This window comes from Sebastes umbrosus, chromosome 17 (genome assembly GCF_015220745.1).
Source record: "Sebastes umbrosus isolate fSebUmb1 chromosome 17, fSebUmb1.pri, whole genome shotgun sequence".
Lineage (NCBI taxonomy): Eukaryota > Metazoa > Chordata > Actinopteri > Perciformes > Sebastidae > Sebastes > Sebastes umbrosus.
In genome coordinates, this window is record NC_051285.1 from 3,673,723 (window position 1) to 3,745,811 (window position 72,089).

The window sequence follows — 72,089 nt, forward strand, 5'->3', positions numbered from 1 at the left end:
AAGTTTAATCATTCAGAAAAGAGTCAACCAATAGTTTGCACATTACAACACGATATAAACTGATTCGTTGAAATCACTCCCTTGTCCACTCATTCATATGTTGCCTACCAACACGTACTCATCCCAACTTGTCACATACCGCTGCTTTGTCACGCCCCTTGGCGTCACTTTAGGATTAGGCAACGAAACCACTTAGTTAGGTTTAGGAAAGAACTGCATTGTTGGGCTTTAAATGACTAAATTAGTAAAATGGAAATGACACTGAACGTTGTGAACACGGGACACGAACAAACAGCTGATTGTAACGTGAAAATAGGACTATAGGCGATAAGGAGAAAATCAAATATCACAATATTTTTGACCAAATACCTCGATATCGATTGCAACGATATTGTGGTGCTTTCACAAAATATTTACACAATGACATTTTTGATAAATAATCATCAGTAACGTGGATATGATGACTAAGTGGGTGAAGGCAAATATTAAAACAGTCAAGTAATGCAGCCTTTAAAAGCAGGAAAAGACAACACTTATGCCATATTACGATATTACAAAACTTAACGATATCTAGTCTCATATCACAATGTCGATATAATATCGATATATTAACCAGCTCTACGTGAAAGTGAAACTTAACACACGGGAAACGAACAGCGGTCTCCTGGCTGGAAGCTTCGTGTTTGTTGGGATTGCTGCAGACAATTTCTTTTTTTTCTTTCTTACAAAATGACTCAAACAGATTAATCGATTATCAAAATAGCTGGTGATTAATGTAATAGTTGACAACTAATCGATTAATCGTTGCAGCTCTACTGAACCACCCCCACCACAAACTAAAATCAGAGATGAATCAACACTTCTCTGATAGTTCCAAATGACACAAATATTCAAATTATAATTAGGGTTGACAAAGTTAACGCCTTAACGCAATTTGCAATAACGATTTTTCAGAGGTTGTAGCGGGCTCAGCTTTAAAGCTAGAGTGAAGATACTGGTAACCACGTCAGACTAGCTCCAAACTTGTGCTAAATTTTGGCGAGGAAAAACCGGCATGACAATTTTCAAAGGGGTCCCTTGACCTCTGACCTCCAGATATGTGAATGAAAATGGGTTCTAGGGTACCCACGAGTCTCCCCTTTACAGACAGGCCCACTTTATGATAATCACATGCAGTTTTGGGCAAGTCATAGTCAAGTCAGCACACTGACACACTGACAGCTGTTGTTGCCTGTTGGGCTGCAGTTTGCCATGTTATGATTTGAGCATATTGTTTTATGCTAAATGCAGTACCTGTGAGGGTTTCTGGACAATATGTGTTGTTTTGTGTTGTTAATTGATTTCCAATAATAAATATATACATACATTTGTATAAAGCAGCATATTTGCCCACTCCCTTGTTGATAAATACTTGACAAATCTCCCTTTAAGGTGCATTTTGAACAGATACAAAATGTGATTAATTAACTATTTTAATCAATAGACAGTCCTACCTTTAATGCAATGTCAATATTTGTTTCAGTAACACACGCTTCTGCCTCGTCATGTTCATAAAGCTGAACTGAATTGAATTGAATTCAGTGATGGGAGAGGGAGGGGGGAGGGAGAAAGAGAGGGGAGGGGTGACTGGAGAGTGTGTGTGTGTGTGTGTGTGAGAGAGAGAGAGAGAGAGAGAGAGAGAGAGAGAGAGAGAGAGAGAGAGCGAGAGAGAGAGAGAGAAAGTGCATCCAGCTCTCAGTCATTCATCTCTCGGGGAGAGGAGAGGAAACTACAGCAGGACGGGAAACAGTTTCTCTACGGGCAAAAAAGGAAGATTTGTTGTTCCAACCTCTGACTTTAGAAGCTTCTCACTCACAACCACCAGCTGCACTTTTCCTTTTCATCATCATCAGTACTTCACATCGCATGGAGATACTTCCACTTCGTCTCCTCCTCCTGCAACTCTCTGAAAAACTGCACATTTAAGAATCAAACAGGGTTTCTGACAAGGACCCCGGCATCACAGAGGCAACTTCCTCACAACTTGGCCAGAGAGAGCTGAGCCCCTTCGATGCAGCGTGAAGCGTAAAAGGACTGGTTGGTTTGTCCGGGGAGGTGTAGGAGGAGATCAGAGCGCTCCTGCAAGAGCTCCGGGAAGAGGAGGAGGAGGAGGGTGCGTCACGCTGACAGAGAGAGAGCATCCTCCCTACAAACACACACAGTAATCTTAGAAAACTAGACGTATTTTAGCAAACATTACCTCCTGCAGCAGCATAAAGTCAGATTAAGACACTACAAAAAGGACATTAAGGTTGAGATAAATTACTCACTGGGTTCCATAGACTACTACAAGTCACAAGTCATTTGTCAGAGGCACACGGACACCCAGGACGCCCCAGCACGCCGCCGCAGAATGGATCTCCCACCAATCAGAGGTAATCATAAATTCATCCTGTCGCCATCCGATCTGCTGATGAACTATTGATGATTTGCGTGACCTTGGGAGGAAAAAGTTCCAAAGAAATAAGGAATTATTCAGGTTTGAGTAGCTTTGCAAACAACAGTTGTGTCTTGACTTCAGCTTTTTTTACTGAATATTATGAGTAGAGATTTTAAGGGAATATGATAGTGGTAATAAAGGTTGTGAAGGGCACTTTAAAAGAAATATAACAGGCTTTTTTCAGGCTCTGGTGGGAACCAGATGCAAATGGTCGCAATCATTTTGGGATTCACACATTTTTGCAACTACACAAAGTTATGCCCTATTTTTATGTGCTTATTGCTAAAGATATGTATTTGCCCTCATGCATATTTTGCCAGATTTTAGGGGCTTTAAGTTAAGGATAAAGTTTTGGTTTCTTTCTTTACTGTAAATATATTAGCAAAGCATCTTGTCAGAGTCCAAAATCACAAGATCTGGTATGACGTGAAACAGAAAAGTGTGCAGAAGAAGAGGGTAATCTGGTGTATTTAGACTCTGCAGCCACATACGGGAGGAGAAGGTTTCTCTTCGCTGTTTGATTGGTGTTCGATTATGCATCTTGTGACTTGTACAAAAGCATTAATCTTACTCAGATGTATTTCTTTCCCTTGCCTATTTTCCATCTCTTGTCTTGTCTGGCTGTTGGGAGGGGAAACAGTAAAGGAAGGATGTCTTTGTAATCATGTAAACTCTAATCTGCTTTGCCCCTGGTGGACAGATTGGTCCAAGCTTTAGTTTTATTATTAGTGAAGGTGAATTAGTTTATTAGTCTGGACAGTTCACATTCAATTTGTGTTTTTACTGACTTTTGGAGAAAGTTAGGCAAACTTTTTGAATCACTGAGAGGTGTGAGAGAGAGAGAGAGCGCATTTCTGAACCATCCATCGTCATATTAACCGATTGTTTGACTGCATGTTAACATTCGTCTCGCTGTGTTGTAGCAGTTGATGTGTGAGTGTGTGCGTGTGTGTGTGTGTGAGTGAGATGGGGACATGTGGGGTTGGGATTGATTGTCCTCAAGGTCGGATGCAGAATGTCAATACCCATCTCCGCTAGGGTGGGACTGGAGGGGCGGGTGGAGGAGCGAATGATGGGACGGCCTGATGGAGGGGAGGGGGGGAGAGAAAGTGAATGGGATGAGAGGAGTGGTGTTGTTAGGCGGAGGCATTGACCAGGGATGGATGGATGGATAAGAGGAAGGGAGGGGACAGTATGTGTGTGGAGCGCAGGAATATGGCGGATAGATGAACGGATGATGAAATGGATGGATGGTTAGATGGACGGCGAGGGGAGGGGGAGATGGAGGGATGTTTTATGCCACAGCGGAGGAGCTAATGCATTGACTAAAGCACTATAGAACCACAAACTTGTGGAAGGAGAAAAGATTAACAGTAAAACACTTTGTAAAAAAAGAAATAAAGAACGTCATCCTCAAAGTAATAATGGTGGAGAAATACAGTTTCTCTACTTTGCTTCGATTAAAAACAACAATGTTTATTCATAAAAGCTGTCTTGTCGGCCGTTGCTGCTGCACAGAAAGTGCTGGACTTTTCATTTTCAAACATTTGGAGTAAATCAAAATTGAGCTGGAAAGTTTTTTGCAGAATGAGACACTCAGAGTTTAAATCAGGAAAGAAAGAATACGTCAAAGTGCAGCAATTAGCGACAGGAAGCAACCATAAAGGCAGAGTTTGTACGAGTGTCCTAAGGTGGAGTTCCTCCAAAAACCACAATTGTGTTGCAGGGAAAAACAACCCAAATATACTCTTTGAGTACAAATTAAATTCCCCACTGGAAGCTTAGTCTCAGTCTCACTGCTCAGTGGATTCATTGATTAGTCCATTGACGTTTGGAAACTACTTAGACACAATTGTTCGAGTCATTTATCAAGTAAAAAAAGGGCAATTTTCATGCAAAGTTGCGAATTTGTGTCAAACGTACGATAGAGGACAGTTCCCCAAAAGTTTAGTGTAAGTTACACATTTTCAATAAGTTTGGAGAAATGCTACATGAGTGCAAAATACTAATTAGTTTTAAGTTCGATGAACTGGAAATGGAATTCCTACTATTAACTTTATTTACCAGTTACCTTAACAATGACTACTTGAGTTCCTTTAAGGCCTTTCCTCAAACGGTTTGAGTTGAACTAACACAGGCTTTACAGTAAACAGCTGTGAATCTTTACCGTTTCATTGATTATTTTCTTTTCTTTTTAGTTAAGTTAAGGCGTTTTCATATTAGGTACGATTGATACCTAACTGTCCCGGGTACGATTGCTCCCCTGTCCCCACTCAGCTTTCACATTAGTAAAGTTGTTCCGTACCAGAGTACACTTGCGTCATCATCTACGTGACATTTGTTTATGTTGTCGCTACAGTGTAAAAGAGCTCTACCATACAAGTCGAGCTTTGCATTATGCCTACTGTTCATATTTTGGGGACAATAACAAACCTCTCGCCTACCCTCCTGCTTTCTTACCGTGGCCGTGCAGCTCAGAGGAAGAGATCAGCGCAGATTGCTGACCGCTACTGCGTTAAATAGCGGTCCACTTCCGTGTTTTGGTGCAGTTGGTTTTCACTCCTTTTGCGAACCGTACACAAGTACACATGAACCGTACTCGAGACACCTTTTCAAGTGGACCTGGGAACAGATTGACGAACCGTTCCCAGGTACGGTACACCGTGGTTCACACTAATCAAACAAACTGGGTCATGTGTACTCATATCCGGGCCCGGGACTTTGATCTCCTTAACCCTTTTGAAAAACGGACCTCCCGTGGACGGTGGGAGGTCGTTGTTTGCATGATCGTGTTTATATTTTTTGGGCTTTTTGAATTTCTTTGACAGAGAGATAGCAGCATGCAGCAACAAGGGCAACAGGTCAGATTCGAACCCCGGGCCGCTGCAGCAGAAAGCTAAGGCTTCTGTATTTCATGTTGTATGCCTGTGATGACGTCATTACGGTACGTTACGTGCGCTTCAAAATACGGTCAAATGAGTGGTGCCAGAGCATTGCCCCGTAATAGCCGTGAGTGGATTGTTATGAGACAATCTGGAGTGGTTTAATTTGTATGAATGTGTCGTCAAATGATCTGTTACTTCCTCCCCAACTCTCTCTCACACTTTCCTTTCCCTCTCTTGTTTAGACTTTTGTTCTCTACATCTGTCTCTTCCTTTTTATCGTTATTAGCATCACCATCCCTCACTCATTCACTGCCTCTCTCTCTCCCTCCCCTCCTGTTCTCTCTCCTCCCCCCTGCCTGGACTTGCTGGTCTGCAGTGTCTATTTCAGTCTTTCCGTTGGGGTCAGATTCGGCACATCCGGTATCTCATCCAGTTTATTGTCATTCAATCCTGCTGTGCTCCCGGAGGGCACCGGGAGGAAGGCCCCTGGGTCTTAGTGCCTGACGGGCCTCACACACAGTCACACGGACCCACAATTTGCAACTACAGTCTACGACTCCTGAAACACTTTTGATGGCATTAGACAGCAAACAAACATGTTTCAGGGCTGTACCGAATATAGCTGGAAGCTTCGGAGCTTCATTCATAAAGCTGCCTTCACATGCTCACCGCGAGGTATAGGGCACAGAGCCACGCAGAGGCAGCAGGTCAAATATGTCACCAAAAAATGCGCAAGGAACGGCGTTCACTGTTTAAACAACAACAATTGCAGCTGTTATTGGTTGCGCTTTGAAACCTCAACCGCAACCGATGTCAAAGTTGAAATAATTTGAACTTTGAGTGCAACGCTCGGTAGCGTCTCGAGTAAGTTATTAATAACTTATAGAAATATTGCGTGCAATAGTCCACCTTCCACCATCTCTTCCCCTCTCTCTGTCTCTCTCTCTCAGACACACACAGCGAGCGCTGCTCAGTCCTCAGTCCTACGTCAGCCCGTTCGCATGAAAAGGCGTATAAATGCCACGATAATACGCAAGGTGTTTAGCGTGCAATAAGTACGCCTTTCTTGATTTCTGCGTGTCATTTGTACGACATGTGTCCTGTACTGACTGCAATGTAAATGCATAAGCGTATAAATGCTACGGTAAGAGCTAGTGACGTAGAATAAAAAGCGAGAAAGACCACTTATGGTGGGCGGATAGGGAGGTGGATCGGTCCAACACACAACAAGCTTTTAACCAGGAGAACGGTGTTCGGTGATGACATTTGTTTACCGGTGTTTTGTTTTGTAAGTTACGTTAGTGATGTTTGTTTGTTTTTTATTGACGTTTGTAACGTGTTTTCTGTAGTTGTGTTACGTTGTTTCCGTATCTACTTTACGTACTTATTTTAAGCCCAACCATGAAATTTTCCCTGACCCTATCTAAGTGTTTCTCTTGCCTGAACCTAACTGCGAACGTTTGCGTGACGTAGAAACGACACGCGAAAAAGGCTAAGACTTAAAAGTGCGACTGTAGTCCGAGAGAAAATATATTTATATACACAGATAGATAACAAACAACTGAAGTGAATATTTATATGCTCAATAGTGAGGAGGGTGGGTACAAATCAGGCTCAGCATTTGCATTTAATAAAACCTGTTATCTTAACAGAGTTGTTCTATATGGGAGACAGACCTGAGGGCCCGTTTCAAACCTGTAGACAAGTTCATTGGATAACTTATTATGTGCAAACATCCACCCATTTCTTTAGAGTTTCTTTATGTAGCTGTTTTAAGCAACGAAACAATATATGTGAATTTGAAATAAAATAGATATTCTTTGCCAGGATGTGGGGAAACTGCATCTAAACATCATGTAAGGAGATAAAACTTATAGAATATGCACCACAATAGTTAAAGTAATAAACATGCTATGAGTTTTTAGTGTCTTGTCAAGTATCTGTTAGTGGGAGTGGGGTTGCACTCGGGGAACGTAGACTCATGACCTCAGTATTTCTAAAATCCTTCCTGTCTGGAGTTGTTGGACAGCTGGCTTTTCTTACTTCTCTGAATGCACACAGATTAAATTAATATATTGATGTACTCTGTTCTTCATCTACTGCTTTAAACTACTTGTTTGGTCATTCACAAACTGTGATACTCACTGCTGAGCTGCACTTCTCAAGTATTATTTATCATAAAGAACTTATAAAGGAGCCAATCAAACAATATGTTTAATATTTTGGAGACGGAGAAAGGACACAAAAAGAGCAGAAAAGAGAAGAGAGTGAAGGACATCACAGCAGAGAGAGGATGAAAGAGGAGAGTGAAGGTGAGGTGAGGGGGTGAGAGGAAGGGAGGAGAGAGGAGACGACAACAGGAAAGGAGAGGAGAGGAGAGGAGGAGAGGGCAACCCCTCCTCATTCCAAGGCGAAGGGTCACTGCAGTCAGTTTTTAAATAGCCTGAAACCATGATGTCACCGCTGAGGGATGCAGCGATGCTCCGTCTCCGTCCATTAAACTCATCGACCATCGGCAGGTCGAGTCCAGACTCAGCGGAAGTTAGGGAGACGAGGGATCAGCAGGGTTTACTTTTCACATTTGAGTCAGTGAGTTTTTAACCTAAAACAGATTTTTACTTTAATAATTGAGCAGCTTTTTGGGGCAGCTACCGAATAGTAAACTTCTGTTTTGCGATTTTCTACTACTGATGCTTTAAACTATCAGTATCTGCTGGCTCTCAGCCAGTTTCTGCTTTCTTTGACACAGGTACATGTAGAAGAACAACTGGGTATATAAAGTTTGAGCAATGATATCTAAAGAGAGAAAGAAAACGGGGTTAGATTTCAGACTTTTTAAGACTTTTTTAAGAATGATTTTCGATGCCTGTTTCAAGGCAATAACCAATATTATGTTCCTGCAATAGAAGAGGCTGCAGTTTCAGCACCGCGTTTCTAGGACCCTAGTTTAATTCCATCCAAATACAACTTTCTGATCTCATAGAAATGACCGTGACCTCTTAACACCACGTGGTGGCGGCACTTAATGCGTTAAATTACGTGCCGCCACCACGGCTGTCTCCTGACAGCCAGCAATCAGAGATTTTAGTAAATGAAAGACTTTTTAATAGCTACTTTACTCAGGCCTCTTTTTCATGGATGTGAACAACAGTTTGACTGCAGACAGAAGCCTCAGTTCAAACCAGGCAGTGTAAATGGTGATTGGGTATACAGTGTGTGTGTGTCCCAGCAGGGCAGAGGCTCAGTCATTACTGATACTCCCCCAGCACAAAGGTCCATCCTCAGGTTACCACTGACGGCCCCCTGAAACACCAGCTCTCTCTCTCTCTCTGTGACTCCCTCACTTTGCTTCACTGACGTTCATTTTTACCTTTTACACAATGCAATGTTTAGGAAGTTCATCACAGAAAAAAAAATCCTTTAAAATGTTCTGATGCTGTTGACCAAGAGAGGATGGATGCCTCTCCCGTCTTCTCTCCTCTGAGCCAGATGGATTGTCTACTAAATAAGTCACTCATTGTGCTGTCGGCCACGTTGGTTTAGTTTTAACTATAAACCTGCTTCCCCTGAAGTTTCCCCTGAGCCATGGACCTGGAACGCAACTGAACAACACCAACATATGCAATTAAACAGACATAGGCCTACTATTGAGTAGTTACAGAACACTTTTTAGTCCAGGTGCCAGGATGACGTGACTGAGGGGGCTGTTAAAAATTGCGAGGGGACAATTTTTTTCCGAAAATATAATCAATTGATTTAACCATGCAATAGCCTCAAAAAGGCTAAATAACAACAACAACATAAAGCTACTGTTTCAAAATCAAATAATATATTTACTAATCAGAGCACTCACATCAGAATGTAGCACTATCAGAGCTGTTTGCGGCACTAGAAACAGCCGTTTGCAGCTCTAGAAACGACCGTTTGCGGCGCATATAAACAGCAGTTTGAGGCACTAGAAACAGCCATTTGCGGTGCTAGAAACGGTTGTTTGAGGCGCTAGAAACAGCTGTTTTGGGGCACTAGAAACAGCAATTTGCAGTGCAAGAAACAGTCGTTTGAGGCGCTAGAAACAGCTGTTTTGGGGCACTAGAAACAGCCATTTGCGGTGCTAGAAACGGTTGTTTGAGGCTCTAGAAACAGCTGTTTTGGGGCACTAGAAACAGCAATTTGCAGTGCAAGAAACAGTCGTTTGAGGCGCTAGAAACAGCTGTTTTGGGGCACTAGAAACAGCCATTTGCAGTGCAAGAAACAGCTGTTTGGGGCGCTAGAAACAGCCATTTGCAGTGCAAGAAACAGCCATTTGCCGTGCTAGAAACAGCTATTTGGGGCGCTAGAAACAGCTGTTTTGGGGCACTAGAAACAGCCATTTGCAGTGCAAGAAACGGTTGTCTGAGGCGCTAGAAACAGCTGTTTGGGGCGCTAGAAACAGCTGTTTGGGGCGCTAGAAACAGCCATTTGCAGTGCAAGAAACAGTCGTTTGTGGTGCTACAAACAACTGTTTGCAGCGCTTTTAGCTCTTTTTCTCTCTCCAACCACAAAAAGCTAGAGGGGCTAAAAAACAAACAAACTAAGAAACCGTGTTCTTTTTATCGATCTCCGCTCTGTTTCAGTGATACGGACAGCGCCGCACCTTCACACATCCCCTCTACACACTACAAACAGCGCTGTCCATGGTTCTGAAACAACGCTGTTGATAAACAATGCACACGATAGGTAAAAGTCAGTCACTGGGAGTGTGTGACAGTGACCAATATTGTTTGGCTCATTTAAAGTATTCAATTCATAAAAATATTTAATCCGGTATCACATAGACCCGCCTGTCCACCAGAAGACAGTGTCATGTTTTGCCTCACAGAGGAGCAACAAAATTACTCACTTAGTTAAGTTAAGTTAAGGGTTAATGTCATGGTTAAGCTTAAAATGAAAAAAACATTATGTTAGTGTGGAAAACACGTGACAACCATCGCTACAAAACACGTGACAAACATCACTAACTTGGAAAACAAATCAAAAGTCTCAAACACAGGTCTCCCACTTGAAAGTCCTGTATTTGTTGGACCCATCCACCTCCCCACCAGCCCACCACATGAGGTCTTTCTCACTTTATATTCTATATAACCAGCTCTAAAGTTACACATGCAACATTTACCCAAAGTTTGGAGTAGGCTATTTGAAACAAAGAAAATGTTGATCAGGAAATTTTGGTGATCATAAAGCAGTGGAACTAAATATACAAGTTTCCAGAGTTTTATCTCTTCAAATAATCGAGGCAGAAATTAAATAAAAACTTGGTGTAACTGAGTTGTAACTGAGCAATTAAATAGCCTGAAACCAGAGTTAAAAAAAAAAAAGACCCATATTGGGTGATCAGATAATCCCTGATCTATATCAGATCATTTCTAATTTTAGACTGCATTATATTCATGCAAAGCTCTTGGTCAGCTACTCAGACGAAACTGATGCATTTGAGAAGGATGGTTTTAATCAGACAAAAGAGTTACTAAACTAACTGAATAAGTAATCGCTGTGGTTTGCATCCCGCCGTCACACTTCTACTGAAAGATGCGAACCAGATTCCAGAATCACACATTAATGGGACAATGTAGATTTTGTTGTAAACAAACAGAAGTAACATGCAGAGTAAATCCAGCATCATTTACATCCATGTTTATTTACTAGCATTCGTCTTCTTCCCTGACTTTGTTGGTGCATTGCAGCACATCCTGGCGTGTTACCGCCACCTGTTGATCAGTGGAATAGTGTGACACCATCGGTAGGACTGTGTATCGCATTACCTGCGTGCACATGTGTGTCCTCGTGTGCACTCACAACACAAATCACTCACAGAACTACAGGTCTAAACCTCCACAGGGAAACTTTAACACACATGTGACATAAAACACACACAGACTGGACTCAGATTCACTGGTAATGTGAGAGGGAAAGGTGCTGCCTGTCTCCACCATCCTCTAACACACACACACTCTCATCCCAGCTGTTGTTGCCAGAGGATTGATAACAGACACTCCCCAGCAGAGCCAGACACCCAAAACAACTGTAGCACTCGGCGGAGCCAATCACAGCAGCCGACTCAGGTCATGTGCTGATGCTGATTCCAGGGCCATTGAGATTGATGTTATTTTAAAGGCACTTGTGTGATTTGTTTCTCCCATTGGGCAAATTCCGTGTCTGAAAAGTGAAGCCAACGCAGAAGTGCCTTAAACTTGCATTCTTTCTAACAGCCAGCAGGGGGCGACTCCTCTGGTTGTATAGAAGTCTATGAGAAAATGAGCCTGCTTCGCTCTTGATTTATTCCCTCAGTAAACAATGTAAACATGAGTTTATGGTCTCAATCGCTAGTTTCAAGTCTTCTTCAATACAGCATGATGTTCATTTAGTAAATTATGGTCCCATTTAGAGTCAAATAGACCATAAAGCAGGGGATGCTTTAGGGCGGGGCTACCTTGTGATTGACAGGTCACTACCACGGCGTTGTCCGGTCTGGGAGTTGTCCGTGTTTTCGTCTTACAACTTAAACCCTTTCACAGTGCGCTTTCAGTTCATGAACGTTTCTTATAACGTTTTGGTCGCCTAAAAATGTCTTCGTCAGCGTTCGGTTATACTAATCGATTAATCGTTGCAGCTCTAGAACCAGAAGTCTCAAAATAACTATTTCTGATAATCAGCTTTCTACACCAGTTTGTTTCGCTTGAGTTTAGACTTAAAGTTGAACTTGAAGGGACGCTCAGTCTCGAACTTTTTGACATGACTTGCAGTATTTGTGCCGCGTCGGGGGGGCTGACAGCGGTCGGCTCAACCAGTAAGTAAAAATGAGGTCATGGAAATGGACGGCAGGCCTCCTCTTTTTAACAATTAGATGGGCTGATAGGCGGGCAGAGTATGAGCGTGATGAGATTAGTCACCAGGACTTCTCCTCTCTCCTCAGACTAATTTGAAAATGCATCCTCATCTAACCAACCTGAGCCTTCCTTATCTGCTCCTTTATAGCTGGACCTCTGGAAGGACTGATAGATGCACAGAGAAAGCTTCTTTATGATCAGACCTTGTTCTCCTTGGAGAGCCTGGAGGACAGGAAGAGGTTTTTATTTTTGTTTTTACAGTCCGGCTTGCTAATCACCTCTCCTCCCTTTTCCCAGTGATGGATCGCCATTCTTGGGTTTCATCCACGTGCCCCATCCCTTCTGTTAGCTCCTCTCTTATTGCTCTCTCACTGAGGCCGCTCTCTGTATTTAACTGTTTCGCTGTACAGAACAGGGCTACAATACAATGTGATTATTAGGGCTGTTAAGTAAGGGATAATGTACAGCGAGCCGGTCATTGTTGTGAAAGAATCCCAGACAGGGCGATGCTGCTGGTCTCTCATCGCCCTGATGGAGATTCATTCACAACAATGACCCGCAGCTGTACATTATCCCGCCTATTACACGGCTACTTACTTAAGAAATCAATATTTTTACACAAAAACGGTCCGCCAGAGTTCGAAATCTGAACTGCGCCCATAGCAACGGTCTGTTATACATAGCAACGGTCTGCTTTAAAGAAATAACAGACCGCAGAACGGCGTGATTGACCAATCAGAATCAAGTATTCAACAAAGCCGTGTAATAATCTATTAAAATATCTAATGGCGATTAATTGCAAATGAATCACATTTTTTATCTGTTCAAAATGTACCTTAAAGGGAGATTTGTCAAGTATTTAATACTCTTATTAACATGGGAGTGGGCTAAACTAGTTAGCATGAAAAGTCATCCGACCAATGTGTGAATGACACGATACTGCACAAGTCATTTAGCGTCATTTGAGTCCAATGCATCTGCGCAAATCTGCTACACTCATAGCTAGTGACGTAGAATAAAAAGCGAAGAAAGACTGCTGATGGCGGGTGAAGAGGTGGATGGGTCCAGCAAACACAGGACTTGTTGTTAGTTCAATAACTCCAACGACAACTTTACTCAAACTTCAGCTCGACATCAACAACTGCGGCTACAGCCAGCACATCAACAAAACCGAAAGTAAGACACTTCACACACGCGCAGTAGGTAACCAAGCACTTAACACTTTTAACCAAGAGGCCGGTGTTTTGTTTTGTAAGTTATGTTAGTGACGATTTTCCCGTGAGATCGGGTTGCCTTAACAGAGGGGTTGTGGTAATACATCAGATGGAAAAACAAGGAGGAAGAAGACATTTAACTGTTGCTCTTTTGTTCTTCCGGCAGGTCAGTGTAGAGACCCGTTAATCTGGACAGGAAATCTTTGCTACATTAACAGTGTATTATGAATGTATCTGTGTTCACGTGGACGCTGCCTAAGATGGTTAGTTGCTGCTCGCTGCTCTCTCTTACCTCCCTCCTCCATCTAATCTCATGATCTGAGCTGCTTTTAATGCATTTCCATTTGGCCTCATTACTCTCTGGGAGGACCGGCACCATGTGAGGAGCAAGCCAGCTATCTCTCCCCCCTCGGCCACTTGGCAAGACTGCACTTTCTTTGTGTATGTATAGCTCCGCATGTATGTGGGTGTATGTGCAGCATTTGTGCATGTTTGTCAGGGATGGTTTCTTACTGTATTTATCATACACACAAATACAAAGAAACACAAGAAGCTATCATTTCTCCTTTTTCATTCAGGGCTCATCTGATGAGCAGGGAATCAAATCAGCTGCACATTCAACTTGGACCTTTTATTTAATTTGCGTTTTTGCTCATGCATTTCCTGCACTCGTAAGCACATTTAGATTTACCTTCTAAGCATTTCGTTGCAGTCTTACCCAGCATTATAATGAGTATACAATGCACCACTATACTATCTCATGCATGTATATTCCTCCACCTATTATTTCAGGTTTTTCTCATACACCGTTCGTAGCTATAACTATGCAAATTGATCAAAAAACACCAAACATTCACCAAGGAGACCGGCGTTCGTGTCCCGTGTGAAACCAGAAATCAACGTTGACTTATTTGTCCCTTAACTTGTGCAACTTCCATATATTTGAACCCAAACCACACTCTTTTCCTAAACCTAACCAAGTAGTTTTCGTCACAGAACTTCCGCACTTAAGTCACGCCACTTCCAGTTTGGCGTAACTTAACCACGATCTTTTCCTAAACCTAACGAAGTAGTTTTGTTGCCTAATCCTAACCAAGTTGTTTCCTGTGCACCGAAGTTTATTCTAAAACGACTGGAGCAGAAACTGACGCTGGACATTCGTCTTAAAGTTGTTCTAAATCTGAGTCATTAGCCTTAGTAGTGTAACCATGGAGACACTTTTGGTTTTAAGCTCCAAAGCTTTGAGATATCTGACTGAGATTTCAGCTGGAGTTTTATTACACATACAACATCTCATATGTCCAGATAATCCACACACTTTCCAATGAAATCAGTTCACAAGGAAATAGTGCAACAGTTGATTTTGACTTTTTTTTTAAAGGCAGCTATTGGTAGCCATTAAAGAAACCACGTCTTAAAGCATCTCCGTTCTGCCTTCAGCATTTAGCCACGGCTGCTGCTCGGTTAGGACCACAGACCGAAAACCCAGTGCACTTTATATTTATATTTATCAACTGGTTTTCTAAAATTAGCCACCTTTTTCAATGAGATTTTGCTGAATGGGACTGATCCATAAGGTGAAATAAAGACTCTTACCTTTCAACAGGAAACATTATAAACCTTATTTTCAGAGTTAAAGCTGTGACTGTACAGTTCCTCTATGGTCTGTCTAACTGCCAGGCTCTGTGTGCCTGCAGGTGGGTTTCCTCCGTGGCAGCAGCAGCAGCTGTGTTCAACAGATGCTAAATTACAGTGTGGACCTCATGGTCGTATCTCTCCAGCTCTGGCAGGCTAATAATAGCGTTAGCCGGAGCAGTGGAGAACCTCAGCGGTCACGATGACATGGCTGATGGTTGTGTGGACGCTGTGCTGCCAAAATTCATCTTTGATCAAGTGCTGCTTCAGTATTTGGACAGTAATAGGCTACTGTTTGCTATATGTAATGTGGTGTCGCCTCTCAAAATTTACTTCACATTGACTACGTTTACATGCTCACTAATATATGTGTCCCAATTGAGTTTTTTACAGCAGTTTGTGACACACGATCTCTTGCCTGTTTACGTCCAGCTCTGTGCGTTGTACACAAACCAACTAGCTGACAGTTTGCAGAAATGCATGCCCAAAAGAAAAGGAGAAACCTACTTTTAAACATCATGAAAGACTAAGATATCAGCAGGTTTTTGGATATGCACAAATATCACAACGCCGACCTTTTCAGGAAGTTGGTTAAAGGAAAGGCCGGGTGCCCCGTTTGGATTTTCCCACTAGTTTTTTAAAAGAAAAGTAAACTTCACGGTGGTGAACCTCTTTGCGTTCAGTGTTTGTGTGCTGTATAATTCTCGGCGCTCATCTGTCAATCAAACACTGGGCAGAACTACGAGTTCTTCTTTGGGTTTTCTGTTAACGCAGTTTGACTTTCTGCAGGTGGTGCTTCTTGGTGTCGAGCCATCGTGGCTTTGGTTCACTGCTAAATAGGCAAATCTTGTTATAGACCATCAGTTCCTCTGCACCAGAGGATGTGTTTAGAACAGAATATAGAGTACATAGAATAAATGACAAGCTGTAATTTGATGATGGAATCACTGAAAGTTAAATTCCTTCCTGTCTCCGTGTGTTTGCAGGTTTATCTGATGTGCCGTGAGCGTTGGGAGCACCTCGCCCTGGTGCCACCCGGCCTGGCTCACCAGGATGGACCCTGCTCATTCCTTCAGGATGGAGCTGGACGGACTGGACCTCCAGCAGGTCCCAGTGCTGTCACTCGACCAGATACGTGCCATCCGGGCCAACAATGACTATGTGGAGAGGCCCGTGGCGCTGGAACCGGCGACCCAGACCGGATTTTTCTATGCCCATGATGACCGTTACCCTCGTGGAGTATACCCCATCTACCCCCAGCCTTCTTTCCACTCGGCCCTGCCCCGCAGCCAAAGTCAGCAGCAGCACGCTCACCTGTCCCACCTGAGCCGTTCCAGTACCATAAGCTCTTCCATGTCTCGGACCAGTGCCACCTCGGACCAGCGGCTACTGGAAGGTTTGACACCCTCTCACTCTGGCCTCAGTTCGGTCATCCGTTCTCAGCCTAAAGGAGAACTCAAGCCCGATGCTTCCTTTGGTAAAGGCCTGACAGAGGACGAGGCTGAGCTCGGCCGTCATTTGTTCATCTGCGAGCGGTGCGGTCGCTGTAAGTGCCAAGAGTGCTGCGCCCCCCGTCGCCTGCCTTCCTGTTGGGCCTGCGGACAGCGCTGTCTGTGCTCCGCCGAAAGCGCCGTGGAGTACGGCACCTGCTTGTGCTGCGTTAAAGGCCTGTTCTACCACTGCTCTGCCCAGGACGACGAGGATAACTGTGCTGACCGGCCGTGCTCCTGCGGTCCAGCCCACGCCTGTGCCCGCTGGGGCACCATGGGGCTGCTGGCGCTCTGCCTGCCCTGCCTCTGCTGCTACCCCCCTGCCAGGCTGTGCCTTGCCCTGTGCCAGTGTGCCCACGACCGCAACACGCGCCCCGGCTGCAGGTGCAGCAACACCAACACCGTGTGCCGCAAGATCTCCGCCTCCAACCCCAACCCCGGTCACCCCTCGCTCCGCAGCAAGGCCCTGGAGAAGCCGTTATGACAGGCCTAGATGGGGGCCAGGAAAATCCACTTCCCCTCAGCCGTCGCCAAAGCAACGCTGTCGCCAATCAACAGTGCCACAGCTGACATTGTGACGACAATGCCACTGTGACCCACCTACCTACATACGACAAGCCAACTAACCAACCAACTAACCACCCGTGAAGTGTTGTTCACCGATCGTACCTTGAATTTACTTCATCTCCAGCTCAGGAGGGACCAAAGCTTTACTGTGCCTGTTCATGTTGGAGACTCCATGCCTAAAAACTCATCCTGAAGAAGCTGTCGTGCTTTGCTGGACCGCCCTTCAACCTTAACTAAGACATCCAGACAGAAATCACCTCTCTCCGCATTCTGTGGTGTGATCTGGACGCGTTAAAATCTATTTATTTATTATTGAACCTCCGTCCTCCCCACCCTCTGCAAAGAGAACGCACAGAGCTCTGAGACGGGCGATGGACCAAATCAGGAAGGAAAGACGCCTGTGGCGATGTGTACGGTCTATGCCAACAGAGTTTCTGTCCTCCAGAAAGGGAGAATCAGAAGAAGCATGGGAGATCGAGGACCACAATGACATTCAGAGAGCTCCACAAAAAGGTTGTAGATGAATGAATGAAGAGAACAACGTCGTGCCGCGGTGCATATCTGACTGGGAGTCTTTTAACAAAGCACCGAGGCACAAAGTGAGAACAAAGACACTTGTAACACATCTGTAACAACAGTTTGACACCAAAAAAAGGGACCATGCACTGTACGAACTGAGTGAATCTCAATGCTATTAAGCTCATTTGTAAAGGAAAAGCACTGTGAGGTAGATGGACAATGTTTACCCCAGCAGCCAAGATTATTTAACCGGAGGGAGGGTGCATCCATTGTCATTAGGCAGCGTGTGTGTGTGTGTGTGTGTGTGCGTGTGTGTGTGTGTCCTCCTACTGTACAACAACCTGTGTATGTAGAAGCTGTGTGTCTGTTGTTTTGTCAGCAGAAGAAGCCTCCCTTGTCTTATTTTTAGCAGTGCAGCTTCAGTGGAGCTCTGAGGGTCTGGTCGGGTTTCCTCCCGAAGTCAGTCTGTCGCCAGCCTCCCTCCTCTGACCGACCTCCTTCACAGCCCCCCTCCTCCTCCGTCTTACTCTCCTCCTCCCATCCTCCAATCAGATGCTCTTTTCTCTGGACCATCTTTGTGTCTCGCTGTCATCCAGGCAGTCAGTTAGTACCTCGATCCAGAATGACTTTAAAACAGCAGCTTTAGTTCCTCGATTCACTCAATCCTGCCACCGTGGAAGAACAGTGAAGAGAGCAAAAGTCATGTTTGCACAGAGCTGCAGTAGCTGAATACTTTATTTTGCTTCAGTGACATTATATTAGGGAGAATTTACGTCTACTCAAACTAAACATCTGATCAGTTTCCAGAGCATTTTTAAACTCTTAACTAATCCAAAGGTGGTTTCTGGATTTCCAGAGTTCGATCGAGGGGCTGGAGAATACTGCAAAATTTGGTTTTGATCCAATACCAAGTAAAACAGGACCAGAATCGCCGATATCGATACAGTACTTTTATAATTAAAAGCGACTTATGTACTTTCATGTTGCTTTCCACTGTTAATCACATGCATGTTAAAACACATGGCACTTTTTAAAAGGCAATTATAACATGGCTTTGACGATTTTTTATTATTGTAAGTTGATTGTGCAAACATGAAAAAAGTGTTTGTTATTAAGTGGAAACATTTATTTGTTGAGAACAATGAATGTTTTAAAACTTTTTTTTAGTGCAAATAACTAAACAAAAGCACAAACTACCTTCAACCATCATTCACAGCTGTGAAATAACTCTGCTGCTCTTTTGTTCAGCCATCATGTGTCGGCCGGAGTAACTAGTCAGGGTGCGCACCGCGTGTGTTGTTTGAATGCACACAACACGTCTGTTTGTGCACCGGGTTATCGTTGCAGCTGGGTGGCTTGTTTGGCACTTCCTGCATGCAAGGAACTAACGGTTAACGGTTATTGATCGGTAAACGAGGGTCGGCTATCGGTCAGAAAAATAAATCAAAATTAGCTTCCCTACTTCTGAAAATCAGTCGCTGCTCCTGTAACGTGCAGAATTTGGAACGACGTGATGAGGAGCTTTTAAAAAGCTGCAACACAAAAAGAATCACAACCGAACCCAACCAACGAAAGCCAGCTGACAAGAGGCGTATTTCCCCCCCACACACTCCCATACAGTATATCCCTCCTGCCTCGTCCGTCTCTCCTCTTACGCTCAGAGGGCTAAAAGCCTCCAGTTCCTGGTCCGCAGAGAGTTGATCAAACAGGCAATTAGCTCCATGATAGCTCTTAATGGGCCGGAGAAGAATGGAGCGTGGGAGGGAGGGGACAGGATGAGTGGAGCTGTGGTGTTTGGCAGATGGACAGCTGATGGGGAGAGAGGGATGCTGGGAGATTGGATCGAGGGAACGAAGAGAGGAAAGAGAGGATGTTGATGTCGCCAGTAAGTCAGATGGAGAACATGCATGCTTGAAAAAAAACAAACTTTCGACTGAACTTATTCAGCACTTCAGGTACAAATTGTATGCAAAACGTAAATGTGCATGGCTCTTCTAGGGAGGAACAGCTGATGAAAACAACACACACACAGCATCAGGTGTGTATGCGTGTGTGAATGCATGTCTGTTTTTAAGCGTGTGTGTGTGTGTGTTCATGTTTGGATGGGCTTTTCTGTGTGTGTGTGTATGCGTGTCACCTATGCAAACACACACACACACTGACCTGATTTGTTAAATGTTACTTTGCTATATTTTTATATGTAAATATGGGCTATTAACTATTTTTATTCTGCTTTTATTTTGTTTCTATGAGATGATTGATATTATTACGGTTGTTTTCCATTATAGTGAACATTTACTTATTTACTGTCCACTTGTGATCAGGAACTTTTGGGGCGACTCTAACAGCATACATCCCCTAGTACAGCTCAGTATTATGGTCTGGTTTTGAACCTTTTTTTGGGACCAAATACATCTTTAGCATCACGTATCGACAGCTGAGCTCTGTTCTTTCTGCTGGCATGAAAGCAAACAACATTAGGATTTGTCTAACAGTTCTTCTCAGATGTGTAACATCAGTCACAGTATTTTATTTCTCATCATTAGGAAGTAAAACATTAAGCATGACTTAGTGAAGAGTGTTTGAATGTGTGACTGTTGCCCCAAATGTTTCTGTACTCACTGGTTTCACTTTGACGGACAGGTTGGCGATTCAACTTTTATTTCTTTTTAATGTTGCAACTTTCTCCACTTTTTTAGTGCCACTTATGACGTTATTATTCTTATTCTTATTATTAGAAGTATTGGCAACCAAAATTCATAATCTATGACACCTATTAATGCAAATCACCAACAGGAGGTCGACATCATGTCCACATTAATGCTGGTGAATTTGAAAACTATTTTTCCCACATGTTCACTTTTCATCCACACTAAAGAGGCCTTTACACAGCGGGGGGGCGTGACGAATAAAACGACACTGATGTGCAAAATACTTGCATAGAAATATTTCACATCGGAACTATTCATAACAGCAGCGATGTGAATTTGTGACAGTTTCAACACTTCTCCAATAAACCAACTACTGAGATTATTGACCCAGAGCAGCGTCTGGCAGTCTGTCTGAGCTCAATTGTTGTATAGCCTAAACTACTGTAAGCTATTTCAGTTTCCTTTCAGCAAAATGCTCTGAGTGAATTTGCGTCTGGTAAACAGTAACGCAGTCTATATGTCTAAGTGAGGAATAGGCTATGCCACTGCTGAATCTCGTTTCATTTTACAACTAGATCTTATAGTTTCACAGCTTGGTCCAAGTTTCGTGAGCCACACGCGTCGCGGTGGACGGGCCCATTTGAGTAAAGGACTGTTCCCCGCCTTTTCATTTTGAAAGACCAACTCTAACACTCGTCCGACCAATCTTCAGTGACCACTCAGACTTTTGCGTTTGTACGTCTGGCCCACTGCGGTCCAGCCAATAAGTTTCCAAACGAGCCGTCATGTTGGTTCAGGTTTGAAAGCTGGGAGCAGCAGCTCACGAGGGAAAGCATTCGTCCAATCAGGTGTCTAGTGGCAGCCCATCGAGCGTCCAATGCTGGGAAGCGAGGCGATCCTACGTGTCCAAAATTGCCCCTGTGGACACGTATCATAATAAAGTTTGCTGTACACTCTAGTGTACATATTGATTACGTCTGTTCCGCACAACGTGATTGGTTGATGCCTTTATTCTTACGCCACGTAATATTCCCGTTTTGTATGAGTTTGGCAAAATATATTGACGCGCACGACAAAAATGCTCCCCGGAGTGTAAAGGCCTTATCTAAGCGTTTTCAACAACCCAAAGCAGAACGAGTGGACACACTGGAAAATGCCAGTCCCGTGTTGAAGTGTAGGAAAAAAAGAAGAAACGGAGCTTTTGGAAAACGCTGATGCTAGCTCGTCATGGGAGACATTGTTTGATAATTCGCTGGCACATTCTATCCTGCATGCATGCTCTGTGAATGACAAAACAACGCTTCAAAAGCAGCCACGTGGCGGCTTCGTGCTGCAGACGCTCTGCCCGATAGCAGAGCAAACAAACCCGTCTCTACTGTCGTGGTGATTGAAAACAACAATGTGAACAGGAAACTTTCTAAATGTTTTCAGATGTAACCGCATTACTGTGGTCATCGTGGCCTCCGATTGGTTCAACACACACACATACACACACATACACACACACGTCTCCTCTCCATTGGCTGGATGGCTTCAGTCACATCTTGGTGCTCGGGGGAGATGACCTGAGGAACATTTATTTGTACCCGGATTGTTTTTGAGTCTGGAGGACGTTACAGAGGAAACTGCATTCGTTTTAACGTTATGTTTCATCTGTGTTCAGAGTAGCTTTAACATATTTACAGTGACAGTCGTCAAATCATAACCTCTGTAGTATGCAATGTTTTGTATGTACTACAGATACACACAGAGTGGCGCAAGCAGTGCATTGTGGGGTACGAGGCTAATCAACTATCATTTATTCTCATTTTGTCATGTTTAAAAGGAGCAGTGTGTGGCATTTTAGGGAGGCAGAAATGGAATATAATATTAATAACTATGTTTTCATTATTGTATAATCACCCTCGTCGTGTTTTTGTTACCTTAGAATGAGACGTTTATATCTACGTACGAAGTGGGTGCTTTTCACAGAGTCCGCCATGTTTCTGGTTCTAGATAGGGCCATTTGCGTTTTCGCGTCGGCCACCGTAGTTCTCCTACACACTTGGCGGCGCTTGTGATGGGAGAAGTTTCAGTTGGTTGCAATCTGCAACCTCACCTCTAGATGCCACCAAATCCTACACACTGCACCTTTAAATATGTTTTATCGGATTTGTGTCTCTTCTTATTTTATTTTCTAAAATTGTATAAAGCGCGAAAATGCATTTGAACTTACCGAAAAACATTTTTTTTACATTTTAAAATGATTAAAATGGTTTAAAATTTTTAGGTGCTGATGAGGGAGCTAGTTAGCTAGATGATGGCGGTAGAAAGTTGCATGTGGCATCAATAAAATAAAGGAAAATATCATGTATCTTAACAACATTTAAGGGAAATGGAAGGACAGCTCTCTCCGTGGCAGTCACTAGCAGCATTTTTTCCTTTCCGATACCGATTCCGATACCTGAACTTGCGGTATCGGCCGATACCAAGTACCGATCCGATACCAGCGTGATAAAAAAATATATAGTTATTATTATTATTAAACAACTCTAGTCATTAGTGGTGTGAAGCTTCCATACCTCCCTTCTGCTGACTCTGCTGTGTGTATCTGTATGTACAAACAAAGCGTTCCAATATATAGATATTTTAATTTCCGTCAGTCCTCCCTCAGAAGCGGAGCTCATGTCAGGAACCTGTCTGATGCTGTACGTACGCAGGCTGCGACTATAACCACTCAACTTCTCCTCTCGTGTCTTAGCAAAGCATCGCTTTTGGTACAAATTGGCATCTTGTATGTTGTAAAAGAATTTAAGGAGAGTATATGGAACAAATATATATAGAAATCTATCTAAAATGAATATATTATATATGGAACAATATGCATTTCACACTTTCTGTTTCATTGCTTCATGGATATTTATTTAAACGGTTGCAACAATAGCGGTAACAATAATCACGAGGATGGTGTTGATGAGTGAAGTATTTATTTTGCAGTGGTCAGAGGAGATGAAGAGCACCGATGCTGTTGTTGTTGTTGTTGTTGTTGTTGTTTGTCTTTTGATTTGGTTTGTTTGTTCCTCTTGGTGTGGTGTGGCTGCTGCTACCCTCCTGGCTAAAGATGAACCAATAAAAAGGAGTTTCCAAACAGAACTAATGTGTGCTTTCACTCATTTAATTGTTCCATCTCATCACTAAAGTGAAGTCAAAGCTAACTTCTATGTATAATAAATGTAGGTTCAGTCATTATTAGGATGTTCCAACCAGTTTTAGTTCATTTTATTTTCGTTCTGCTGACTCAATATGTTTATTTAAATAATAGAGAAAGTGGAGGTTGTGCCCTCAGAACCTCTGTCCTAGTGTTTTAACAACTCACTCCCAACTCGTCAAATACCGTCGCTTGGTCAGTGCCCCTCTGCGTCTCATACCGATGCACGGAGGCACCCTTTAGCGTCTGTATGGGACGCACCGGGATTTCAACTAACTCCAATGTAAAACCACCCACACCATTGTTAGACGCTCAGAGCAACTAACGTGGTATAAAGAGAGACGAAGCGTTGTGACCACATTGAACACAAATGTAAATGCAACTGCGTTTTCAATCCACATACAACAACTACTTTGGAGGAAATACGGCTGTACCGAGTACCATTTTTTGAGCTCCAGAGCTTCAGTAGTAATCAACGGCGAATATTGGGCCGTCAAAGTCACGTTTTGCGGGCCTTCTTCCCCTTAAACTGCGGCGTTTTAAGGCTGATGTGTCTGCGCATTACGCACCGCCTCTCTGGCAGTGCCCTGCTGCAAGGCATGCAGCCTCCAGAGCCTTCCTTTCAGCCCTTTCATACACACTGGAAATGCCACGTGTAAAGGGGGTCATAGAGACAGACAGCCATTCACACTTAAAGGCAATTTAGAGTCCACAATCAACCTAACCTGCAAGTCTTTGGACTGTGGGAGGAAGCTGAAGAAAAGCAACGCTAACAGAGAACATGCAAACTCTACATAGAAGGGCCCAAGCTGGCCAGCAGGTTCGAATCCAGAACCCTCCCCTCACCAATGCTTAACACCGTCTATACCAAATTAAAACATCTCCATACTGTCTCCAGTAATTAGCCTTTTTTTTATTTATTTTTTAATCTATGGATATAACTCACTCAGTTGTCTTTTTTTTGCTGACATTGTAAGAAATCAACTGTGGTGAGATGTGGGTGAAGTCAAACAACAGTTTTATAAATGAGGCCCCCCGGTGCTCCACTCCCCTCACTCTCCTCTGCTGGGCCCATAAATAAGTAATCAAGGCTGGGTCACACTAATGGCTTCCCAGAGCAGTGGATACAGATGTGTGTGTGTGTGTGTGTGTGCATACGCGAGAAAAGAGATGTGCAGAGGGGGGGATTATTAGAGGAAGAGAAACGAGACGTTCGTGTGTTTGTGTTTATGTGCACGTGCAGAACTGGAGAAAAAAAAAAAAAAAAAAAGCACAACCTTTCTGTTCATCATCTCAAATCAAAGTGCATTAAAGGTCTTAGCATCTTCCACCCTCACACACACACTTCCAATGGAGCCACACACACACACACACACGCACACACACACCACGTGGACGTCCCGTATGTACTCATACATGAGCAAACACACACAGATAAAAATGCACACACACTCATGGAAATGAACACACATACTTTCTGTCATTTGTGACACACAAACACTCAGTAGACAGTGTGTGTGTGTGTGTGTGTGTGTGTATGTGTGCGTGTGTTAAAAGTGTGATAGAGAAAATAAATAATGCATGCATGTTTCCCTCCACAAGCTTTTACCAATAAACCCATTCACCAGCTCTGGGCTCTGATATGTGAGCGCTGACCCAGTAGCCTGACAGCTGTGCACACAAGGTTGCCGGTTCAATCCCACCACTGCCCACTGCTGTGTGTGAGCGACCATGTCACAGGTAAACTACTGTCCTCTGACCTCTGACCTTTAATGAGTTGTTCTGTCCTGGTTAAATAGCTCACTACTCTTGTTTTAGCCTCTTCACACTGGCTCGCAGTATGTTTTAGAATTGATTTTAAGATCTTACTGATTACTTTTAAGTCTCTTCATGGCCCCTTTCCCTGCTCTGACCTCCACCGTACATACCGGTAAGTACTTTGAGATCCTCGAGCAGAGGTCTTCTGTCTGTTCTGAGGCTCTGGAATGACCTACCTGAGGAAATCAGGTCCGCTGAGTCAGTAAACTCCTTTAAATCCCCTTAAGAGCCTTTACTGATTTAGTTTGATTTGTTGATATCCAAGTCTTTCATAATGTTTAAAAGTAGGTGTGTATCTCCTTTTCTTTTGGGCATGCATCTCTGCACATTGTCGGCTAGTTGGTTTGTGTTCAACGCACGGAGCTGGACTTAAAGAGGCGAGAGGCCGTGTGTCACAAACTGCTGTAAAAACTCCAACTGAGACTCAGAACTTCCAAACAGAATATGCTGTTTACATGACCGGTATTAAATTCACTATATTGCCATATTCAGAATAATAGTGTAATATTAGTGTGCATGTAAACATAGTCACTAATCGTGGCTAAATGATTGTCAAGAGGAACAAGTGTACTATCATTGACTAAAAGCAGCTCTCTCTTCCTCCCCTCCAGCGACGAGACAGGCTGATGAGTGATGCCACTTCCAGCCGTGACCTCTGACCCTGCTGTTAAAACGGTGGGCGTCCAGAGGTGAGGAGCCGGCCCCCCCCCCAACCCTGCCCGACCTCCTACCCTCGCCAACTTGTGCATCTTCACTGTGGCCCTTGTTGTTTCTATACAGGCGCTGTCCTGGTGCACCCTGGGAGTTGGTCCCACAGCCACTCAAGAACAAAACCTCCTGTCCGTCAAACACCCATACAGCTGTCAATCACCACAACAACTATTCTTCTGTGTTTACACAGATGATGCTGTCGGCGAGGGCGGCCTCACACGCACTCATCGCTGTGGTTTATAGCTGTCAATAGCCACGCAAAAAAAACACAGAAACACAAATAAAGGAAGGTCAGAGGTCAGGGTTTCAGGAGGGAATCTGGGTCTTGCTCAAGGACACTTCAGCAGGGTGAATGGTGGCCGACACTTTTACAAAATCATTGATGTAGCAGGATGTAAATGTTACTTTGAGTGGGCAATCATAATAAAATACTTCATAACTCCAGAAAATCAATAATTTATTCTAAAATGAAGTAGCTTCTAATAGTTTTCATTCCCCATGAATGATGTTTACCATGAACTCACACCAAAATAATGAAGTCAAGTGTAGTTTAGTTCCACCACATTACTTTTGATAATGGAACAAGAAGCATAAATGGTTTCTGGGAAACATTCAAAGTTCTGTTTTGATAGTGGGAAAGGTCCGTGATGTAATGATCCAAGACACAAAATAGACTCAGATAGTTTAGGTGCTGGCAGAGTGTTTGGAAAAGATAAGAGGTCATCATAGCTGTGTGTGAGCTCCAATAGGAAGTTGGGGATTTGCGTGGGTGGAAAGGAGGAAAGGATGAAGACAGGGAGGAGATATGAGATGATATAGCTGTGTAAGAGAACATTTTCTTGAACACAAATATATCAAACATTCAAAGCAAAGACCACGAAAACATGCAATCTCTACTCCCACGTTTATGCTCACACTACGAGCGACAAAGCCACAAAACGACCAAGCGTGGCCTGCTATGTTGTCGCCATTGACGTGTTGCTCAAGTGCTCATTGGCGTAGTTATGTCGTTAAAAAGCACTGGCAAGAATACATTTTTCTGCCATTTTTTAGAGGGTACGTAACAGGAATTGTGGGGAGAGAGAATGGGACCAGAAATGGTGAAACGAAAACATACGATTAGTTGATTTGTAGCACTTTGTGCCCGTCACGCAGCACAGTGTCAGGCGTCAGTTAGTAGCTTCATGTCACCGGCTTTCATTGAAAATTACTCGTAGCCAGTAAAATTAAATATTATTAAACAGCACCACAAACTACAGCCCCCAAACTGACCATGAGGAACACCTCTCTAAAACAATTAGAACAAAAACTGAACATTATAAACTTCATGAGATTCATTCATCCATAGACTATATTGAGAAGTTGACGTAGTCACCGGGAAGTCACTCATTGGTTTGTGGACAACGGTTTTGAAGGCTTGAGTTCGGCATTTTGGTCATCGCCGTCTTGTTTTTTTGCAAACAGAAGTGACACAAGAGGGAGGAGCTAAGTACAACTGAACGCTGAATTTTTAGGCAACCAAAATGTCACAATTAACTTTGATGAACTAAAAATACACTATGAAAGGGTTAAAGTTCTAAGACGAAAACACGGACAACTCCCAGACCGGACAACGCCGTAGTAGCGACCTGTCAATCACAAGGTAGCCCTGCCCTAAACCCTCCCCTGCTTTATGGTCTATGTGACTCTAAATGGAATCATAATTTACTAAATGAACATCATGCTGTATTGAAGAAGACTTGAAACTAGAGATTGAGACCATAAACTCATGTTTACAATGTTTACTGAGGTAATAAATCAAGAGAGAAGTAGGCTCATTTTCTCATAGACTTCTATACAATCAGACTTCTTTTAGCAACCAGAGGAGTCGCCCCCTGCTGGCTGTTAGAAAGAATGCAAGTTTAAGGCACTTCTAGAACGTACACGTAAATGTAGTTTGGCCAATTCATAATGTTGTCTTGATTGTGCTAGAGGAAAAGTTAATAGATCATCAACACTGGGCCATTCCAAAGCATCCTGAAGGGAATATAAGTGGCTGCACCAAATTTCATAGCGATCCATCCAATGACCAAAGTCAGTGGGTTCCATCCTCTGGGGACCGTCACACGTCTGTACAAACGCCTGTGGAAATCCATCCAACAGCTGCTGTTATGGGCGATGTGAGAAACAAGAAATGCATAAAGAGACAGTGAGCAGTGGGGATTCACAGAGTTGCGTACAGGAAACAAGTAGGAGAGAAAGATCCAGGGAGCAAGGGAGGGCTTCACACAGCTGCAGGGATGGGGGAGGGTGGGAATGTTATCTGCAGGGGTCAAAAGGTCAGGAGAGAGGTTTTAACTCACTTCCTGTTTCTGCTGCTGGGATGACAAAACTCCTCTCCCTGCCCTCTGGAATTCACATCCATCCCTCCCACTCTCATTCTTTCATCCCCTGTCCTGTCTTCAGCTTTTTCTCACTCGAGCAACTCACAATAGCTGCGTCCCCATTCACATATTTTCATGTAAGCTACGATATGAGGAATTAGGAGAGCAAACAGCATCACCATGTTTGTCTCACATCAACTAAAAACCGGCCTTAGCTGACATTTAAGTATTTCTGTTGATTCGTTTTTGCGGATGTTTGTTGTTGACCCCGAGGTCAAAATGAGAAGTTGGCGTCCGGTCAGACATGCAGCTGTGTCCAAGATAAACCACTTGGTTCAGAAAATGCTCCCACCCATTTTTATAAAAGGCACATTTGAGACTCCTTAAGTTGATTTCATTTGGTCAAGTGAGAGAAATACAAAAAAATGTGGTGTGGTTTGTTAAGAAACAGGATCCCAAACAAAACAACCCCCAGAGCACAAGGGTTTCTGGGTAGGAGGAGACAGATGTTGACATGAAATGTCACATTGTCTGTACTGGATGTGTTTTTTTTTACTCCTTCAATGTCTCATTTTTTCAAAGTTCTCATGAAACTTAAAGCTACTTCGAGGAACTTTCATTTTGTGTTCGTTTTGGCGGTCCCTGTGGACGAATATGTTTCCAAACATCAGAGTCCCTTTAGAAAACCTCTCATTTTACTGCAGCAGGGTCTGACGGTCTTCTCAGTTCAGTCCTGGTTCTGGTTCTCCCGTGCCTCCCCTCCCTCCAGCGGGTCCAGCAATATGGCCTGGGCCTCCAGCAGTGTGGTGTCGGTGTTGGCTGCCAGCAACAAACAAACACAAGACCTTTCAACCAGGAGAGCGGTGTTTGTGTCCCGTGTGAAACTAAAAGTAATGTTGATTTATTTTGTCACGTCAGTCGTTAGTCACATGACTCATTAGTATCGTCAGCCCTGTGAGTAACGTGAGTTGTTAGTCAGTGAAGTTAACGTCAACCACGACCGTTTCCTAACCCTAACTAAGTGGTTGTGTTGCCTAAACCTAACTTCCCTGTTGGCGACCTGTCCAGGGTGTACCTCGTCTTCGCCAAGTGTCAGCTGGGATTGGCTCCAGCACTCCGCGACCCTGGATAGGATAAGTGGTTACAGATAATGGATGGGTGAATGGACTATGCATTTAATGAGCGTATATTGACACACTTGGTCAGCCCAAAAGTAACGCAAGAGGGATACCCCGTGCACGGCCTCCGATGCCATGGGACACTGACCAAGTTTTGACAAGTTGTGAGTGAGAATGTGTTGTCACAGTAGTTGCATTTAGCAAACATTATGTGTTCTTGTTTTTGCCTCGTTACATTATTGTTGTGTGGTTATGCAGTGACGAACTGTCAACCCAATCTGCACATTAAAGGCATGCCCATGTAGCAGGGACTTAACTGTCAAAGTTAAAAGCAGACGTGATTCACAGGCTCAAGCAAGTTGTGCTGAGACGGACCGAAACCCAAGTCTGCATGGAGGAAGTGTGGCGTGTGCTATCAAAATTGAGCCGCAGTAATACAAAATGTAAAAAGGAGATGCACGATACTTTAAAACAAGATTTCTTTTATTTTTTTAACGTGTTCATTTTTGAAGACTGGGAGTTGAATTTGAACTCAAATTCAGTTTTCTTGTGATGTCGTGTGAATCTTGTAAGAGTACAAGCAGACAACCTGATGTAGGTCATGACCAGGAAGTTATCACACACACACACACACACACCTACACACACGAACACCCTTTCTGTGATTTTCAATGGACTCCGTGCATCCTGTAGAGAATGCAGAGAGGAAGTGATTGAATAATTCAGCATATTTCCTGAACAGTAATGGCCTGCTGCTGCTGCTGATGGTAGTGGTGGTGGTGGTGGTGTGGTATTCAGCGATGGGGTTAAGTGCTGTGTGTACTCAGCCAGCCATGCAACCAACCATCCATTCATCCATCCATCCATCCATCCATCCATGGACATGTACATGTACATCTACATACATCCATACATCCGGTTGGGTTTGGCCTAAGTTTAGTTACAGCCACACAGCATTAAAACTGGGAACTTAGAGGCACAAGTATCAAACTGTGCAGGAGACTTTAAGAGTGCTGCACAAACATAAAACAAACTACCTAAATGTTGATTAAATATGTATCTGACACACTGAAATAACACGTGTAGCCTTCTAAATTCAGCACACAGCTTCTTGATCCAAAAGGTTTCTGATTCAAATCTGTAAAGGTGATCAGCTTGAATTATTGATATGATATGGATAAAAGTTTAACTGGGAGAATGTGATGACTGAAACTGACGTGAAGTGAACTGAGGAGACATATCACTCTTTTGAGTTGTTGGGACGACAAACACACAGAGAGTGTCCGTCACTAACGAGAGCAGCGCTCTGCAACGGTAGCAGGCTGAGGTGGACAAAACACAAATCTTAGATGTAAGTATCTTTGACTGAAATGCCATCAGTGTAAAAGAACTAATGTAACATTAGAGAAAATGTGACTTGGAAGTTAAATCCCAGAGAGAACATGCCTGAGCGCAGTTTTCTGGCTCTGGGTGTCTTATATTTAGCCGTTTGGTCCAGGAAGCAGGATGAGAAAGGGGGGTCGGTTGTTAGATATTAGTGAGCCTTGAGGGACGAACCGGGGTTCCCACTTTCCCACAGTCTGAGCTGGAAAAAGGCTGGACGGAGGCCCTGACAGCTGGCCCCACCAAGGACCCTGGGTAACGGACTGCCCGCTGCCTCTACAGGAAACAAAGGTCAGAGTGCAAACGCACTCAAAAACACGCCATCGGTCCAACACACACACACACAGGCCTATCTGAAAATACCTGAGAGGTCTTTTCATGCTGTTGGTTATGATGAACTAATGTTTTGGCTCGTTGGGTCACACCAAAGTCATGTTTCCCTGTTAGATCCGCTGCTCTGGTGGCTCATTTAAACATCATACCGATAAAACTGCTATATTATTTTCATATTAAGAGTGGATCAAATGACCTATACAGAATACCTGTATGTGAAAGGCGTCGCTCATTGTGATGAACCAGATAATTACCATCGAACTCTGAGGGGATCAGTGTCACTTCTAGCTGCCGTTTTAAATAGAAAAGCTCTAATAAACCCACTGTTTTGGCCAAAGTCTCCCGTCACGGGCTAGATTTTCTAAAGCCTGAAAACAGAGCCATGAGGAGGTGCTGAAGTCTAGTTTTCTCTCAGAACACTTGAACACTTGATGCCAAAAAAACTGTTGCCTACTGAAGCTTTAAGTCCTCAAAATTATTCTAAAGCCTGCAAGTTGTCTCAATACGTAACGATGGAGACTGGAAACACACACAGACACACTTCCTTCTCTTCCCACAGTGATGTGGTCAGGGAGCAGAGAGAGTGTGGGAAATCTTCTTTTCTCTGTGTGCCAAATGTATGACGAGTCACATCAACACACGCACACACATCATTTCTGATAGTGCCGTTATTTTGCAGGCAGCAGTGGAGTCTTTTAGTCTAACTGTATATGCAACCATGCAGGTATTCATTTCTCAGGTAAATCCTCTCAGAGAGCCACATATATTTCCAGGTGTATAATATCCATGTGGAAGTTCTGTTTTTAGTGGGGTTTTGGCTCCCTCTAGTGGTTGTACTGAGACATGACGGGCTCTACTAGAAATGAAATGGATGACATGGCCTTTTCAAAGAAATCTGAGTTGACTAAGACCAAAACGACCGATTAGTCGACTTTAATAGACTAAGAGGGGGGGCAGCCCTAATTCCATTTTATTCAAATCTAATTGCAGGCAGCGAACAACACAACTACAACTAAAGCACATCTCACTGTCAGCTGTCAGCAGCCACAGGTCCATGATTATATAGGACTGATTTGACACAAATAGTCTTCCTCTATAACAGCCTGAGCTCAAACAACCTGCTAATGTCAATATAGTCACAATCTCACTCTAAATATCTAAATATCTCTCCCACAGGAGACACTTCAGACTCAAACCCATGCACACAACAAAGCTCATATCGCCAACTACAACAGCACATCACCAACTACAGCATCACAACACCAACTACAGCATCACAACACCGACTACAGCATCACAACACCAACTACAGCATCACATCACCGACTACAGCACTACATCACCGACTACAGCATCTCATCACCGACTACAGCATCACATCACCGACTACAGCATCACATCACCGACTACAGCATCACAACACCAACTACAGCACTACATCACCAACTACAGCATCACAACACCAACTGCAGCATCACAACACCGACTGCAGCATCACAACACCATCTCATCACCAACTACAGCATCACAACACCAACTACAGCATCACATCACCGACTACAGCATCACAACACCGACTACAGCATCACAACACCGACTACAGCATCACAACACCAACTACAGCATCACAACACCGACTACAGCATCACAACACCAACTACAGCACTACATCACCAACTACAGCATCACAACACCAACTGCAGCATCACAACACCGACTGCAGCATCACAACACCATCTCATCACCAACTACAGCATCACAACACCAACTACAGCATCACATCACCGACTACAGCATCACAACACCGACTACAGCATCACAACACCAACTACAGCATCACAACACCGACTACAGCATCACAACACCAACTACAGCATCACAACACCGACTGCAGCATCACAACACCATCTCATCACCAACTACAGCATCACTACAGCATCACAACACCGACTACAGCATCACAACACCGACTACAGCGTCACAACACCGACTACAGCGTCACAACACCAACTACAGCATCAATTCTGTATGTGATGTGCGTTGTGTTGGTCTCTTTTTAACAAACACAAAGGAGCCAGATAAACAATCGTAAAGCACATCACAGCAAACACAAAATAAGCAACAATGACAAATATAAAATACATGTTGTGTGTTTGGCCTTAAGCAACAGCCGTCAACAAGTGTATCTGCAGCAGTGACATCATGACTGTGAACTGATAAATGTCCTACCTGCTCCATGATGCTACTCCATGAGGTGTTCAGCAGGTAAACAACACATGCAGCTCGACAGTCCGTGACAGTGATATATCTTGAGTTTTTAAACAGTCCTGGAACACTTAATAGTCCAATACTGAAGAGTTTTTCCTCCATCAGTTCATGCTCAGTGTTTAGGAAGAGGTGAAGACAGCACACACGTGCAGCAGTTGAAGCCCCGCCCCCATCTACACACCTGAGAATACCTGGCCAATCAGTGAACTGAACAGCCTACCGAGCTGCATGCTGGGAGTTACTATGGGATTTTACCCCCAGTTTTTACAGTTTTAGCTGATTACATTTTCAAATAAATGATTTGAAACATACTCAAATTATTTGAGGACATGTTCAGGACATCTATTTATTATTATTATTATTATTACTATAGTGGGGTATTTATTATAGCACCTTGAAATGTATAAAATGTATAAGAAATAAAAGGGAAATAATATAGTAGTAAAATAAATAATAATAAATAAAAATTGAATGAAAAAGATAAATAAATAAAATAAATAAAATAAATAAAGCCTTTACAGATGATAAACATGTAAGATTAGTAGCTTATAATTAATCAAATTTCTCTCACTAATTGACAAACATTTTATTTTTGATCATATAGTTTTTGGCATGTAGCTGATAATTAAGTTCTGCTTATTTTCAGTTTGATATATTAAATGATTTTATATAAATCCTTTCAAGTCCTTGCTTTAACTGTTGACCTCACATGTGAGAGATTTAAAGCCGGTATAACACAAGATAATGTAGTCAGTAGCCACCGGCAATATAAGTTTGAGCGATAAAGATTTAAGATGGGATTAGTTAAAGATGAACCTCGGCACTACTGGTCCCAGGTCTTCTGTAAAACCAAAAAGAGCAGCAACGAGCACAAAAGTTGATTTTCCTGCCTCCATTCCCCACAGAGCTGCCCTCATTAATAATAAAAACATGCTCTACTTTCTACAATGAGTTTAGGGGGAGGAGGAGGAGGGGGAGGAGGAGGACACCAAGGGTGAGGAAGAGGAGAAGGACCAGAAGGACATGCACATCCTCTGTTGGAGGAGACTTCAGGAGGACGAATGGAAACGAGAGGAGGAAAAGAGGAAGTAGTGGAGCACAAGATGAGGTAGAGGAGGAAGGGAAAGCAATCAAGGGAGGAGGAAGAGGTGGAAAAGAGGAGGGAAAAGAAAGGATTTAAGATAGGAAAAGAGAGCAGGGAAGGAGAGTGCAAGAGAAGAAGAGAAGATGATCTAATGGATGAAAGCAAAGGAAAGAGGAGATGAAAAATGGAGACAAGGAGACAGAGGAGGTAGGAGAGGAAAGCAGGTTTCTGGCCACACGGTGTCAGTGTTGGAGCACTGTAATGACGACTGGGTGGAGGAGCGCTCCCTCTGGTGCTGTGCGGAGTCTATAAACCATGTGAAAAGGAGGCTGCCACCTTCAGGGAGCTCCAGCCTCAACAAGCTCTTCCTGGCAGCAGTTTAGTTTGGATCCACCTGTGCAGACTGCAGCCATCTCTTTCCCAGGTCCTCAGGGCAGAGGCTGACTCAGCACACAGCGGCATGTTACACTCTGTTAAACACACTCACACCTGGGAGGTGCTCAGAGGCCTCGGAGCAGCTCAGGTGAAGACTTTGGGTTCAGTGCCTTAGCGGGTCCTCTAAAGAAGTTTCCCAGCCTGTGAGACTCTCACGCTGCTAGGAGATATAATCATCAATTCATGATGTTTGACACGATCCAGGAGTTATTTTGGGATGAAGTGTTGTGATTCACTTTGTCTTTCTGGCCCCAGTTTCCCCTCAACCTGCCTCGGCTATTTCTAATTTAGTGATTTCATACGATTCCCAGAATGCCCCTCACAGAAAACAAACGTGTTGCATTCAGGTGTGAGTTGAGAGTTTTACCTGAAAGTCTCCTCTGTTATTCATTTCTAATTCTAGAAGACATCTGAAATACATTTTTGGGAAAAATATCATTCAGCTGATACAAGATGAGTGCACCATGGGGACTACAACAATGGCTAACCCTGTGGTCATTACAATAGCACTATAATAGCCCTAGCCTCCCATAAACTCAACTTTGAAGAACTTTGTGAGGCTTGGTATGAGGTTCGTCCTTGCATTTTCCTTTTTTTTTAAAAAAAACTTTTGATTTATTGACTCATTTTATCCATACATGTACTTTGTTCTCCAAGATACAAACTCATTGCATCATACAATATAAATGAATAAGACAAAGAGCATGCCTTAACATCATCATATGTAATCCAAAAGCAGTAATTTTATGTGAAAATGTATATACAAATATGAAAATAAAAACAAGGAGAAACAGACAATTATTATTATTATTATTATTATTATTATTATTATTATTATTAATAATAATAATAATAATAATAATAATAATAATAATAATAATAATAATTAGTGAGTGGAAAATAAATTAAAAATAATAAAATAATAACAATTATTACCATAAAAAATAAAGAACAAACAAATGAATAGGGTTGTCTTTGTATTTCTACTGTATTTTACAGGCCGTGAAATTTTGGATTCATGAAAATGAAAAGGCGACAGCAACACCGACCTCATCACTGTTATGTTAACTTGGTGAGAGAAGTAGAAGGTTGTGGGATAAACAACAATAGAAGAAGTGGTGTAGATATTGTTATTGATTTTCAAGACATTCAAGAGTCAAGTTTCCTTTATTGCTACATCTCAATTTATACAGGTATAAGAGAGTGAAATTCTTTTGTTTTGCTCCTCGACATAGCAGCATAATAGCAACAAAAACTAACAGTAAAATGACATTAAAAAAGGTAACAATACAGTTAAATACAATATAATCACATAATAATATTAATAACGTGCAGACGGTATATACATACGGTGCATATAGTGTGCAAATAAGTGTATAAGGTGCTGTGTGTGTTCTGTTGGAGCCGACACAAGCTGGTTTGTGGCCCAACATGGCATACAGAGGGTTGAATCAATGTGTAGTCTTTTGGTTTGCTCCACTACACAAATTGTGATCCTTTCATTTTTCTATCAACAGCACTACCTGCAACACTGAAATTAACTGAAACTTGCATTTAGTGTCACTTTCTGAGCAGAGACGAAATTTAGTTGCATGAACTTGTCCCTAAAGTGGGCGGAGAACAGTGGAAACTAAAGCACTGCCTGTGATTTATACTGTAAATGCGCAGACATTTGTCTTTGGTTTTATGTGCTTATTGTGTTTTTATACATTACTTCTTATAGTTATTGTACATGAAAAAATGGGAAAGTACTGTACATAGACTGGATTGTTTCGTAGAGTACATAATAAATGCCCTAAACTTACAGAGATTAACCTGGAAGGTAGTTGTGTTTAATGTATTTTAACATAATATGTCTGTTTTCCCTTCAGTTTAATAATCATTAATCAACAAAAATATGTTGCAATTTAAGTCATTTTAACCATAAAACCTGCTCTTTTTTATACAGTTTATAACATATAATTTTGTGGTTATTTACTGTAATTTGATTTTGCTGCCGGTGCTTTTACCGTTTCTTTACAGGTTTTCTTTTTACAGTGCAGAGCCTGTGACAAGGGTTACATGTTATGCTACATTACTTTACAGTAAGTTCATGAAAAGGAGATGAGCTATAGTGATGCTGGATAGATGCAGGGATGGTGCAGAGAGCTCTCATTGTGTAACTCTGATAATATCCTAATCACACGATGATAGCCTCTAGAGGTTTTTTCAACCATGCATATGTTACCCTTGTACACTTTTGTATACATTTGTTGTTGGCTTAAACTGGAATTAAATTGAGACTGAAAATCCCTTGTTGATTTTGGAGACAGCAGTTGACAAACACTCTGACCTCAGGTTCCTTTAAGAAGCTGTTGTGGATCTTTTGATGGTATCGCACCAGAACAGCCCACATTGTTCCACCCTCATACATCAACACCCACTTAAAGCAGCTCTATCATATTTCAGCTCTGTGTCTGTCGGATAGTTTCATGCTGCCCGGACCTGTTGAGCAGGACATGGAGTTCATATGAGGGTCACTGGAAACTATATTTATAACCCCCCTCTCCTGTCTCTCTCACACACCGAGAGAGAGAGAGCATGTGTGTGTTTCAGCAGCAGCAGAGTCCCAGGCTGATCAATAAGTAGCGCTGAGGGAGGTTAGTTGTCACTCATCCAGTGTCTGACATCTGCAGTGCAGAAGGCCTGAGCCGGTGATACCCTCACTGACTCACTCTCTGTCTATCTGTCTAACTGTCTGTTTATCTGTCTGACTGTTTATCTGCTTGATCGACTGTGTAATGATCTGACTCACCGACTGGTTACCCAACTGATTAACGGATTAACTGACTGACTATTTATACTGTATGACTCACTAACTGATTATCTGACTTGTTGTGTATGTGTCCTGCCATCAAAAATTAAAATACCTCATTTGATTGTAAGTTAGATTCACATAATATAAATTTAGTGCATTCATTCAACACTTTATCAAAGGAACAGTGTATAGGACCAGCTGTGCAGACTTTTGCATTTGTGATACGTCAAAAACAAACGTTATCCGTGAGAAAATAGGCTCCCTCGAAACGTAATTCACGATGCAGTTTCGTTGTATGGGAAGCTAATTTTTAGGAGACCATGCAGGCTGCAGCTCCGCTTGCATGGCTACAGTTTATATACAGTACCATGTGATAAAGTGGATGTGGCAGGCAGGAAAAATACATGTTCTGTGTGTACACTGAAGAAAGAAAGTGGGTCAGAGTACAGGCATGTAGAGCATTTAGAGGCAGCTTTAACATGCTGTGCAATCATGCCTACAGTGAGAGATGCACAGTGCAGTGTATGGCACCGTGTGCACCATGTGGTAGAGTTAGCATGTTCTGATGACAGCTTACTTAAGGGGTTCCAGTAAAGCATTCAGATGCCATTATATGTACATAGACCATAGGGCAACTCAAGTCTTCTTGAATACAGCATGATGTTCATTTAGTACATTATGGTCCCATTTAGAGTCAAATAGACCATAAAGCAGGGGATGCTTTAGGGCGTGGCTACCTTGTGATTGACAGGTCGCTACCACGCTGTTGTCCGGTCTGGGAGTCGTCCGTGTTTTCGTCTTACAACTTTAACCCTTTCACAGTGTGTTTTCAGTTCATGAAAGTTGATTGTAAAACTTTGGTCGCCTAATAATGTCTTATTCCGTGTTTGGTTGTACTTAGCTCCATCCTCTCGTGTCACTTCTGGTAGCAAAAAAACAAGATAGTGCCGGGCGAAAACCAAGATGAAGACGGCCTAAATGCCGAACTTGAAGCTTCAAACGACAGTCCACAAACCAATGGGTGATGTCACAGTGACTACGCACTCTTCTGCTGACTTTCAACCTATAACACACAGAAATATTTTGCAGGGAAAGGGAAGGAGAGGAACAACAACTACCAGGCAGAGAGGCTGTCACGCAAACTGACAGGTAAGACGGTGGACGGGCAGGTGAGTCGAGAGGTAACGAGATGGACAAAGAAGCAGCATGAGCAATCAAACAGCTGGGAAGTCAAAGTGACAGGCAGCGATGCATGCAGGCGGTGTGAGGAGACAGACGAGCACAAAGGCAACAACATTACACACCAAAGATGCATCAGTCAAGCAGACACACAGACAAACACACACAGTGTTGATAGTGGGCCGCCCTGTACACCCAGGGAGGCGGCTCCACCTCTGATGTTGTGGCGTAGAGGTGAGGTGTCTCGCTACAGGGTGCTTCTGATCCGCCGTTGAGGTGCGGTGTTAACACTAACTTCAATGCAGCCAAAACCACTGCAGGCTCCCTGGCGCAGCTCTGCCAGGAGGCTTCAAAGGCTGCCTCAGCTTCAGTGATGTATCCGCCCGATAGCTTGATATTCAAATATATGTTTGATTTGGCTTTAGAGCGCTGAAAAATATCCACTGATCAAATATTGCCACGGGTAACGAAACATTTTAGACACTTTGAGTCAGAAAATGCTTCAGTTCCTGCGTTTTTGAATGCTGTCACAATAACGGCAGAGAGGAGATCTTCTCTCCTCCATGATCACGATGGTTTGATCATCAGTACACGGTGTCATTAAAGAACAATTCAGTTACTACTAACGTGTGCAAATATATGGGACAAACGTGGGAATTCATCAGTGTTTAACTTCGATATTAAAAAATGATAAAATGCATATGATAAAAAATCAATAAAACAAAAATCCAGTTGAAAATTTTGTTTTTAAAATACTGTTTGAAAGGAAGATTTTCTAAGCTGTTATTGATTGATTTTGTTTATTATTATTATTATTATTATTATTAATAATAATAATAATATATATATATATATATATTATTATTCCCGTCTTTTCATCGCTAGCATTTCTTGTTTGGAAATAATATTATTTTCTTTTTTTTAAATATTTTAAAAATATTTATGCATTATTTATGTTATTGTAAACCTCTTTTGTTTTATTTGATTATACGCACAAATAACAAACTAACTGAACTAAGCTGTAAACTGCAGTGTTTTCTTGCAGCAGCAAACACAACAGCTGTTGCTACAATCCAGGTGAAAATTTGTTTAATAAACTGATCTGAAAAAAATCCAGGTATTAAAAGTAAAAATAAAAAGTTAAAGGATGAGTTTTGCATATGGGACAGTGTGGACCTCGACTGGCTCTGTAACCGTTACATCAGTGCTGCAAGACTGCTGATAACCCTCACAGCTGCTTAGCAATGTAGATTTCTAAGAAGTTTCTCATCACCTGGGACAGTCTGACCCAACTAACGCTGCCTCAGGGTCCACCCCACCAAATAGTTCCACTTCCTGACAGAGGAAAGAGACTGAAATTGGAAAATTGTGAAGAGGAAGAACAGAAAATGACCTATTGTCTTGCCCCTAGAAACTCATGCAAACTGATAAAGCATCGATGAAATCCTATAGAAAGACATGCACACATCATAATAATAGTTGGCTTGTAATGCATTTGGCCTGTAACAACAACAAAAACAGCCTTAATGAACCCACTGTGCACCAAGGTTAGCAACTACAGCAACTGGTGGAGTACTCCCTGCATGGCCATAGTTATGGCTGAAATAAAGGAGGAAGTCAGGTGACATAGTATAAAGGGGGTTTGCTTAACGAACTTAACTTACATACGTGTAACATAGCGTCAGAGCAATGTGTAGGATCTGGCGGTATCTAGTGGTGAGGTGAGATTGCAATCAGCTGAAGCCTCTCCCGTACGCCAAGCGTGTTGGAGAGCTACGATGGCCGACACGAAAATGTGAATGCCATCTGGAGCAGAGCCAGTGCGTAGAGTGTGTTGTGTGTGTACATGGGAAGTGAGTGGTGAAGCAAGAGAGAGAGAGAGCAGCGTCGACGGGAGTGAGTAACGTTATCGACTCCGGCCCAGGCAGGAAAAGTTAACAGAGTTTGATTTGTCCGTTCTGGGCTACTGTAGAAACATGGCGAACACTGGAGAGAGGACCCATTCAACTAAACATGTGGTTAACGTTGTAAATTAAAACAAAACAAAACAAAAAAAACACATGATTATAATAAGTGACACATGTGACATGAACAGCGGTCTCCTGGGTGGAAGTCCTGTGTTTGTTGGACCCATCCATCCACCCCGACCCCCATATGGACTTCCACGGACTATCATTACAAACATTTTTGTGATACATCAAAAACAAACGTTATCCATGACAAACTATGCTTCCCTCAAAGCGTAATTCCCAATGAAGTTTTGTTGTATGGGAAGATAATTTTAAGGAGACCGGGTTGAAACTTGGCACATGCAAAACTGACGCTAGAGGGGTGCGTAGAGCATCTGAAGCGTAGGGCTACTGAGCAAGCTGCCGTAGCCTCTTTGACGAGTTGGGAGTGAGAACGGGTTGCAACTTTATAAGATAACAATATATCAGATGTCCTGTTTTCAGCTTGTTTCACTACTCCCCAAGTGTAGTTTTACGAGACGGAGGTTGGGCTACAGAAGATTAAGAAACACAAGAGCTTTGTTAAAAGATTGTCCTTTAGTTAAGTGCAATTGTTTTTGTCAGATAAGGCGTCACCTTTCTTCAAGATCACATCTTGGATTAAGGACACTTTCTGCTCAGACAGTATTGATTTTTTTTGTTTCAGAGCTGTAGCTACTTTTTAAGGCTGTATACGTTTATTGTCTCCAACTCCAACCTATAAGGCACCATGTTTAGAGTGAATTAAAGTGTGAAAAGATGGAGGACGAGCTGCCGTTCTGAGAGGAAAAATAGCATAAAACACAGAGGACAGAGGGGATCGTGGGGAGAAAGAGTGAGTTAGTGTGATAAAGAGGTGTCTGAAATGTAATATCAGAAAGATTTATTTATTTTGCAGCGAGGGGAGGGAGAGAAGAGGGCTTTAGAGATTGTTGGGGGAGTTTTAAGCATCGAGGTATGGCGCTGAGAGATTTCAAGGCCAGAGAATTTCGAAAACACAAAAGTAGAAGAGCTCTTTATTTATATATTTTTCATTATCAATCCTCAAAACAAATTATTTTTTTTCCACAGAGTGAGACGGCGATGGGAGGGAGGGGTGGGGGGGGCGTAGTTGATTTTTCTTTTTTCTCTGTGTTTTTCCTCTTCTCTTTTCTCCTTATTTTTCAACAGATGTAAAAATGATTGAAATCCCAGCAGGCCTCATTACCGCGGCCCTCCGGAGAGCCGGGGCAGAGCTTAAGGTCTTCAAGTAACGATTGAAACATGATTTGTATTAAAGCCAACGATCTTCCTCGCCAGAGCATCAAATTAGCGAGAACCTCTGCTGAAGAAAGGAAGAGATATCACCAAAATGTAATTGTCTCTGACGCTCGGAGCCATGGATAACGTTACGAGCTGAGACACGGGGAAAGCTCTCAAGGAAAGTTTGCTTACTGACAGCGCCGCTCCTACTGACACCGCTGTAATATTCAATAAAAGTCCTCCAACAAGGACACGACTTCACACTGTCAAATGTGAAGGTATCACACTACTAATCTTCAGCTCGGGGGCAGAATTATTCAGCGCCATATTTCCCTATAAGGTGAGATTGCTTCCTAAACATTCTCAGCATCCCTCAGTCCATTAGAGCGGATAAAGGAAGATTGTTGTCAGTCTTTGATGCCTGGATCAAAGTCCCAGAGGAGGCTGTACAGTGGCATCTGTGTTTGAATAATCAGGGCTTTGTTTTCCCTGTTTGTTAATGGATATGGTTTAACCTTACAAATCCCAACCCTTTGCTTCACACAACATTATTTCCCAGAGCTTCTCATCTACGAGTCGTCCCCTTCTCGAGCTGAAAGACGCAGACAAAAGACGTAATCTGAAAAACACTCGTTGTTTTATACCTCTTAAATATGCTGAGGTCAAATACATCAGTTAAATCACTGTCCCCAAACCTATCCTATCCTACAAATTACACATATATAAAACACTATTTTACAACAGCAAAAATGTGTTGGAGAAAAATGTTGATTTTGTTTATGTGTGACAAAATAATCAAGTAGTTTTCCATTTATCTCACTAAAGTGTTAAAGTAACAGCAGACTAGCAATAAATGAAAAGTTTGTTGCAGTGATGTCACGGTGTACTCGCATCATTGTAGCCAGGTGAGAAGTTAAACCACTAGAGATCCAGCCCGTTAGTATAAAAAGGCGTATAAATGCCACGATAATGCGCAAGGCATTTAGCGTACAATAAGTATGCCTTTCTTGATTTCCGCGTGTCATTTGTACGCCGTGTATCCTGCACTGACTGAAATGTAAACACATCCTTGTATAAATGCTATGGTAAGAGTTAGTGACGTAGAATAAAAAGCAAGAAAGACCACTTATGTTGGATGGGTGGGTCCAACAAACACCAGACTTTTAACCAGGAGACCGGTATTTTGTTTTGTAAATTACGTTAGTGACGTTTGTCACGTGACGATTGTGACATGTTTTCTGTAGTTGTTTCTGTTTTACTTAGTTTACATACTTATTTTAAGCCCAACCATGATGTTTCTCCTTACCCTAAGTGGTTTTCTTGCCTAAACCTAACTACGGACGAACAAATGACATGCAAAAAGGCTAAAATGCATACTCATGACACGCCGTGTAATGTCAAGGTATTTATACGCCTTCCTGTGAGACCGGGTTGGGAGGTTAGCAATAACAAGATTTTAAGCTGCTAAAGTTGCTCTATAACGTAAAACATAATGTTCATTGATGGATTATCTATTGTGTTTCGTTAAGTTTCACTTTCATGTTACGTGATTCACAACATTCACAACATTCAGTTTCATTTTCACTGTACAAACGTAATAGTTTTAAGCCCAACCATGTTGTTTTTCCCCCAAACCTAACTAAAGTGGTTTTATTGCCTAATCCTAAACAAGTGTTTTTATTTAATTCACAACATCAAGCACGTGTTTACTGCGACATAAACAGCAAAGCGTCCGTATGTGACGAGCTGAGATGAGCTAAAAAAAGGAGGTGGAGGAGGAAGATGAGGACGAAGAGGATGCTTAATTGATCTAATAAGTGTGTTTAGACTCCTCACAACCTATTCTTTATCACATAATATTGTCCTCTGATATGACACCTCCCACTGTAAACCCTCATCCATCTGCAGCTTCACCCTCCATCCGTTCCTTTTCAATCTTCATCAACAATATGTCCTTCACCTCCCACGTCCCTCATCTCAAAGCCTCCTACATCTGTTAGCAGATATTTAACAGGTTAAATCCCATTAAAAGTATTACGTATCTGGTTTCTGCAAATGATGCAGCTACTTTGCGGCATTTCATGATTTGAGTGCTACCCATCTCCTGCTGCTTTTTGCATATTTTGTTCCATCTATCTTTTCTTTCTTCCCTCCCATGTGACTCCTCTTGTCTTTCACCCTCCTGCTCGTCTCTTTTCTCTCTTCGCCTCCCTCTTTCTATCTTTTCCTCCCCAGTTTGACCCTGAGGCCAGGCGATGAGTCCAGAGAGGATAGAGAAGAGAGAGGCGAGGGAGCGAAAAGGAGAGAAAAGAAAAAAAAATAACTCTCAGGTCGCTCACTCTTCTCCTCCTCCTCCTCCTCCTCCTTCCCCCTGCTCCTCACGTCTCCTTTCTCTCCCTGTTTGTCTGTGTGAATGAAAAGCTTTGAAGGGGAGAAAAGGAGTCGGTATCGATTGGCCCTCTGAAAGATGCAGCCGAGCAGCCAGACCCCCGCCGCATTGTGAACGCACCTCCCACCTCTATCACACCGGCAAATCGATAAGAGGGCCGGGAGTGAAGTCGGTGCGGAGGGCTTGAGGAGAAAGACAAGGAGGATGAGGAAGAGGAGGAGGAGGAGAGGGTGAGGAAGGTTTCTACCAGTCTTTCTGAGGAAGGAGGAGTGATGAGCAGAATCACTGAGAGAGTGATTGACAGGCTGACATAAAACAGTATCTGACATGATGAATCAAAGTTTGGGAAAGGTTGGAGCACTAAAATAACTCGGCAAAAATATATTTTACATGAAAATAAACATTTTGTAGAAAATTTTTCTTGGCATGAATAGCTTGTGTTGTTCAAAAAGATGTCACACAGTGCACCAGCAAGTCAGAGTTTCTCAAAAATGGATGACTTGACAATCAGACACACTACAAATGTAGTAGTTTGACATCCAACCAACGTTGTTTTCTCCTAAACCTAAACCTAGTGTTGGTAGAGATGCTCTTAGAAAACACTTCCCAGATTGATTGTTTATTAAACATACATGTAGACTCACTTTACCCTGTGACCAACATGTTTAACAAGTCACTAGTACTCCTGAACATTTAATTACAGAAAAATGGTGTGTATTTTTGATCTAGACTCATGCAACAATACAATATCTCACATCTTGTTGGTGCAAAGAAAACTCTTTGTTTCATCATTGTTTCTGTGAAAAAGCCTCATTATCATTTAACAAGTGGAGGATCTTCTTGTAATCAACTCGTTAAGTGTGAATTTGAGAGTGTGAAGGCAGCCGAGCGCTGAGTCTGACCCTGCAGGTTGGTGGATTATGACTTTATCCAGTGCTAATGAGAGCGGCTCAGCTCTGAATCCCTTCTCCAAATCAATAAAGAGAGCTAATAAGAGTCGGGCTGTTACCGGCTTACCCAGAGATCACAGCAGGCGGAGGGAGGACAACACGCCAAGCTGGTGGACACATTACCTGGGATAAGAGAGAGAGGAGCCCCTGGGGGGAGAGTGGGGGTGTCTGGTGAATAGCATCCCATATGATCATGAGGACGCTTTTTAAGTTATGTTTAGGCAACTACTTAGTTAGGTTTAGGAAAAACATCATGGTCGGGCTTAAAAAGAGTATATGTCTCCATGCAACCTGTAGTTGCTATGTTTGCTGCAAATAAGCAAATGAATGATTAAACTACACGGTGTTCCTGCTGCAAACGGCTTTTTTGAAAACCCCTTTTTTTTCCCAGCCCGTTTACACGAGAAGGTGTATGAATGCCACGATAATGCGCAAGACGTTTAGTGTGCAATAAGTATGCCTTTCTTGATTTGCGCGTCATTTGTACACCATGCATCCTGTACTGACTGCAATGTAAACGCATCCTCATATAAAGAGTTAGTGACGTAGTATAAAAAGTGAGAAAAACCACATCTGGTGGATGGGAGGGGAGGTTGATGGGTCCAACAAACACCGGACTCTTAACCAGGAAACCCATTGTTGACCGGTGCTTTGTTTTGTCAGCTACATTAGTGATTTTTTTTACGTTTTTGACATGTTTTCTGTAGTTGTGTTACGTTGTTTCCGTACGTGTTTTTACTTTACTTACTTCAAAGGCTATAATGCGTTCTCATGGCACGCAGAATGTCCGTGTAATGTCGTGGTATTTATACACCTCCATGTGAGACCGGGTTGGGTTTTCACATCAATATTCGAGCCAAACTTTGAAAGTAAACACATACATTTATCTCCTTATCTTACCTCACATGTCTGAAAAGAAGAGTCAGTGTAGATTTCATTGGGAAAAATGAAGTGTTGCCTCAAAATATGCTATTTTTAAGAAGGAATTTGCTGCAGTACCAATGCAGGATTGATGCATGACGACTTTGACGTTGGCACCCACAGATATGTGGGCATACCAACACACACACACACACACACACAATATCTCAGCATCTCTGCGAGAAAACACACAGTAAAGTCAGTGACAGTTTTTGAGATGTAAAATGTACAGATAAGAGATAAGGGAGATGGCGGAAGAGAGACTCTTCGGCAAACATCTCCTCTGTCTTTGTTGTCCATTGCAGACAGATGTGTCAACTCCCCCCCCCCACCCCCCCCCCTCAAAAAAAAGGAAACCAAAAAACCCAGGCCCTCATGGGGGAGGCGGGAGTGTGTGTTGATGGCGCCTTGATCAAGCCTTAATCCAGGGAGTAACACCCCCTCCATCCAACACACACACACACACACGTCCCACTTTGGCCTGATCTATGCAAACACCATCTTTGCATGGTAAACAGCCTCCTCCCTCTCATGACAGAGAGAACCAGAAGACAGGGAGGGATGACAGACACACACAGAGAGAGCAGAGGGATATAGGGAGAGTTTCATCAGGACCAGACCACATAGCGTACAAATGACACGAACAAAAGCGAGAATAGCGTTCTTATTGAACTCTAAATGCCCTACGCAATATTGTGTCATTCATACGCCTTTTCGTGCAAACAGGCTGCTGTCTGTATCAGTTTTGACATGTTTTTATAGAGCCGTTACGGACTATTAACGTGAAGGATACCTATGATTGAATACAAAAAATACATTTTTCTTTAAGAGATGGATGAGAGCAGAAGTGTGGTTAGAGACAGAAACAAAACAGAGCTAAAGAGGAAGATAGGGATGGAGAAAGATGGGGCAAAAGAGATGGATGAAATGACATGGTGGGGGGGAAATGGAGAAGAAGTGGGGAGCAAAGGAGGGGAAGAAGAAGAGAGGGAGACAGAGATTGTGGAGGGAGAGAGAGCCAGCGAGCCAGCCAGGCGCGGGGTTAAAATTCTTTCAGATCAGGTACACATAATAGGCCTCGTTAATATTCATAGTTTCCTCAGGTACAGCGAAGGTTAAATTTTACTTACTTTTCAACTCTCATTACTAATACATGACGGCAATAAGAATATTCAAAGCGGACGGGTGACCAAAGGTTGATGAGAACCGTACCTTTCCTCTGACATTTAAACACATTACCATTTCAGGGCCCCTTCCTCTCAATCGCGCCCGCCAGAATAAATTGCCAGCTAATCACGACTCGCCCTGCGCGCCCGGCCTGAATGATGATATGCCAGCCAGGCAAAGTCCACCCCCTCCTCCATTAGGACCCGGCTCTCATTATGTGGGAAAAGAGAGAGAGTCATAGTGTGTGTGTGAGAGACGACTTGATCTATCTATCTATTTATCTATCTATCTATCTATCTATCTATCTATCTATCTATTTATGTTCCATGAGCCTCTGAAGGTTTCTTTCATCATCAACCATGTCGTAGTAAAACTGATCCTGGGGTTTCTGTCATAGCAACATTGTTTTCTACTACTGCAACATATCGTCATACAACTATAGTATTATATCTTACGAAAAGTTATTCCTACGAATGTCCAGCAACACGAGACAATTTACACTTGTTACATGCATACAGTCTTTTCAAAATGATCTCCCGTCTTCACAGGAAAGACGTTGTTTGGCAACGAAACTACTTGGTTAGGTTTAGGAGAAGATCGTGGGTTAAAATAACTACGGAAGTGTTATTACGTTACTTAAGTATAGAGGTTATGTGACAAATAAATCGACGTTGACTTCTGGTTTCACGCGGGACACAAACAGCGGCCTCCTTCATGAATAAAAGCATGATATGTATCAGTAGTTTTTCTTAAAACTTGAAACAAGCCAAACGATATTGGTCATTGTCACCCACTCCCTCTGACAGCTACATGCAATTTCACTTTTACCACCACGTGCATTGTTTATTAGCGACGTTGTTTCAGAACCACGGACGGCGCTGCTTGTTGTGCGTAGAGGGTGCGGCGCTGTCCGTAGTACTTAAACAAAGCGGAAGAGATTGATACACAGAACACGGTTTCTTGGTTCGGTTTCTTAGCCTGCTTGTTTTGTGTGATTGCAGAGAGAGAGATAGAACTGAAACAGCTTTTTCTAGTGGCGCAAACAACTGTTTATATGTGCTGAAAGCAGCTGTTTTTCAGCGGCTGCAAACAGCTGTTTCTACACGCCTCCCCAGCAAAGGCGTATAAATGCCATGATAATACGAAAGGCGTTTAGTGTGCAAGTATGCCTTTCTTTCCCCCCAAAGCAGTGGCACTCAAATGCTATTTAGATACCATTAAAGACTGTCAATCATCTCGACAATGGTCCCACTTTTCCTCCAAATTTGATATGACTTATTGATGTTAAAATGCTGCACATACAGGGAACATATGTACATAACAGGAGCTGCCAAAACCCTTAAACGGATGATCAACAGTATTGAGAATGAATACGTCAGTGTGTGTCTGTGTGAGACTTCCCAGGTGGTGCTGTGACACGACGGCGCTTTAGGTGAACAAACAGGGACAAAGCTCCCTCCATCAGGGCCGATCAGCATCAGAGCCGCCCGACATGACATGGAAGTGTCTGTCGCCCCGAGGCAGTCACCACGGCAACAGGAGGGATGACAGGAGAGGAGAGAGGATGAGAGGAGAGGGCAGGTGACAGCAGCAGGGAAACCACACACCTGCACAGACCGACATGTACACAGGCAGCTTCTATTGGTATACCTTTGAGGAGCATGCACTCCCTAAATCCCTTAACTTGACCCTTATCTTTATTCTATTCATGATTTTAAATGCTCAATAATCAAAACGCAGTTAACAAAAAATAACCAATAACAAAAAGACTGAAAACTGGATTTTTCAGGCTTCAAATCAAGATAATAAGTTCCTCCAGTCTCCCCAAACTTGCAAAGTTTTCCTGCGTTAACTTTGCATTTTTATCTCCAGTCTTGTTGTTTTTTCACGCAGGGCCAATTTATCTGGACTTGAGTGACAGCCGATGGTATTTGAAGATGTGTGATAGCGGCTGTTTTACTGCAATGGCGCTTGTCGTGTGATTTCTCCAGCGTCGACTTCAAGGCTTTCTTTGAAGTGATCAAAGTGAAACAGTGATGATGTCAAATCGTCCTTCTGGACAGAGCTTAAGGAGGCCGTCATCCATCCATCAACCCCTCCATGCTCACCTCCGCTGATCCGTTTTCCGCTCCACAACAGGTTCGGATCCGAAAATCCTCCAGTTTACATCCATTAAACTCACATGTGCTGCTCTGAGCTGTTATCTAAACCCTCTCAAACATTCGCTAAGTGTGTTTTCATGCAAGTATTCCTTTGAGTCTGATCCTGGTTTTCATCATATTTGGGGTATGAAGGCTGTTTGGCTCTCTGTATACATGATTCTACCATTATCCAGATTTCTGTTCGTCTGCATCAGCGCAGGCGTGTCTGACTCTTTCACATCCTTTCTGTACAGACTGCGTTGCCTCAGCAGTTGTGGATGAACCCAGTGTGATAGCTCCTACATGACCTGAGTGGATCGAACACACCTGTCAACACAATCTCACTCCCAACTCATCACATACAGGAACTATGAGGCTCTAGGTACCTCTCAGTTTTGTACGTGACAGAGACCAAGCTGTTCTCATACACTGTTCGTAGCTATACCTACGAAAAGTAATGTACTGTAATTCGTGTATATCCTACAAAATTAATTTGTATGCAATCCACGTAATTGTGAATGAGGAAGTATAAAGAGTGGGAAGGAGTTATGGGTGGATGGGTGGCTCAAAAACACCTGACCAAGTTGATCTTTTCCTAAACTTAACTAAGTAGTTTTTGTCACATAACTTTGGTACTTAAATTAGGCCACTTCCGGTGTGGCGTAACTAAACCACGATCTTCTAACCCCTAACCCTAACCCAAAGTAATTTTGTTGCCTAGACCTAATCAAGTCGATCTTTTCCTGAACCTAACTAGGTGCTTTTCTTGCCTAAACCTAACAAAGTTGTATCCTGTGAACACAGAAGTTTATTTTAAAAAAGACTAGAGCGGAAATTGACGCTTGATATTTGTAGGGGAACGCATGAAAAATTAGGAATAACTTTTTGTAAGATATCATACGGACCGTTGTTTGAGGATACGTGTCAGGTACGCGTGTCAGGGATAAACTTCCAATGTAGGTTCACTTACGCAAAAGACCTACTTTGTTAGGTTCAGGAAAAAAATAGTGGTTTGGGTTAAAATAAATGTTGGTTTGTTACGTAAAGTACAGAAGTTACATCAGAACACTAAGGCATAATAAGTCAACGTTGACTTGGTTGCACACGGGACACGAACAGCGATCACCTGGGTGAAAGTCCTGTGTTTGTTTGACCCATCCAACCTCCACTCCCACCTGCCTTACACCGACTTTCTAGCTCTTTATTCTGCGTCAGTTGCTCTGACCGTCTAATAATGATGCGGGTGGGTTTACATTGGAGTTAGTTGAAAGCCCGGTGCGTTGGTATCAGACGCCGATCAGATGTTTACATGCTGATGTATCCAGGTTTCTATCGGAGTGCTTCAACTATATAGCATATTCAGCTGTTTCTACACCTGGAGAAAGACTTATCAAAAGTCAAATAACACATGATGCAATGCAGCCGGTGTGTGTTCTACCTAAACTATGAGACTGGCAGGTGATATCTGGGAAGTAAGCAGAAAATGAAATGAAAAAAGTGTCCGGGATTGACAGATAATGAGGTCCATCAGTCCATACCCACCTCGTCCTGCCGTCTCCTCCTCCTCTCGCCTGAATCCCTGCATGCCTGTTTGTCACTTAAACGAAAGCTCACAGACTGACAGGCCGATATCCGAGTCTTTAAAACGAAAACTACCAGCAAATGAATTTTTCATCCTTTCTTATCAGTGACTGATGGGCCGCCGAGTCCCTCCCAAAAACCCTCTGTGTCCCCCCGGGCAACTCCTGCAGCCCGGGAACCAAGGTTTTCATCCTAAACGGTGGTAAATGGCTCGCCGCACAAATAATGCATAAACAGCTGTTTTGCCCAAGTAAGTTATCCTCTTAAAAGATTCAGAACCCTCTCTCTCTCTCAGTCTCCTGCTCTCTCTCACTCAGTTAATTCATCAATTTCTTATGATAGCAACAGTTCTGCTCGGCGCGGGTGTTTAAGTACCAATTAGAGGGGCGGGTTCCCCTCGGCCCGTTCTGCCACACCTCTCCTCCTCCTCTTACAACGCTTCTCTTCCTCTCTTGCCTCCGTTCCACTCCTCCTCTGTCCATTTTCTTGTCATTTTGTTGGAGGGGGTAACTCCCCAGCTGCAACCCGTCCCCTCTCCATCCACACCACACATCCGTCCTTCATGTCTACCAAATCTCTTCTCTCGTCTCAGAAGTCCAAATTATTAACTTTTTAGTACTTTAAATTATTTATCCCAGATAATCACTGATCAAAAGACAGAAAACACACATCAATCAGGAGAAACTTCTCCTCAGACCAGCACTAAGGGACAATTTGTTTTTACTTTTGATTAAAGTTGCCTGCTCTGCTTGACGCTTGGACAAACGCCACCTCACTTTGGCGTTCAGGTGGGTTGAAATCAAACTGTAACTTGTGCATGTAGTCATGTTTACACCGATCATCTGCCACAGGAATATACTGGTGGAAAACAGATGGTGGCTTCTTTTAGTGTGTCAGTCTTTAAAAGAAAATGTGTGTGCATGTCTGTCTGTGTGTCTAAAAATGTGTTTTTCGATTATGGGGGAGGATGAAGAGACTCTCTTTTTTTTCTCCTGATAGCAGTTCTGGAAGGATAGGAGGGGCAAAGCTCCATCTTCGATTTGTGAAGTGCTGCCACTTGGCCTCGGAGTCGTCTTCAGGCTGCGGCTCCTCCAGAGGAAGCTGAGATGGAGACTGTTGTGTCTCGTATCTCCGGAGCCTCTCAGATGTCACCGCCAAACGTCACACACTCACAAGAAAAACACCGCTGCCAACCGGAACACATGCAAACATATAACACGCGTGTGTGTGTGTGTGAGGTTCACAAGCTTCTCCATCAAGAACCGAAGTGAAATCAGAACCAGCAGAAACCTTTATTTCACAATCGTATTAATAAGTTAAAAACTGTTACAATGATAGTAGGCCACATTTTGATTTAGCCACCACATCTGGCATTTATAAGCACTCTATTAACATTTAATTAAGGCTGTCAAAGTGAACACGATAATAACACGTTGAGGCAAATTTGTTTTAACGCCACTAATTTCTTTAACGCATTAACACAACTTGCGGTTTTTAGGCCGTAGCGGGCTCAGTTTTAAAGCTAGAGTGAAGATACTGGCATCATATTAAACTAAAAAACCTAATGAATCCATTGGTATGTCATACTAGAGTTTAACATGTTATGATTTGAGCATATGTTTTATGCTAAATGCAGTACCTGTGAGGGTTTCTGGACAATATTTGTCATTGTTTTGTGTTGTTAGTTGAGTTATTAATATATACATACATTTGCATAAAGCAAGCATAATTGCCCTCTTCCATGTTGATAAGAAATATATAGAAATATCCCTTTAAGGTACATTTTGAAAAGATACAAAACATTTTTTGATTAATTTGAGATTAATTGCGATTAAATATTTCCGATTGAAAGCCCTAATTTAAATACAACAGCTTGTATTGAAAAGTACAACAGCTTCCTCCAGTGTGCCTGCCCTATAATACTAATCCCTCTCCCTCGGTCTGGCAAGACGGTTTTCAATTTCTCAAACTATCTTTATTGTTTTCATAATTATGTCAAATACTTACACCGCTATGATCTCAGTTCCTTACTGAAGGGTGGCTTGTGTGTTTTTCTACACAAACCCCGGCCCTGTTTCCCTTGCCGCCATCTCCTCTCCTCTTCTTTTCTCCAGCTGACACACACTTAAGAGACATCTCTACTCCGTTCGCCTGTTTTCTTCCCAGCAGCAGCCTGTGAGACAGAGCCCAGGGAAAACAAACCCCAGAATATAAAACCCATCTTTGAAACTGTCCCCAGATCGTGCGAGCCTTTCAAGTGCGCCATCTAGATTCATTTACTTCCTCTTTCATGTGAGAAATTTGGTTTCATCATGGCAATTAGCTCTCTGGTGTCCCGACCAATTATTCCATTAAATTAATGACTCTTCCAGGATAATAACTCGATTCCATCGTCCTTCTTCTGCAGCTCCAGTGTGCCGTTACACCTCATTTACAGGGATTTTCTACCATCTTGCCCTCATTAGCGGTTCAGATCACACACACTCGACACACACACACACACACACACTCACATACATGGCAAATCAACATCCAAGCTGTGTAAAGTAATTTGTCAAACATTGCCTTTAATGGGATACACGGAGGGATCTGTGACACAAATGGGCGCTTGTTCCTCCCTTTGTTGTCTCCGTTTCATGGCCACCACCACTGCGCTGCCACCCATCTTTTACTTTTACTTGCAATAAAACAGGAGAACAGAAAGTAAAATAAAGTGTTGAGGTGCGGAAGACGGGTAGATAGATGGGTGGTTGGGTGAAAAGGCGAGGAGTTTGGTGGTGTTGGAGGTGGTGGAGGGGTTAAATGAATCATTCATTAGGTCCTCAGAGAAAGGGAGAAAGAGAGAGAGCATGAAGGAGAGACAGAGCAGCAGGAAGAGGAGGAGGAGGAGGAGGAGGAGGAGGAGGAGGTTGTTCAAAGGGGAACGCCGTTGATTTTTCTGGCCCATCCACAGAAGCAGGAGGTCGGTCGCGGGGAACCCAGGGGAGCCCAGTCCGTCTCCAGTGGAGAGACAGGCGTTCGGTTTGGTATAGACCCCCCGCCCCCCTCCTGCGTGCCCCCAGGCTGATAGGGTCGGCCTCCAGATCTCTCTAATGAAGCCCCTGGCCTCTTCACCGCAGGCTGGGAATGCTGCAAAAAATGTCAAGTTATGAACGAGATTTTTTTAGCCGAGCCCATCGCAGAATCACTAGCAGCAGATTTGTCTTCTTTCTACTGTTCCTCTGAAACGCTTCCTCTCAAACCTTTTTGGTTTACGACCCCTTAATAGGTTCATTTAGCGATTCTAATCTATTACACTGTTTGTCAAATTCAGTGAATATCTCCTCACGGTCCGCTAGCGGTCCGTTCAGTGTTGTATGCTGAAAAAAACAATCCGGTGTTCATACACAGCCCTGGCTCTGTAAATGGGAAACAAACAAAGTGGCTCGTATTCCAGCCAGTCAGCAACAGGGGGCGTCGGTGCTGGTGTACAGGAGAGAGGAACGGCCGTGGATGTATAAAGAGGAAGGCAGTGGGAGCGAGAGCGACTGTAAATCTGGAGGGGATTTGTTTGGGTGTTGAGTTCAAATATCAACAATCTTTCTCCAGAATTGATGACTCCACCTTTACGGTGGAGTGTCCGGTTTAGACCCCTCATCACAGATTATAGATGTGGTGTAAACAGGTTTATCTAAAGTTTAGAAGTCTGGAAAGATTTGTATCAGATCAACGGTTTGTATGTTATCTTATGAAAAAGTTATTCCTCTTTCTTTTCCTACGAATGTCCACCAACCCGTGTCAATATCCGCTCGTTACATGCATACAGTCTTTTTTCAAAATAAACTTCTGTCTTCAGTTTAGGAAAAGATCATGGTTTGGTTTAAAATAACTACAGATGTGACATTACTTGAGTACGGAAGTTACGTGACAAATAAATCAACGTTGACTTCTGGTTTCACACAGGACAAGGACGCCGGTCTCCTGGGAGGAAGCCCAGTGATTTTTGAACCACCCTGACCTCCTCCCTATGCGAACTTTGTCTCTCTTTTTACTTCCTTGTTCACCATTACGTGGATTACCAATTATGAACTGATTTCATGGAATATCTACAAATCATTCCTATCATGTTAACCCTCTTGATGTCTTATAACAGCTACATGTTACCTTCTTATTTGGCCAACATTTATTTATAAAGCTCAACATCTCAAGTGTGTCTATACACTCAAATGCACACCTAGATAAAACAACCGCATTGCATAAGAAGGTCATAATATTCAGTTTTATTTTAGAGAGGTGTTAATTTGTGGTGCTCTTATTTCAATAGGATATTTAGCCTATACCCTCACTGATATAAATGGGGTGGACAAAACATTAAGATGCAATGGAGCATTCACATAATTCCTGCAAAGCAACTGTAATTGTCTCATTCTCTAGTGCAACTGAATCTGCAAAAACAGCTGGAGGAAACTGTAATAATTAAAATAAATTGTGCTTGTGTCAAAAAGGTAAGCGACTTGATAATGAAATCACTCGCTTGCAATTCTACCCCACATTTTTTGCAGCGTTTGGATCTTCATCCTCACCTTCATCTCTTCATCCCTCCCTGCATCGTCTCTCCAGCGATGCTCCGCTCTCCTTCCCACTGAGTCCCTCTGAGGAGCTGAAAACACACACATACACACACACACACACACACACACACGCACACACACACACACACACGCCGAACACACCCCTGTTCACCCACCATCTTTGATTTCTGCATTCCTAAGCAACCAGCCACCATCCAGGAGCCTTGAATCAGCCAAACAGCAGCCGCTTTATGCTAATAGTATTTCCTCATTACTATCAGGGCCGTCATTAATCCCATTAAAGCAGCTATTAATCAGAGCAGCAGGAGGTCACAGGGGCTGGGAGGGCTCTGCTGATCATGTTCAGGTTACTTTAAATATCTTTTAAAGGTGCAATTTGTAACGTGTTCGTCAGCAAAACACATGATTGTATATTACACGATAAGTGTGTTGTTTGTGAGGCCGTGTGTTCACCGTTTATATGATATTAAAGATGTTTTCAATGAATTTAAGAAACCTTTTCATTTTAAATCGACTGAGAGTTGGTTTTTATATACAGTTATTGCACAGTGTGTAATATGAATGTAAAATCTGGATAATAAAGGTGTATATAATATAGAGGTGTTAAGATTTCTTGATTCTATATGCACCGCGATGCGGACGTGAACGATTCTGCATCGATGAACTGACCATGCACTGTCACGCTAGTTTCTCTCCTCTCCTCTGCGTGGAGAGACGGCATTCGTCAGTCAGCTAACTGAAAATACGTGCATGGACGCTGAAATCAACCGTGGTGTCGTTCTGTAGGGAGATGCAGTGACTTAATGTTAAACCAAGTAAGAGTAGGAGAGCTATGAAGGAAAAGTTACTGACTAACTAATTAAAGTCTGCTAGCCGCTACGCTGTAAAATGCCATAGGCATACTGTATGGAGGTGCCTTAGAGCTACTATGTGAAAACTGCGGGTATATATACGCTGCACCTACTGTAGAAAGTGATGTACCGATTCTGGCTGCAAACATGATCAAATTGCTGCTTTTCTGGAGAGTTGTTGTGCATAAATGCTGTGAAATAGGACACTGTTGTGTCCTGACATAACAACAGGTTCTCATTACAACTTGTCACATACTGACGCTTTATCAGACCCCTCGGCGTCACTTTACAGTCGCAGTAAACATGCTTAGTGTTGTGAATTAAACAAAAACACTATAGTTTAAACTAGTTAGATTTAGAAACAACAACATGGTTGGGCTTAAAATTACTATGTATGAACTGTGAAAATGCGACTTGAAATTGTGAACACGGGACATGAACGAACAATGACAGTAAAACTTAACGCACGGGACACGAACAGCGGTCTCCTGGATGAACGCCTTGACGTGATGAGAAAAGGATTAAATCCTGTTTTGTTCAACGTGGATAAAATCAAAAAGATAAATTATGTTTTCTTTTTCTCATTCTGGAAATAATAAAAGAACATCAACTTCTACCAAATCTATGAGTGAAGCCTTTTTCTCACTGCAGCTTTGTGCTGCCGGCTGTTGTCTATTAATGGATGCTGGCGTTGATAAAGTCCATTGACTGACTTAATGTGCTATTGCATCAACTTTGCTGTAGTTAACGAGGGAGGGAGACGCACTTCTGCAGGCAAGAATCTTCAAAATCTTCCCTCTCTCATGGCTTCCCTCCCGTCTCTTTCTGATTTTTACCCTTATTGTAATTCCACATATGTACAGATATCCCCGGGACAGAAAAGCTGAGAAAGCTCTGATAGTGATTTTTCAAGCAATTTCCTTGCAGGGTTTTCAGCTCTCTTTCTCTCTTCTTCTCTTTCAAATCACTTCAGGGAGGCAGCCGAGCACCGCGGCGACTGTAGATTAGCAGCTAAATTAAAACTTGATTATTCCCTGGATATCCCCTGGATATATATTTACACAGTGGCATTTAACTTTTAAAACCAGCAGCTTTTTGTGAGTGCAATAGCTTGAGGCCGGGTCTACAAGGACTGAGTGTGCACGTGTATTAGTGTGTGTGTGTGAGACTCACACACAGACGTTACATACCAAAGCTAATTAAGCTAATCTAAACACTTTGAAAGTCCTTCTAATGAGGCTAATTATGTCTGCGGCTCATCATTAGCACTGCCGAGGCCTCGTTAAAGGAGGACACTTTGAGTAACTTGAAACAACATAATAGCGGCCAATGAGGCGCCATCTTATTGGGTTTTCTATGTCCATCTATCTGTCTGCCTGTTGTTGGTCCGTCTGGCTGACTGGATTCTTGTTAGTCATGTTTGTAAAATTGCCCTTAAATTTAAACTCTGGTTTATTAAGTCTTGGGTGTTTCTGTATCTTAGGTTATTCCAACACATTCTCATCCCAACTTGTCACATACTGACGCTTTGTCAGACCCCTCGGCGTCACTTTCTGGTCACAGAAAACACGTGCTTAATGTTGTGAATTTAACAAAAACACTTGTTTAGGTTTAGGCAACAAAACCACTTAGTTATGTTTAGGGAAAAACAACATGGTGTGGCTTAAAACTACTACGTTTGTACAGTGAAAATGTGTCTTGACAATGTGAACACGGGACACCAACGAACACGGACCTGAGCGGGAGAGCAAACAGTTTTTGACTGCAGTGAAAATGTTGTTTTTGAAAGGCTAAACGCCAACAAATAGGGATTGAAGCTGAATATTCCATAAAATAAAAACATGATGTGAATTTTAGAAACTATTACATCTATCTTTTTTCAATTAATGTTAATAAACTTTATGGGCATGTTTGCGCTGTTATATCATTATCACAATATCTTTTGTGAATGGGATGTTGAGATGTGGCAGATAGCGGTTGCAAGTGATGCACAATTCATGGAGCTATCAGCGACCACAATTCAATTCGTCTGTCCGCGTGCAAGAGGCCAGTACAGTAGGTCGAAACAGAATGATGAAGTCGGTTTGCAAACTGTGATGGATGTTTCCAATGGACAATTTGGTTCCCCTTCATTTTCTCTTCCATATAAGATTGGTAACCTGGGGGTTTGTTTAAAATTGGTCTGATCGTCCCACTGCTTGTATTTCTTGCCCTGTTGCAGCCAAGATCAACACTGTGACTTAAATTTGGATTACAGGTCTTTTTGTTTTACTATTTTCCACTCCCCTCCATTGCGCTGAGGTGTGACCAGTAGTGCTGAATGAGGATATCTCAACTCCTAGCCAACCTGAAACTGTATCCACAGCCAGATACTGCTGGAGTAAATACAATTTTTTTTTGTGATTTGACTGAACTGTACAATGTCCTGACCTTTGTCTCATTATCTGTCTCTATTGTCCCCTGCAGACGTCCCAAATTTGTGTGCCTTTTTGGCACAATGGCGACTACAATCACTCTGAAGTGTGTCTCTGCCCCAAACTTTACCTCCGATCGATCCGATCTGGTACCTCACTCCATCCCATTTTGCTCTGTGTTTAAATGTGATGTGTGCATGTACAGTAGAGTGCACTGAGTGGACACCGGGCCGGCCAGAGGCAGAAAAACAAGGGGCCCCTCCATTCATAATTCACTAGGTGGAAGAGTACTGTAAGAGTGTAGGTGGGGGCGAGAGAAAGAGAGAGAGGCAGGTCCATTAATGGAGTAATCTCGTCCTGAGTGGTGGGGGAGTAAAAACATCTTACCTCCAGTTTTGATGGGGTTTTGTTCCTGTTTTTTTTTTTTTTTTTACTGTGGCTGAAAGTTAACGTGGTCGTTCAGGGGTTGAGAGTGAGCTTAATGACCCCGTTGCCCCCGAAAACATGTTCAAAACATACTTCTGTCTGGGACACAGTTCATAGTCTCTTAGCCATGCAGATTGGGTTTTACGTGTACAGGTTGTCTCCAAGATTTCAGCCTACACCTCAATACAAAAGATGAATACAATTGCATTTTTGGTGCACTGAAAAGAAAATACACTTTCGGAAATTAAACAGAAAATCCTGTTATAACTGTCCCAAACTGGACACTTGGATGTTTTGAAAGTGGCTGAAGTGTCTTTCAGCCGGCCCACTGGGACACACAAAGAGATCTGCCATTATCTGTAAGTGTCCACTGAAGTGTGTCACTGTAGTTTTGTTGCTTTTTCCACTACAGATGTGGCGGTTCTGTCCACTCATGAGACATGTCTGTGGGGACACGAGTACAGTAAGGTTGGCTGTATGCTTTTTCAACATGCATTTGTGCATTTGTGTTTTCAGCTTTAACCTTAGAAAACTACCTGGACATCCGAGCAGCACTTCACACACGTTCTCTCCACATGTACAGTACCCGACAAACCAAAATTCAATCAGTTTTGACAGTTAAAACAGCAACTTGACCGGCATGGGTTAAAGTCAAAATGCCAACACTGGAGAAAAACACCTTAAACATGTTGACGTGATGATAGGTGCATTCATATTTTATATTTACACAAAACACAGACTAAACCAGACAGCACAGAGGCTCTATGTATCAGCCAAGGCTGCACAGTCCTCCAACGTTATTATTATTTTGATATCAGAAACAGTTAACAATTCTTTACATGTGCACCTGGATTCAAATCAGTGTTGAAACAGTTAGACAATCATGACATATATGTATACGAATTTTCAATTATTTTTTAGCGACAAGCTGGAAAAGAAAGTGCAACATCTAGCAGCCAAACATAGCTTTACGCAGAAATGTTCCTAAGAAGTTGGTGGAGACCAAAATAGAGCTAAAAGGAGGATAAATATAGGATTTAAATTTGTCAGGGGTCCAGAAACGCTATGACTGTGTTGACTCTTGGCCTGTGGCTTGATGCTTCACCAAATTACACTGACATGACTTGATTGAAGTTTTGAGACATCTAAATAACTGACAAACTGATAAACAGTTGAAACAGGACCAAGAACATAACATCATTGGGGTAACACTGAACCCAAAAATTACACAAATTTCGTAATGTTGGTTGTAGGACTGCCCCTTCTTAGTGGATTAGTCGAGTAATTGGTTGATTTGGTCCTAGTCGAGTAGGATTTCTTCAGTCTATTAGTCATTTTTAATGTTTTTTTTCATGCTGAATGACGTATTTCTAAGAAATTTTTGAGCACATCTCTGGTAAACACCAGATTTAAAGTGGTGCTGTTTTGTGATTCTTGCGGAGAAACTCAGTTTTAAAGATAGTCGACAAAATTGTATGAGTGTTAGTTGACTAAGAATTTCTTTGGTCGAGGACAGCCCTAGTTGGTTGTAAACTAAACAAAAATCGGAGTTCTTCTGATGCTGCTTTTTTGACACGTAGTGAAAATAGTGAAAATCCAACTTTTCCATTATTCGTTTGCAAACAGTTCAGCCATTCACAAGGGGGTGCTAGTCTGCTACTGCCCGTCATCCATCCTCTAGTAGAAGACATTTCTACCAGCTGGCACACACAGTGGCATACCGAAAGACAAAACACACACACACACGTAAGTCCACATACATGAGTGCATGTAGCTCTGAGACACACGGGGAGTCCCAGCCTCCTCATTGATTCTTGCTCACTGACTGTCCCACCGGCCTTGTCCTTTAAAACACGGCTGTTAGGAAATTCACTGGCGTGTGTGAATCTGTGTGTGTGTTCCCGAGTTACTTCCTTACATTATCTGCATGGCTGGACTCGGAGCACTAACAGAGAGTCATGATTTGTGTTACCCAGGCAGCTCTGCAGGGAGAGAGTGTGGACTGAAGCACAGATCAGACCAGCTCGCTGCTTTGCTCAGAGGTTAGGGTCAACAGTGTCAGGCCACCGAGTGTGTGTATGTGTGTGTGTGTTGTTTTCTTTCTTCTCCTCGCCTTCATCTTCTTCCCTCAACTCTCTCTTCTTCCTCTCATCAACCTGTCATCCACACTACCTTGTTTCCTTCTTTACTCTGGAGGTTCTTGAGGAGCCGATACAGTGTGAAAGGTGAGGGTCATGTTGCATACTCGCCAACCCTTCCGATTTTCACGGGGTCACAATTCTCCCATATGTCTGTCTCCTGATTTATGACAAATTCTCATACATTTTCCCTTTTCTTTATCACAACCTGTTTCTGGTACTGTACAGCGTGTATAAGTTCTACTGTTTCCACACGGACAACAATACAGATACACCAAAAGTCGTTTGCTGGCAGGAGAGAACAGCTGTGACAATCGCCAAAAAACGTCACCAACGTAACTTACAAAACAAAACACCACTCTCGAACATCGGCCTCCTGGTTAAAAATCCTGTGTTTGTTGGACTCATCCACCTCCTCACCATAAGTGGTCTTTCGCGCTTTTTATACTACATCACTACCTCTTACCGAAGCATTTATACACGGATATGTTTACATTGCATTCAGTACAGGATACATGGCGTACAAATGACATGCGGAAATCAAGAAAGGCGTATTTATTGAACGCTAAACGCCTTGTGCAGTATCGTGGCCCCCAGGAAGAGCGCCGGGCTTTGAAGTCAATTTCCATCGAGCGGTGGAATTACAACTTCTGTGTCCATCACGTGATTCCATGCTACGTTCCGTTGCTACATTCCGTTGTTACGTTCCGTTGTTACGTTCCGTTGTTATGTTCCGTTGTTACGTTACATTTTTACGTTACGTTGTTACGTTACGTTGTTACGTTACGTTGTTACATTACGTTGTTACATTACGTTGTTACGTTGTTACATTATGTTACGTTGTTACGTTAACAACGTTGTTATCAATCACCTCACAACGTTATCAACATGGCATTGTGCGTTTCTGCATGCATGGCTGATATGAAACACATTTTTGGTTCAGAAATATCAACATTCACAACCCTGTCTCCTAAAGAATGATGTTCCCATACAACTAAACTGCATTCTCAATTATGTTTCGAGGGAAACGTATTTTCTAACCGGATTACGGTCACAGTTTTAAACAGTCCGGTTAACGTGTAAATTGAAACAAAACAAAAAACACAACAAAACTACTTGGTTAAGTTTAGTAAAAACATCATGGTTGACTACGTTTGTTACGTTATTACGCTACAGACGTAAATTAAAATAAGTGAAGACAACAGGTAATTTTCAATAATAATTTAATATTGTAAAACTAATAGAGCTCACACAAACAATGGCGCTACTTCTACTGTTAGCTTGACTTCCTCCATCGACCATGTGACCGTTGCCTTGAGCGTCGTAGCTTTTCTTTAAGAGTCTCCTCCGTTTCTTTGCCTCTTTTCTTCTTGCTCTCACAGTTCTGTCTTCTTCTCCATCCTCCCCCCCTCCCTCTCTGTCAGCGTTCACCTGCCCAGCTCCCTGCTCTCCTCCTCCACCTCTAACCCCAGGAGGATGTTTCATGCTGGCCATGCTAGTTTTTACGTGCCATTGGCTTTGCCATGTTACAGTTCTGTCTGCCGCCTCCTGCATCATTTAACAGAAACCTCCCACAGCGGGCCGCAGACAGGTAGAAGAAGAAGAGAAGGAGGTGGAGATGGATGGGGTGAAGTGGGGCTGAGGGAGGCTATGGGGATGAAGACAAGATGAAGAAAAATAACAAGAGCAGACAAAAGGAAAGTGGAACAGAAGAAGAACGAAGGAGATTCATAGATGAGGGGAGAGTTGAGAAACAAAAGACGATAATGTTCTCAAAGAGTTTTGCCATGTCTCATCCAAAACAAAACTAACAAACTGCGCATACCGTAGAAATGATTGTGTCTTTATCTGATGTTAAACTTTTATCCCTCCGCTGCTCTTTTCTCTGCCACCAACAGCATCTGTCTTTAGATGTGGTATTTGAAAATGATGCTGACCTAAACAGTAAAGTTGCAGACAGATAAACAGTGAGCTGAAACTCACGCACTACAAAGAGCCGAGAGGAGCTCCAGATTCAGCTGATAATTCATCTCTATGAGCGACCCCTTCCATTGCCACATTGTTTACACATTGCCAATTGATACATATCATAAAAATATCGATTATAGCCAACAAAGTACTTATTTTAACCTTATTTTAAAATCTTTCCCTAGACCTATCCTCGTTGTGCCAATGTATCCTCACACAACAGTTTGTATGATATCTTACAGAAAGTTATTTTTTTTTTAATCCACGTAATTGTGAACCAACAAATAAATAATAAAAGAGTGTTAGATGCCACGTAGGGAGGATGTCGGGGTGGATGGGTGGGTCAAAAAACACCAAACTTTTGCCCAGGAGGCCGCTGTTCATGTCCTGTGTGAAACCAGAAGTCAACGTTGATTTATTTGTCACGTAACTTCCGTACTTAAGTAACGCTTTTGGTGTTATTTTTACCCAAGCCGCGATCTTTTCCTAAACCTAACCAAGTTGTTTTTGTCACGTAACTTCCGTACTTAAGTTACGCCACTACCGGTTTTGTGTACCCACATCCGGTGTGGCATAACTTAACCAAGATCTTTTCCTAACAAAGTAATTTTGTTATCTTTTTCAATGTTTTTCTAATCCTAATTAAGTAGTTTTGTTGCAACAAAGTTGTTTCCCGTAAAGACAGAGGTTTATTTTTAAAAGACTGGATCGGAAATTGACGCTGGATATTTGTAGGAAAACGCAAGAAAAAAGGAAGAATAACTTTTAATAAGAAATCATACGAACCGTTGTATGAGGATATACGTTGCCTGGGTGAAAGTCCGGTGTTTTTGACCGTTCACGATTACATGGATTAAATTGAATTCAGGGGATATATACAAATTAGTGCATTATTTTTTGTAGGTATAACTATGAATGGTGTATGAGAACAGCCTGGTTGTGTTTGTGTCTAAACCAAACCTAACGGATCATTTTTGGAGGGCGCTGACATTGTTGTCGTGCATTCTGGAGGGAAGTTACAAACAGCAACCCGTATTCGCTTTGAGCCGCTTGGTAAAAATTGTGTTGTTTTAACTTGGAGATGTCACATTTCAGAGGCTTTCCCTCTCTACTCACACAACTGCTCTCTGATTCATGCTCTTTGCTCCTGATCGCCTAAATGTTTTAGGAAATGACAGAAGTGCCAGTGTTATTAATTCATCCAGCTTTTAGGCTTTTGGGGTAGCTTCCTCACTTCCCGGCTGCCCACCGGGGGGCTCGGTGTGGGTGTTTTCTGGTTCTGATGAAGTCCAGGAGGAGTATATATCTTTTTTTATATACCCCTCACACCTCCACTGCCCAGAGGAGGGTAAGTTATCCTGGCAGCTGCTCTTTAAGCATTTATCCAGCCTCCCTCCGCCTCACTCACTCTGCAGCTGCATGAACATAATTTCCTGAGAGAAGCTGGCGAATTACAGGACAGACGAGGTCAGGGAGAGGGAAAGAGAGGCATGTATGTGTCAATATGAAATTTGCATGAGCATATACATGCTGTGTATACTCCTATAAATGTCCCCCCTCCACCCTATAACTGTCTTTTATAGAAGGATGATGTCATGTCTGCAGTTGAGAGAGATGGGAAGACAGAAAATGCCAGTTTTTAGTTACACAAGCATAAAATAATCTCACTGGTTGCATAAAGCCAAAGAACCATCCGGTGTGGAAGTGGTGGCAGAGATGGTTGCTGTCACTAAATTATTTACAGCAGAATTTAATTTTCTCAGCTGCAAATTTCAGTCACATTAATGTTTCCCCTAGTCGAGATATTTGTAAATATGTGATATTAAAAGGATTTGACACAGGGTTGTTGTTTTTTGGGGTTTTATTTCTCTCTGCTTGGCTCACTCTGAACGCTCTGTAGCCAACAAATGATCAGTTGTAAACAATCTCCTGCCTTCAAAACCCCATCAGAAGCCTTCACTTCATCCACTGTTGCAGCTTGTGCTGCACAATGGACCACATATTCTCATACAACGGCTTGTATGATATCTTACGCAAAAGTTATTCTTTCTTTTTCGTTCGTTTTCATACGAATGTCCAGCAACACATGTCAATTTTCTTTATTCTTCTGTCTTCACAGGAAACAACTTAGAAGTTTAGGCAATAAAATGATTTAGTTAGGTTCAGGAAAAGATAGTGGTTTGACTTAAAATAACTCCGGAAGTGGCGTAACTTATGTACGGAAGTGACGTGACAAGTAAATCATTGTTAACTCCTGGATTCACACGCGACATGAATGCCGGTCTTCTGGGTGAAAGTCCAGTATTTTTTGACCCACCCCGACCTCATCCCGATGTGTCGTTCACTGCAGCTATTTATAATTTTCTGGTTCACAATTATGTGGATTACACATAAATTGATTTCATGGGATATACACGAATTACAGTGCATTACTTTTCGTAGGTATAGCTATAAACGGTGTATGAGACCAGCCTGCTGTGGAAGAGGAAAGCTTGAATAAATCTCAAAATGGCAAGAGAAGAGCAGAGAAGAAACAGACAGAAATAACAACGTGAAGTTAAAAAGGAGAGAGACAGAAAAAGAAATAGAGAAGTATGAGTCACAGCAGCACACGGAAGAGATAAAACGAAAGAGACGGAGAATTATGGCACACCTGGCAAAGGGTCAGCAAAGCACTCTGCACCCATAAGCAGGTTAATGGGTGGGTGGGTGGGGGGGCGACATGGGGTTGATGGGAGTGGTGGAGGAGAGAGGGAGGGAGGGAGGGGAAGGTTGTTTTTGAGTGGTAAAGTAAAGCAGACGGAAAAGGGAGGAGGAGGAGGAGGAGGAAGAGAGGGGTAAATGGGAGGAAGGTTTTATTTTTTCTGGTTTCTCCCTGGATCTGTCCCCTCTCCTCCTCCTCCACCTCCTCCTCCTCCTCCTCCTCGCCTGTTTTAATCTGACTAAATAGGATAACCTGCTCTTCATAAAAAATGGATGCCACTTCATTCGGCGGGACCCGCGGGCAGGGCCCCTAGAGGCCTCGGCCAGCCGAGCGCGGGGGGCCACAACTACCGGTGCTGGCCAAAATCACTGGCCGTAATTAATTACCACCGCCCGTCACCGTCCGCCGCCCCATTCCTCGGCAGTCGCACACCACCACAACACCACCCAGACTCCGAAAGTAGTTTAAAAAGAGGTGAGAGGAAGGAGGGTGAGACGGCAAACAGAGAGGAGGGAGTAGAAAGAAAGAAAGAAATGTAGAGAGTGAGAGAGGGAGGAAGGGGTGATGCGGGGAGGAGGTTGGTGCTTGCTAGGCAAAGCAAGCGGCTTTTTACCCAATCACGTGGGAGAGTTTGTCAAGCAGGAGATTGCAGTCTGAAATATTAATGTGGCCCTCCTGCTCCTCCTCCTCCCTCCCTCCTCCTCCCAAGACCGAGCGAGCCAGCTCCTGGAAGGGACACTCGCCCGTCAATATTTCATGAGCCGGGCCCCGGCCCAGACACGGGCAGGCGCTGCTGGGCCGCCCGCCCCTTTAACGCTACACGCATCAGCCATCCCTGCCTTTAATGTAGCCAGCGGTGGTGGGGGGGTGGTGGTAAAGTATGGGTGAGAGAGGTGGGGGGGTATCTTGGTGGTCTCAGGCCAGAATAGCCTCCTAAAAATGAAGAGGAGGATGAAGAGGCATGATGAAGATGGAGTGGAGAAGAACTCCCTCAAAGCAGAATCTTCTGTGGGGGTGAGGAGATGGACGGAGATGTGGAGAGAGAGTGAGAGAGGAGGCAACAGAGGTAAATCTTCACAATCTTGACGAAACCCCTCAGACAGTGTCACTCTCAGGACGTCAAATACCAACGTGGCCCTCGGCGTCTTTATATACCGACGCACATGGCGCGCTTTAGCGTCCATATGAGATGCACTGGGCTTTAAGATAGCGCCAATATAAATCTGTCCACGTCATTATTAGACACTCAGAGCCACCAAAGAACGTGATGGTCCACTCAGGGTGGGAGGGGTGGGTCAAACAAACACAGGACTTTCACTCAGGGGACCGGCGTTGTGAAACTAAAAGTTGAGCGTTATGTCACGTGATGCTACGACACTGAGTCACATGACGTTTCTAGTGACGTTTTCAACCAGGAGAGTTCGCATCCTGTTTGTTTTTTTGCCAAAACCGAATGAAGTTGTAAACAACGTAGTAGGCATAGTAGGCCCCTATTGACCCACATCTATGGTGCTTATAGTGACTGAACGTCCATTTAATGGTCTGATAACAGTCAAATCAGGTGCCGAGGAGCGTAAGGTTTGCTAGTGGCCATTCTCGCCGGCGTTCTAGCAACACAATTGCATTTAGAAATCCCCAGACATTAGGTAGGCGGAGATCGGATATCTTTTGTTTTCCCCACAACAACTTTAACACTGGTGTTCACCTCTAATGACGACCTGAATGCTGTTCTGGAGGCTTCTCTGTCATTATATCAGTGTAAAATTGGATTGATTTGAATATGTAGATGGAAACTATCTGCTGACCTCCAACGCTGTGTGAGTGGGTTATATACAGTATATATACACTCTTCGTGTGCGTGTGAACATGTGTGTGTGTGTGTGTGTGTGGAGGGGGTGAGGGACACTGAGGCCCCTGAAAGCCCGTTGGGGTCCTGGTCTCCTGACCTGTGACCCCCCCCTCCCGGAGCTCTCAGTGTGTCCTGACGCCTCAATAATTGATGTGAGGGAAAGGGACGTCCCGCCTTGGGAGCGACTCTCTCACCTGCATACACACAGAGACGCTCCCCCCCCACCGTCCTCCCCCTCACACTCCTCACGACACGTTCACACACATGCAGGCGTATTGATTTTGTTAACTGAGCCGATGCTGTGGACACACAGGCTGAGTGGCAGGGTTTAGGAGGAGTAAACACATCCTCTCACATCTCTGACTGTCTGTCACTCAGCGAGGCCTCGTCCCTTTATTCCCCTTCTTTATTCCTCCTTATTCCTCTTTCAGGGACGGCCGGCTGAGCGTGCACACTCCCGTTCAGCTTCGTATTCACAAACATCTTCTCACCTTGGAGCTTCCCAGTAAAACCACACTGGTGGACAGTGAACTGCTCCACTGCAGCAGCTTCAGGGTTTAACAACTTGTTCAAGGGGAATATTGACAGTACATACTGTACTGAAGGTGCAGCATTCACATCAGCATTCATCATTCAAAGCCAAGCCAACTTCTCACGGCCTCTGGCAATATTTTGTCAACAGGTCCCTTCCTGAGATTGTGCATGCATACTGTAAGTATTTACTTCAGACTCAGACTCTTTGTTTATTTTCTTCTTGAGCTTCAGGAATATTTGAAACATTTTCAACTCGAGCTGATGCGTCTTTGCCTCATGTAATTCAAGCACAAAAAACAAAAACAATCTTTTGTCGACACCTGTTTATAGAATCAGGATAGAAAACTTCAAACATGCTTCAGCTTTTCACAAAGACTGATTAATGAGAAATTACATTTAGCAACTAGAATGGCACTCATGGAGCGCAGACCTCCGCCCCCCCTCTCCGTTCAGCTTGCGCCATCTTCCATGTGTATTTTTGTTTATGTTGAGATCATCTGTACGTAGCGGAACATCGTAAAACACTAAAAAACTGGACGGAAACAAAATAAAACTCACCTAAACTGTTGTCGTTACTCTTTCCAACAATCACCAAGTGTGCTTAGGTCAAACTCAACTGTATTTCACTGAGTTTAATGTGAAAAAACGCTGATTCTACCGTTGTTACCCTCCACCCCCCGCTCTCTCTCTATCTCTCTCTCTGAAGGAAAGAGGCGGGGTCACGTCATCAGTTACACTGCGCATGTGTTATACCCAGAGGTCTTAATGTTCTGGCTGATCGTAATGCTTAAACAAATTCCTGAATCCAGATCATGATCCGGATTGTCACAAAAATCAAATGGATTGTTCATTGTGCCACACCCCACCCCTCCAAAACATTTCATTCAAATCCATCACGGACTTTTGGAATAATCCTGCAAACGGACAAACAAACCAACCAACAAACCAGCGCCGGTGAAAACATAACCTCCTTCTTAGGCCTTCGGCCTTGGCAGAGGTAATAAAAGTTAAAGAAGAGACTGTATGATCTCTGATGTCACTATATCCACATATATTAGCAGTTTATCTGGTGTGTAAAAATACTATAGAAGAACACGAAACATCGATATTGTATTTCTGTTAACTTGTACTGTAGAGCATAATGTTCCTGCAGAGAAACACATATCAACATGATCGCAGTATTAAATTAGATACATTAGTAAGATACAGAAATCTTTCATTCGACAACCTTCATTTTACAACCAATATATTTACACAGATTAAATTTTAAACCTGTATAACAGGTCACACACACTGTGACACTGAAACACAGCTGCAGACATACAACACACACACTGACATGCAATGTGTGATGGATGGATAAAGCGACTCTCTTCCTCGCTGCTCTCTCTCTCTGCCCCAGGTGTCCTCTGCTCTGGTCTTTGCTGTCTTTTGTCCGCTAAGTACCAGTTTACAATATTGATGAGGCCTGGAGGTCCGACCAGCAGCAGGACACACAGTCTGGGGGGCATCTTACAGAGTAAGTGTGTTAGAGTGGTTTGTGTATTTAAAGACTGGACGTGTTGGGGGTTATGATGTGTGTGCTCATGTGTGATGCCGACTTTTACACTTCAGAAGTAGTAGGACACCGACACGTTTTGGCTCTCTATACTCCAGCTCATCGAATCTGAAATAAAGGAATTACTATAGAGCTTTAATTTGAAGATGTTTGGAACCTCCTCGGTGTAACGGGAACTATAGCCCTACAAGTTTAAGTCCTGTAATCTCAAGGGGGATAAAAAAAATATTAAACACACAAATTAAAATCAACTTTAAGTCCTCGCATTTACCGGCCGCAACAGTGACGCTGGTATTGTTTTCACCTGGTCAGTCTGTGAGTGTCATCATGGTTAAACGTGGTCCTGGAGACACCGACTGTAGCTGGAACTACACCACAGAGGAAGTTTACAGTACTTTGACTAGTGTTTCTGTTTGTGGAGGGGGCGCCGGTAACTTTCATCCGAACTCGTCACACTTGAAATGATTGCCTTGCGTTCCACAGTCCATGGTTGAGATCAAAATGAATTTGGCGTTGCGGCTAGTGTGATCCCATCACAAGATGATCTCTAGTTCATATTCAGACCGCGCCCATCTTCAAACTCAACCTTCATTTGGATCTCAACTACGCACCTGTTAAGTTTCGTGACTGCATCTTTCACAGTTGGGACGCTATCGAAGTCACAAACAGACATATAAACACCAGTCAAAGTACTGTAGAGCTCCTTTGTAGTAGTTCCTGCTACGGTTGTTGTCTCCAGGACCACATTTTGCTGTGACATACACAGACTCACAAGGTGAAAACAATAGCAGTCACGCAATGTCGCGGCTGGTAACAACAAAAAGTTTCACTTGGCAGCAACAATACCTCTGACGTGCTCTTCCCTTTAAAGATGAACTGACAGGGGGAAGTGGAGTCTGTGATGTAGCTCATTGGATGTTAAGAACACAACCTGAGGCTCTTCCATGCAGCTATTACCCGTCTCATCCTCTCTCTCTCTCTGCTCTCTGTTTGGTGTGGTCTCGCTTTAAATTAATCCAGGATCAAAAGATCAGACGAATTAAATCAGCAACGCAATCTCTCAGCGCGAGCTGTCATACAATACAGTCAAGAGTCTTATAGCCTCAGGTCAAACACACAATTCATGAACGCCCGTAGAGCAAACAAGCAGGATTAAAGGCTTCTCTCATAATGTACTATCTGCTTCATAGAATATAAAGAATAGTTATTATTCTCTGTTGTATTACATTTAAAAATAAGTTTACAGATTGGGTTTATCTGTCAGTCTCCATCTTCAACTGCAACTTTGGACATAAATTGCTTTAGGTTAGCGATAACTACGTAATGAGAGATTTTGTGTGTATATGTGCACAGTCGTCGTGCAAATCTGCTTTTGTCATTTATTCATTTAGTTGTAATAGGTTTCTTTAACTTTATAATTGTGCACTAATCAATATTTTAGTTTATAATAAGGCAAGACAAAGCAAGGTAGGTCTGTGTGCAACTCAGCAACTCCAGAAGATCCGTCTTTTCAATTAAAACCCCACAAACATCACTGGTATAAAACCGGCTATTGTAAGTGTAAATAACGCCACAATAATATTATTCATATCATTTCTGTGTAAATTGTTTTCTAGCTTTTAGGTGGTAGTATTTTTCATTGTATGTCTGTCAATATGGAGTAATTAATATGTAAGAGAGTATAATAAAATGTTCCCTGAGCTGTCGTAGTCTGGCTT

At 42.9% G+C, this 72,089-nt stretch overlaps 1 protein-coding gene and 1 long non-coding RNA gene across 2 annotated transcripts; one reads left to right on the forward strand and one right to left on the reverse strand.

Annotated features, from left to right (window-relative positions):
* The first annotated feature begins 1,706 nt into the window (after positions 1-1,706).
* Positions 1,707-21,076, forward strand: LOC119476284 (protein sprouty homolog 3). The gene is made up of 2 exons (XM_037749665.1): positions 1,707-2,414; positions 16,063-21,076. The coding sequence occupies exon 2, from the start codon at positions 16,130-16,132 to the stop codon at positions 17,048-17,050; it is 921 nt and encodes a 306-aa protein (XP_037605593.1). The 5' UTR covers positions 1,707-2,414; positions 16,063-16,129; the 3' UTR covers positions 17,051-21,076.
* Positions 21,077-53,905: 32,829 nt separating this feature from the next.
* On the reverse strand, positions 53,906-56,863 carry LOC119475242. The gene is made up of 2 exons (XR_005203746.1): positions 55,921-56,863; positions 53,906-55,043 (listed from the first exon to the last, which is right to left on the reverse strand). It is a non-coding gene; the product is annotated as an uncharacterized LOC119475242 (long non-coding RNA).
* Positions 56,864-72,089: the final 15,226 nt, after the last annotated feature.

Excerpts from the sequence above, each read along its gene's own strand:
- LOC119476284 (XM_037749665.1), top strand. The coding sequence starts at position 16,130 with ATGGACCCTGCTCATTCCTTCAGGATGGAGCTGGACGGACTGGACCTC.